Here is a 72,089-nt window from a genome sequence, read left to right on the forward strand (position 1 = left end):
ATCTATTAATTCCAGTTTGTTCAATGTCTCTGCTAGTTGTACAGTATCCTTATACTGTTTCTGTTTCCATGATCTGTCTATTAGGGTTAGTGGGGTATTAAAGTCTCCCAGTATTATTGTGTGGGATGAAATGTATTTTTGAGCTTTAGTAGGGTTTCTTTTATGAATGTGGGTGCTTTTTTATTTGGAGCATATATGTTAAGGATTTCCCCAGTAATCAGTAAAAAGTGTCCTTCATTATCTTTTTTGATAACTTTTGGTTGGAAATTTTCTTTATTCAATATTAGAATAGCCACTCCAGCTTGCTTCTTGGGGTTGTTTGCTTGGAAGTTTTTTTCCCACCCTTTTATTCTGAGATAGTGTCTGTCTTTGTCTCTGAGCTGAGTTTCCTGTATGCAGCAAGAGGCTGGATTTTGTTTATGTATCCAGTCTGATAGCCTATGTCTCTTTATTGGGTAGTTGAGTCCATTTATGTTAATAGATATCAAGAAATAGTTGTTTCTGTTTCCTGCTATTATTGCTTTTGTGGGTTGATTTGTGTCCGTGTCTTTTTCTTCTTTTAGTTTTCTTGTTTAGGAGTTTTTTTTTTTTTTTTAATTAGGCTGTATTTTCCCTCATTGTATTGGGTTTTCCACCTATAATTCATTGTAGTGCTGGGTTTGTGGTCAGATATTGTGTAAATTTTGATTTGTCTTGAAATATCTTCATCTCTCAATCTATGGTGATTGATAGTTTTGCTGGGTATAGCTGCTTGGGCTGGCACTTGTGCTCTCTTAGGGTGTACATGATATCTGTCCAGGCTCTTCTAGCCTTCATAGTCTCTGTTGAGAAATCGGGTGTGATTCTGATTGGCCTGTCTTTATATTTTACCTTACTTTTTCCCTTACTGCTTTTAGTATTCTTTCTTTGCTTTGGGCACTTGATGTTTTGACTATTATGTGTTGGGAGGTATTTCTTTTCTGGTCCAACCTATTTGGATTTCTGAAGGCTTTTTTTATGCTCGTGGTCATCTCATTTTTGAGGGTCGGGAAGTTTTCTTCTACGATTTTGTTGAAGATATTTACTGTGCCTCTTAGTTGATACTCTTCTCCCTCTTCTATTCCTATTATCGTTAGGTTCATTCTCCTCATTGTGACCTGGATTTTCTGGACAATTTGGTTAGGAGCTTTTAGTTTTTTGCATCTTCTCTGGCTGTTTTGTCTATGTTTACAATGTCTTCTTCTGCCCCCGAGATTCTCTCTTCCATCTCTAGTAATCTATCGAAATGCTTTCCTTTGTGATTCCTGATTTATTTTTTAGGCGTTCTCCCTCTAGGGTTATCTCTTTTAGTGTTTTCTTTATTGGGTCAATATCCATTTTAAATTCCCTCTTCTATTCCTTCATCTCTTTGTTTCTGTTTTCCTCTAGTTCTTTGAGTGTTTTTCTTGTTTCCTCTTTAAAAGCTTTTGAATCTTTTTGCTTTCCTCCCGTTCTTGTTAAGTATCTCTATCAGCATCTTGAGGTATGATTTCTGGTCTGTGTTTTCTTTTTCTGGAGTGTTTGGCATTCCAATGTTTGTTGTTATGGGAGACCTGGGTTCTGTTGTTGCCAGGTCGTCTTGGTTTTCTTGGGATATACTCTTTTGCTTACCTCTTGCCATTTTGTTGTCAGTGATATGTTCTTGCCTTTCCCTTGTATCTGGTCTGTGTCTCTGGATCTCCACTGGTCCAGTGACAGATGGGCCAAGCCTTGTTCTATGCCTCAGAGTTGCAGGGTGGGAACAGAAGTTCCAAAGTTCTGTTCCTGGTCCCTGGATCAGGCAGGTCAGAGTGTGCGCTTTCCGTGCACACTCTGCAGAGATCTCTATTCTCCCGGGCTACCTAGTTCTTCTACTCACCAGTTTTTCAACCTTTACGAGCTGCCCGAAAATCCACTCTTTACTCAGGTTCTTTGAAGTATCCGTATATATTTGTAACTACTGAAAAATCTCTTCTGTGTTATAAAATCTTGCATATGCATTATGTCATTGTATAAGGTTTTTATTTATTTATGAATTTATTTATTTATTTATTTTTATCTTTTTTATTGTTAAAATGTATTTTTTCAAATCAATACGTAGACAATTATACATATAATTATACATTATAAATATACACTGGGATCTTGTTATGTGAGGCAGACACTGTATTACTGGGCTTTAGTACCCTCTTCTTATTTTCTTTCTAGACAATTATACATAAAACCTAATGCGCTTGATGGAACACTTTACCTCACTGTGACAAAATACTTCAAAAGACAACTTAAAAGTATGTAGTAATTACCAACCACCACACATCTGAGCCCTTAGTGAAGACTTGCAAGCACTCTTCCTTCTGAGTCTAAGGAAAGCCCTAGACCTGCCACATACCCTCACTGCCTGTTCAGGGAGGGAACATCTGATGATTTACTGAGCAGATAGGGATGAGAACTGTGAGATTGGGACATTTCTGAACCAGTGAGAGGACACAGGGACTGTCATTAAGACTCAGGACCCACCTACACATGGCTGAGCCCTCAGAGGAGCCTTGCAAGAGCTCTCCTACGTGTGAAAACTGGAGATTGCCACATACAATCCAGACTATCCCTCCCTGGGTAGCCTGAAGCTCCTGGAGGATAGTTAGCATGGTGAATCTAGAATCTGGTCCTCTCTGGCACCATGAGATGACCAGGCAATGGTGATCAACATTCAGGATCAACCTGCACCCACCTGAGCCCACAGAGAAATTTTGCAAGAGCTCTCACACCTGAGCCCATGGAAATAGAAAACCTAAAAAAAAAAAAAAAATCAGGAGTCACAGATGCAAGCATCACCAACAGACTAGAAGAGATGAAAGAGAGTCTCAGGGGTAGAAGACAACATAGAAAACATAGAAAAACAGTCATAGAAAATGAAATAACTAAAATGTTCCTAACCCAAATTTCCTGGAGATCCAAGGAGACAATGACAAGACCAAACCTAAAAATAAAGGGTGTTGAAGAGGGCAAAGAATATCACCTAAAAGGCACAGTAAATATCTTCAACAAAATCATAAAAAAAAACTTCCCTACCCTTAAAAACAAGATGGCCAAGAACATTCAAGAAGCCTACAGAACTCCAAATAGATTGGTCCAGAAAAAAAATTTTCTCAGGCCTATAGTAGTCAAAGCACCAAATGTTCAAAACAAAGAAAGAATACTAAAAGCAGTAAGGGAAAAAGGATGTGCTACATATAAAGGCCAGCCATCAGAATTACACTTGAATTCTAAAAATGAAGATGAAAGCCTGAAGGTTCTAGAAGACATAGAGATTCTAAGATAACACAAATTCCAGCACAGGTTATTATATCCAGCAAAACTCTCCATTACTATAGATAGAGAGACCAAAATATTAAGGACAAAACCAAATTTACACAATATTTGTCCATAAATCCAGTCCTACAAATGATAATCACTGGAAAATCCAACACAACTAAGGAAACAACACCCTAGGAAAAGTAAGAAAATAACAGCAAGAAAACCAAAAGAAGATAGACACACAAACCTAATTCTAAGTCTAACAACGAAAATAACGGGAAAAAACAATCACTATTCTTTAATATCTGTTAACACAATTGCACTCAATTTTTCAATAATTAGACATAGACTATCAGACTGGATAAGTAAACAGGATCCAGCATTTTGCTACATACAGGAAAGTCATCTCAGAGAATAAGGAAGGAAGACATTACCTCAGAATAAAAAGCTGAGGAAAAAAAAAAACTTACAAGCAAATGGAATCATGATTGAGTAGCCACTCTAATATCGAATAAAATTATATTCAACCAAAAGTTATCAAAAAAGATAAGGAAGGGCACTTTTTCTTCATTACTGGAAAAATCTATAAAGATGAATTCTCAATATTGAACAACTATGCTCCAAATTCATTAAAGTGTGCCCATATTCATTAAAGAAACCATACTAAATCTCAAAACCCTGCACTTCTTTCACAAGTCCTGAGCCACCCTGTCTGAGCACCCCCACAGTCCAGCTCTGTCAGTGCAACTCCCTCACTTTGGTGGTCTTTCTTCATTTGTTTTCTACCTCCATATTGGGTATTTATTTACCCCAAAACTCAACACACACACAATTCTACAGCCCAATAGCTTTTCATACAGGATTATAATGAAAAAAAATTAATATTCTTTTAAAGTTTAATGAAAATGAAAGCACAACATACCCAAATGGATGAAATGCAATGAAAGCAATACTAAGAGGAAAACTCATAGCTCTGAGTGCATCCAAAAATGACCTGGAGAGAGAATACACCAGCAACTTTACAGCACAGCTTAAAGCTTTAGACTAAAAGTAACATATATACCCAAAAGAAGTAAAGAACAGGAAATAATTAAAATCTGAGCAGAAATTAAACAAGTAGAAACAAAACGAAGTATATTAAGAAGCAACAAACCGAGGTGGGAGACCTGGGCTGCCAGGGAGCAGAGAGATCTCTGCGGAGTGCACACGGAAAGTGCACACCCTAACTTGCCCAGCCCTGCCTTGACCGATCCAGTGATTGGGAACAGAAAATTAGAACTTCTGTTTCCACCCTGAGGTGACTTAAGGACGCAGAGCGGAGCCTGGCCCATCTGCCACCCGGAACGGCGACTCATAGAGACTGAGCAACTGGTGAGTGGGAGACCTAGGCTGCAGGGGAGCAGAGAGATCTCTGCGGAGTGCACACAGAAAGTGCACCCCCTGCCTTGCCCTGCCCTGCCGTGCCTGATCCAGCAACCAGAAACAGAATGTTGGAACTTTTGCTCACACCCGAAGACTCTGAGGCATAAAACAGGGCTTGGCCCATCTTACAACTAAAGCAGTGGAGAACCAGGGTCACAGACCAGAGACAAGGGAAAGGCAAGAACATATCACTGACAACGAAATGGCAAGAAGAAAGAGAAAGAGTATATCCCAAGAGAACCAAGAAAATCTAGCAACACCAGAACCCAGCTCTCCCATAACAGCAAACATCGGAATTCCAAACACTCCAGAAAAAAAAGACACAGACCTGAAATCATACCTCAAGATGCTGATAGAGATACTTAAACAAGAAAGGGAGGAAAAGCACAAAGATTCAGAAGCTTTTAAAGAAGAAAGAAGAAAAACACTCAAAGAACTCAAAGAACTAGAGGAAAACAGAACCAAAGAAATAAAGGAATGAAAGAGGGAAATTAAAACAGAAATTGACACAATAAAGAAAATGCTGAAAGAGATAACCTTAGAGTCAGAACACCAAAAAAAGAAATCAGGAGTCACAGAAGCAAGCATTTCCAATAGATTACAAGAGATCGAAGAGAGAATCTCGGGGGCAGAAGACAACATTGCAAACATAGAAAAAACAACCAGAGAAGATGCAAAAAACAAAAAGGTGCTAACCCAAAATGTCCATGAAATCCAAGACACAATAAGAAGACCGAAACTAAGGATAATAGGAATACAAGAGGGAGAAGAGTATCAAATAAGAGGCACAATAAATATCTTCAACAAAATCATAGAAGAAAACTTCCCTACCCTCAAGAATGAGATGACCACAAGCATAAAAGAAGCCTTCAGAACTCCAAATAGGTTGGATCAGAAAAGAAATACCTCCTGACACATAATAGTAAAAACATCAAATGCCCAATGTAAAGAAAGAATTCTAAAAGCAGTAAGGAAAAAAGGTCAGGTAACATATAAAGGAAGACCAACCAGACTCACACCCGATTTCTCAACAGAGACTATGAAAGTTAGAAGAGCCTGGACAGACATCACGCACTCCTTAAGAGAGCACAAGTGCCAGCCCAAACTGCTATACACAGCAAAACTATCAATCAACATCGATGGAGAGACAAAGATATTTCAAGACAAATCAAAATTCACACAATATCTGAACACAAACCCAGCACTACAATGAATTATAAGTGGGAAACCCAATACAATGAGGGAAAATACAGCCTAGTAAAAACAAGAAAACTCCTAAACAAGAAAACTAAAAGAAGAAAAAAACACAGACACAACTCAACCCACAAAAGCAATAATGGCAGGAAACAGAAACAACTATTCCTTGATATCTATTAACATAAATGGTCTCAACTCCCCAATAAAGAGACATAGGCTATCAGACTGGATACATAAACAAAATCCAGCCTTTTGCTGCATACAGGAAACTCATCTCAGAGACAGAGACAGACACTATCTCAGAGTAAAAGGGTGGGAAAAAAACTTCCAAGCAAACAGCTCCAAGAAGCAAGTTGGAGTGGCTATTCTAATATCGAATAAAGTAAATTTCCAACCAAAAGTTATCAAAAGAGATAAGGAAGGACACTTTTTACTCATTACTGGAGAAATCTGTCAGGAGGAACTCTCAATTCTTAACATATATGCTCCAAATAAAAAATCACCCACATTCATAAAAGAAACCCTACTAAAGCTCAAAAAATACATTTCACCCCACACAATAATAGTGGGAGACTTTAATACCCCACTCTCACCAATGGACAGATCAGGGAAACAGAAACTGAACAAGGACACTGTAAAACTAGCAGAGACTTTGAACGAACTAGAATTAATAGATATATACAGAACATACTATCCTAAAGTAAAAGAATACACCATCGTCTCACCACCCCATGGCACCTTCTCAAAAATTGACCACATTATTGGACACAGAACGAGCCTCCATCGATATAAGAAGATTGAAATACTCCCATGCATCCTCTCAGATCACCATGGTCTATGGTTGGTCTTTAACAACAACAAAGACAACCAAAAGCCCACAAACACATGGAAACTAAACAACGCTCTGTTAAAGAATAGAAAGGTCAAAGAAGAAATAAAGAAAGAAATTAAGGATTTTCTAGATTCAATGTAAATGAAAACACAACATACTTAATCCTATGGGATGCAATGAAAGCAGTATTGAGAGGAAAACTCATAGCCCTACGTGCTTCCAGAAAGAAACTGGAGATAGCTCACATCAGCAACCTGACAGCACAGCTAAAAGCCCTAGAACAAAAGGAAGCAGATATACCCCAAAAGAGTAGACGTCAAGAAATATTCAAAATTAGGGCAGAAATAGACCAAATAGAAACAAAAAGAACTATTGAAAAAATCAACAAAACAAAGACTTGGATCTTTGAGAAAATCAACAAGATTGATAAACCCCTAGCCAGACTAACTAGAGGGCAAAGAGAGAGTATCCAAATTAACAAAATTAGAAAGGAAAATGGCGACATAACAACTGAAACTGAGGAAATTCATGAAATCATCAGATTCTACTAAAAAACTTATACTCCACAAAATTGGAAAATCTGTAGGAAATGGATGAATTTCTAGACAGATACAAGGTCCCAAAGTTAAACCAGGACCAAGTAAACCATCTAAATAACCCTACAACACCTAAAGAAATAGAAGAAGTCATCAAAAGCCTCCCAACAACAAAAGCTCATTTCCAGACAGGTTCAGTGCAGAATTTTGTTAGACATTTATTAGGGATATAACACCAATACTCGCCAAATTATTCCAAACGAAAGAATCAGATGTTATATTACCCAACTCATTTTTTGAGACTACAATAACCCTCGTACCTAAACCACACAAAGACCCTACAAGGAAAGAGAACTTCAAACTAATCTCACTTATGAACATTGATTCAAAAAATACTCAACAAAATCCTTGCAAACCGAATCCAAGAACACATCAAAACGATCATTCATCATGACCAAGTAGGCTTCATCCCTGGGATGCCGGGATGGTTTAACATAAGGAAATCCAATAATGTAATCCACCAAATAACAAACTCAAAGACCAAAATCACATGGTCATCTCACTAGACGCTGAGAAAGCATTCGACAATATCCAACACCCCTTCATGTTAAAAGTCCTGGAAAGAACAGGAATCCAAGGCCCATACTTAAACATAATAAAAGCAATATACAGCAAACCAACAGCCAACATCAAACTTAATGGTGGGAAACTTGAAGCAATCCCACTAAAATCAAGGACTTGACATGGCTGCCCACTCTCCCCCTACCTATTCAACATAGTACTGGAAGTCCTGGCTGGAGCAATTCGATAGCAAAAGGAGATCAAGGGGATACAAATCGAAAAGGAAGAGGTAAAAACATCACTCTTTGCCGATGACATGATATTTTACTTGAATGACCCCAAAATTTCCACCAGAGAACTCCTACAGCTGATAAACAAGTTCAGCAAAGTGGCTGGATACAAAATTAACTTAAACAAATCAGTAGCCTTCTTATACTCAAAGGACAAACATGTAGAGAAAGAAATTAGGGAAAAGGTACACTCACAATCATCACAAAAACTATGAAATTTCTTGGTATGTCTCTAACTAAGCAAGTGAAGGACCTGTATGACAAGAACTTCAAACATCTAAAGAAAGAAATTGAGGAGGACCTCAGAAAATGGAAAGATCTCCAATGTTCATGGATGGAAAAATCAACATCTTAAAAATGGTCATCCTACCAAAAGCAATCTACAGATTCAATGCAATCCCCATCAAAATTCCAACCCAGTTCTTCATGGAATTGGAAAGATCCATGTGCAATTTTATATGAAATAACAAAAGACCTAGAATAGCGAAATCCATCCTCAACAACAAAAAAACATCTGCGGGAATCACTATCTCTGACCTCAAGCTATATTACAAGGCAATTTTGCTGTAAACTACATGGTACTGGTACAGAAATAGGCATTTGGATCAATGGGATTGAATAGAAGATCCAGAAATAAAACTTCATGTATATGGTCACCTGATTTTTGACAAAGAAGCAGTAAACATTCAATGGAAAAAGAACAGCTTATTCAACAAATGGTGCTGGTCCAACTGGCACTCAGCATGCAAAAGAATGAAAATAGATCCTGTCTTATGTCCTTGTACAAAGCTCAAGTGTATGTGGATCAAAGATCTCCACATTAAACCAGATACACTGAAACTATTAGATGAGAAAATAGGGAAAACCTTAGAACACATAGGCACAGGAGAAAATTTCCTGAACAATACACCAATGGCTCAAAATCTAAAGTCAAAGATTAACAAATGTGACTTAATGAGATTGTAAAGTTTCTGTAAGGCTAAGGACATCGTCAAGAAAACAAAACGGCAACCAACAGAATGGGAAAAGGTCTTTACCAACACCATATCAGATAGAGGTCTAATATCCAAGGTATACAAAGAACTCAAAATCTAGACACCAGAGAATCAAATAACCCTATAAAAATTGGGGTACAGAGCTAAACAAAACGTTTTCAGTTGAGGAACACCGAATGGCCGAGAAACATCTGAGGAAATGCTGGACATCCTTAGCGATCAGGGAAATGCAAATCAAAACAACCCTGAGATTCCACCTCACATCAGTCAGATTGGCCAAGATCCAAAACTCAGATGACAGCAGATGCTGGCGAGGCTGCGTAGAAAGAGGAACACTTCTCCACTTTTGGTGGGGTTGCAAGCTAATACAACCACTCTGGAAATCTGTCTGGCGATACCTCAGAAAATTGGATATAATACTACCTGAAGACCCAGCTATCCCACTTCTGGGCATATACTCCAGAGACACTTTAATACACAACAAAGATATATGCACGACAATGTTCATAGCGGCTCTATTTATAATAGCCAGAAGCTGGAAGAAACCCAGATGTACATCAGAAGATGAATGGATACCAAAATTGTGGTACATATACACAATGGAATACTACTCAGCCACCAGAAACAATTACTTAACCAAATTCTTAAGAAAATGGCTGCATCTAGAGAATATTATCCTGAGTCAGATAACCCAGTCACAAAAGAACAGACATAATATGCAGTCATTGATAGTGGGATGCTAACCCCAGAGGCTTGCACTCCCCCAGAAACAACTCACAGACTGTATGAAGTCCAAATAATAAAGAAAACAAAACAAAACAAAAAAATATTTACAAAACAAGAAAACTTTATCTATTTCCATGTTACATTTTGTTTTACATGTACTTTATCTCATTGTAACTATTAAGTTTTCAAGGCATACAATCAAACCTTGAAAAAAAAATCAAGTACTGACTAAAAATATATATTCATTTAGTTTTTTTAAAAATTATGTTAAAATCTGAAAAAAAGTACTGACTAAAAATATATAATTTTAAGCAAAAAATGTTTAAAATCTGTACATTTATCTTTGTTTTGTAAAATAAAGTTGTTTTTAAAATGAAAAAAAAAGAATTGCTTTTAAAGTCTATAGTTTACTGGAAAACAATCAAATATCTCCTAAGCAAAAATATTCAGGAGATCCAGGACACAATGTGAAGACCAAAACTAAGGACAATATATGTAAAAGAGGGGGAAATCGCAACTAAAAGGCACAGTAAATATCTTCAGCAAAATCATGGAAGAAAAATTCTTTTCCCTTAAGAACAATATGACTATTAACATACCAAAAGCCTACAGAACTCCAAATATATTGGACTAGAAAAGAAACTCCTCTTACCTAATAATTAAAACACCAAATATTTGAAATAAATAAATTATTCTAAAAATTGTAAGAGAAAAGGAAAAGTAACATATGAAGGCAGACCTATCAGAATTACACCAGACTTCTAAACAGACACTATGATTTCTAGATGACCCTGGACAGACATCATACACACACTAAGAGAACACAAATCCAACCCAGGTTACTATACTCAAAATACTCAATCAACAGAGATATAGAAACCAATATTTTCCAGGACAAAACCAAATTTCCAGTATATCTTTCTACAAATTCAGCCCTACAAAGGTTGATAAATGGAAAAATCCAACTCAATGAAGAAAACTACACCCATGGAAAAGAAAAAAAAAAAAAAAAAAAAAAAATTCATGCAAGGAAAACCATAATTTACCTCTTCCAACAAAAGTAACAGGAAACAAAAATCACTATTCCATAATTTCTCTTAACATCAATGGACTCAATTCCCCAAATACACTGGGCATTTAAACAGAATCCAGAATTTTACTGCATACAGAAAACTCATCTCCGAGACAAAGACAAATACTATCTTAGAATAAAAGGCTGGGTAAACAATCTTCCAAGCAAATGTGCTCAGAAAACAATTGGAGTAGATATTCTTTTTTTTTTTTTTTTTCATTTGTGGATAATGTCTTAATCACTGTTTTATTTTTTAACTTCATTTAAAAACAAAGATAAAAGAAAAAAATTTAAACATTTTGCATAAATGTATACAAATACATTTTTGTCAGTGATTGGCTTTTTTCTTTCATTTTAATTAAGTTTTGATACTCTGTATTAAGGTCTTACTAGTTACAATGAGCAAAAAGTACATGTAAAACAGGATGCAACCCGGAATTAGTCAAAGTTTTCTTGGTGTGCAAGGATTGAGCATAATGGTTTTTTTTGTTTTGTTTTTTGTTCTCTTTTTTTCTTGAACCTCACACAGTCTTTGACTTGTTACTGGGGTGTTCAGAGCTTTCTGGGGTTAGCATCCCACTATCAGTGACTGCATATTATGTCTGTTCTTTTGGGAGTGGGTTATCTCACTCAGGATGATATTCTCTAGATGCATTCATTTTCTTAAGAATTTGGTTAAATCATTGTTTCTGATAGCTGAGTATATGTAAATTACTCCATTGTGTAAATGTACCACAATTTTTGTATTCATTCATCTACTGAAGGACATCTGGGTTCTTTCCAGCTTCTGGCTATTATAAATAGAGCCACTATGAACATTGTGGTGCATGTATCTTTGTTGTATAATCAAAATTATCAAAAAGAAGATACTGAAGAACACTGTTTACTCATTAGAGAAAAAGTCTATCAAGATGAATTTTCAGTCTTGAACATCTATGCTGCAAATTCAAGGCCACTGACAGTTATAAAAGAAATTTACTAATTTTCATAGCATATATTACACAACACACAATAATAGTGGCAGAAGTCAACACAATACTCTCATCAATGGACATATAATGGAGACAGATACTGAACAAATCTAGCAGAGGTTATGAACCAACTAGAATAAGCTGACATCTAAAGACAATTAATCCAACTTCCGTCACCAAAATTGACCATATAGTCAGTCACAAAACAGACTTCAAAATATCCAAAAAGATCAAAATACTCACATGCATCCAATCAGATCACCATGGACTAGTCTGTTCTTTAATAACAACAACAACAACAACAACAACAACAAAAACAAAAAGCTCACAAACACATAAAAACTGATTAATGCTCTGCTCAATGATAACATGTTTAAAATAGAAATAAAGAACGGATCAAGAATTTTTTAGAATTTAATATAAATGATACCACTATGTAAACAAATTTTGGGATGCAATAAAAGCAGTACTGAGAGAAAAAGTCATAGCACTGAGTGCCTACAAAAATGGAGAGAGCATACACTATCAGCTTGAAAGCACAGCTCAAAGATCTAGAACAAAAAGAAGCAATGTTCCTAAGAGGAGACAAATGGCAGGAAATAATCAAATTCAGAACAGAAATCAACCAAATAGAGACAAAAAAAATATACAAGGAATGAACAAAATCAAGAGCTGTTTTTTTGATTTTGAGAAAATCAACAAGAATGAAAAGCACTTAGCCAGAATAACTAAAGGGCACAGAGAGGGTATCCAAATTAACAAAATCAGAAATGAAAGAGGAGACATAATAACAGAAACTGAGGAAATTCGGGAAATCATCGCATAATACTGCAAAAGCCTATACCCAACAATTTGGAAAATATGGAAGAAATGGATGAATTTCTAGAGAGATACCAGATACAAAAGTTAAATCAGGATCAGATAAACCATGTAAACAGTCCTATAAAATCTAAAGAAATAGAAGCAAACATCAAAAGCCTCCCAACCATAATAAGGCCCAGGACCAGATGGGTTTAGTGAAAAATTCTATAAGACTTCTATAGAGGACCTAATACCTATACTCTCCAAATTATTCCACAAAATAAAAACAGAAGAAACACTACCCAAACCATTTGTTCTTCGAAGCCACAATTACTTTCATTCCTAAATCACACAAAGACACTACAAAGAAAGAAAACTTCAGACCAATTTCTCTCATGAACATTGAGGCAAAACATTCAATAAAATTCTTGAAAACCAAATCCAAGAACAAATGAAAACTATCATCTAACATGAGCATGTTGGCCTTATCCCATGGATGGAGGGATGGTTCAACATAGAGAAATCCACCATATAAACAAACTTCAAGAAAAAAAAACTCATAATCCTCTCACTGGATGCTGAAAAAGCATTTGACAAAAGCAACACCCCTTTATGATAAAAGTTTGGAAAAATTAGGAATCCATGGCCCATACCTTAATATAATAAAATGGAGTACTACTCAGCTATCAGAAACAATGACTTTGTGAAATTTATAGGCAAATGGATGGAACTAGAGACTATCATTCTGAATGAGGTAACCCAGTCACAAAAGAACACACATGGTATGTGCTCACTGATTGGTGTATACTAGCCCTAGAAAGCTCTGAATACCCAACACTGAAGAAACAATTTACAGACATAATGAAGCTCAGAAAAACGAAGTTCAACATTGGGATGCCTCAGTATTTCCTATAAAAGGGAACAAAACTCTCATGAGAGGAAATGTAAGGTCAAATAGAGAAACATAGATTGAAGAAAAGAACACCAAGGAGCAGCTTCACCTGGGGATCCACCACAAATGCAGTCACCTATTCCAAGCACTATAGCTGATTTCCAAAAGTACTTAATGGCAGAAACCAGACAGAGATGCCTCTTTAGGGACTATGCTAGAATCATAAAGGTACAGCTGAGCATGCTTGCAGCTAACCATCAGTCTAAAATGGGGGATCCAAATGAGGTTGGTAAACAAAAAACCTAAGGAGATGAAAGGGGTTGCAACTTCATGGGAAGATATCAACATTATCAACTAATCATCCCCCTTCCTAAAAAGAAAAAAAAAAAAAAAACTCCCATGGAGTTATGCAGCGCGCTCCTAAACCAGCAAGGAAAGAAGACCACCACCAGAGGATTCTTCTCAGATCACACTTTATTGTGGGAGCCTCTTGGTTGAAGGGGAGAGCAGGAAGTGAAGGGGGCCGACTTCCCTAGCTGTCAGCTTATATAGGGAGAAGCGCATACGGGCTTGCCATGATTGGTTGTCACCAGTCTGCTGACACCAGAGGCCTCGGAATTGGCCGGAGATAGGTTATGTACTGCGCATGAGCAGGGTGCAGTGCATTAGCTGACAAGAGCATTACTATATATGGAGTTGTTTACCTCAAACCATGAGGAAGCCAGCACCATATTGTAATGGCATCCACATTCGGCTTCCCACAGAGTTAAACACCAATCTTTGAGCCCACTTTGAGAGACCTATTGATCCATTTGCATATGTAGCTGAAGATAGCCTTATCTGCTTATCTATGTGAGAAGAGACTTTTGTTCCAAGAAGGGTATGTTTTTCAATGTAGGGGAATGCCAAGGCAATGGAGTGTAGAGGGGATCAGAAGGGAGTGCAACTTTCTGAAGGCAAATGGAACAGGAGGCGGTATGTGAGGGTGTGAGAGAAAGGAATAATGTCTCAAATGTTAATACAGACTATCTAAAAAGAAAAGAGAAAAAATGACAAAAAATGAAAAGGACTATAAAACACCATACATATTAAATTAACAAAGTATGAAATGTACAGGAAAACATAACTAGACATCAAGGAAATTAGTAATGTTATAAGGGGATATTATAATATTGGTATACTATGAAGCTTGAAAATCTAAACTAAATGAGTAATTTTCTAGATATAGTCAAACTGTGAAAATTAAACAAAGAAGTCAACAAATTAAATAGATACATAATGAATACGCACACTAATATAAAACTAAAGAGCTTTACAGTTAGCAAAAATACAGTACAAGATGAAGTTAAGGAATTATACCAGACATTCAAGTATGATCTATTTCGAGTACTTTTTCAACAACTCAAAAGAAAAAGATAGAGAAGGAACACTCCAAAACTTTTTCTAAGAGACTAGCCTCACTTGAATAACAAAACCAATTTAAGACAAAATAAAAGGAATACTATAGGACAATATCTAAAATGAACATAGACTTAAATTGCAATGGGAGCATAAAAAGGATTCATGTTAGAAAGTTGGTTGTCTTTAAGCCTGAAGTTCAGAAATTCAAAATATGAAAGTCAAGGAATATAATACACTGTAAGGGAAAATCAAAACAAAAATTATGAGAATATTTTATTAGGTGCAAAAATAGCCTTTGGCAGAATCCAATATGCATTCAGAATAAGTTTTAGAGAATGTAGTTCTAGTGGTAACATATCTCTACATAATGTAAGCTGTAGACAAGATATCCATTGTCAGTATCACAACAAGAACAGCAAAAGTTTGAAGCATTATTACTGTAGTAAGAAATAATTTATAGTTGTCCACTAGTTCCACTCTTCCATTGAAGTTTTGGTCACAAAATTCAGGAAATGGAAACAAGCTAAATGTCCTACAAAAATATATGAGTAATGAAAATATGATATATGCATACTATAAAATATTAATTAGTGGTAAAGAAAATATGAAATTCTGAGGTCTTCAGGTAAATTAATAGAAATAGAAAATACTGACATAGGTAAACCAGATAGAGAGACAATGTTGAGTGATCTCATTTATAGGGTTTGTTTGCTCTATTTATGATTACAAGAAGTGCTTACTGGAAGGAGCCTGATATAGATGCCTCCTCATTGGGTCTGCTAGAGTCATATAGATACAGTTGAGGATGCTTACACCTAACCATCGGATTTAGCATGGGAATCCCAATGAGGGAGCAGGAGAAAGGACTGAAAGAACTGAAAGGGTTTATGACCCAATGGGAAGAACAATATTATCAATCAACCAAACGCTCCAGAGCTCCCAGGGACTACAATACTAACCAATGGGTACACATGGAGAGACCCATGGCTCCACTTGCATATGTAGCAGAGGATGACATTGTGTGATATCAATGGGAGGAGAAGCCTTTGGTCTAGTGTTTTCCCATTGCAGGGGAATGCCAAGGTGCTGAGATGGAAAAAGATGGTTTGAAGAGGGAGGATATTAATGGAAGCAGTGGGAAAAGGAGGGGGGTTAGAGTGATGGAAGGGGATAAAATATGAAATGTAAATGAAGAGAATATCCAATGAAAAATGAAAAACCAAAAACTAAAAGACTTCATATTTTCATGACTACAATTCTGTTTTTATTACTTTAAACTTTCAATTTCAACTGAAATCTAGGATATAGATACCACTATTAGTTTTTCTGGGAAGGGGGGCGGTGTTAGGTGTAGATCATGATTGTTTTGATTTTCTTCGACTTTACATATTTCCATATAGAGGTTAGATTGTTTTTTAAATGTCTACGAAGACCAGCATTGGAGATTTTAATAATGATTAACATAAATCTGGAGACTGCTTTGCTTAAGATGGCCATTTCACAAATCTAATATTAACAGTACATGAGAATTGATTGTCTTATTTTATTTAAGTATCTTGTCAGCTTCATTTTTATTATATTTAACTTTTCATTATATAATATTCGAACTACTTTGAATAGTATTATTTTCTCAATTTATTCTTTGGGTATTTGTTTTTAAATATAAAGGGTAATGATGATATTTTAATTTTTATTTTGTTACTTTGAAAGCATTCAAATTTAAAGGAACTTTCAGATAGTGTTGTTTTTAATACATACGGTCTTAAGACATTCAAATAAAGATGTTTTGACTTCTTCTTTTCTTATATAGACTCCATTAATTTTTTAAAGTTTCTTATTCTTCTAAGAAATTAAGCACTATATTAAGTAGGTATCAAGAGTGGACATACTTCTCTTGTTCCTGATTTTAGTGAAACACTTTGAATTTCTTTCCAATTAAATTGTAGTTGACTGTGGCATTAGTCTAATTTTTTTTAACTGCTTCAGGTATTGTTCTAATGAAACTGCCTTTATTTTACTGGTATTTTCTCTTGTGCCATTTAACATTTAATATTCTCACTCTGTTCTCTATTCTTTGAATTATTAGTGTCATAGAAATGTTTTTGTTTCTGATCTTACCAACTGTCTATCCTGCATGCTTATTGCCTCCTGACAAGCATATTTTTCCTTAGGTTAAAAAATATTTTTACAAATTTCAGATATTTAAGGAAGTGCTCAATATCCTTAGCCACCAGGGAAATGCAAATCAAAACAACCCTGAGATTCCACCTCACACCAGTCAGATTGGCCAAGATCCAAAACTCAGTTGACAGCAGACGCTGGCAAGGTTGTGGAGATAGAGGAACACTTCTCCACTGTTGGTGGAGTTGTAAACTGATACAACCACTCTGGAAATCAGTCTGGAGATTCCTCAGAAAATTGGACATAATACTACCTGAAGATCCAGCTATTCCACTACTGGGCATATACCCCAGAGACACTCCTATATACAACAAATTTACATGCATCACAATGTTCATAGCAGTTCTATTTATAATAGCCAGAAGCTGGAAAGAACCCAGATGTCCTTCAGTAGATGAATGGATACAAAAATTGTGGTACATTTAAACAATGGAGTACTACTCAGCTATCAGAAACAATGACTTAACCAAATTCTTAAGAAAATGGTTGCATCTAGAGAATATCATTCTGAGTGAGATAAACCAGTCACAAAAGAACAGACATAATATGCAGTTACTGATAGGGGGATGCTAATCCAGAGGCTCGGGGTGCCCCATAAACAACTCACAGACTGTTTGAAGTTTAAGAAAAAAAAAACAAAACAAAGCAAACAAACAAACAAAAACATTATGCTTATTCCTTACACACCAAGAAAACGTTGACTAATTCCAGGTTACATCCTATTTTACATGTACTTTTTGCTCACTGTAACTAATAAGAACTTAATGCAGACTATCAAACCTTAAAAAAAAGCAAAAAAAAAAAAAAAAGAGCCAAGCACTGACAAAAATGTATTTCTATACATTTATGCAAAAATGTTTAAAACTTTTATTATTTTATCTTTGCTTTTTTAATAAAGTTTAAAAAATAAAAATATAAATGAATAAATTCTGTGAATTGAAAAAAATATTTTTTCTTAACTATCTACAATTTCATTGGGAATAATTTTAGATATTTGGTCTTAGTTTCGTCTCTATTAGTTGTATTCAAAGCCTTGATTTTCATGGTATTCAAGAGTTTCTGTATATTCCATTTTTTGAGAGGCTTTGGATTTGACAGTTTCTATGAATGAATGATACAGACACTCTAACATTTCTTCCAGCATGGGCCTTTCCCCAAACCAAACTATGTTGAACTTTTCTTTCATTAATTTTATTTGAATCAAACACTTTTTGTGGAAATGCATATTATTCTGCCCCTGTGAAATCAGTATTTAAAACTCTCCAAAAAGTAAAACTAAATGTATTTTAATCTGTATTATTTCTGGACCTTTATTCAGAAGATTCTAACCACATATATCACTGAAATAGTTAAAGATATTTGTAGAACACCATTTACACAGCATTTTTCATAATATCAAAACTATGAAACAAACTTATATAACCAAGAAAGTAGTAGACTAAGCTATAAAATCATGGCAAATCTCCTTTAGTAATATAAATGTTTACTATACATTTGTGAAGTTCATTCATGTGTAAAATGATGTATATGCACATAAATTGCACATTTTCATTTCATTACCCACCAATTCTGTCTACATCACTTAATACAGGATTTCCACCAAATTTCATGAATCTGTTCAAGTAGCCTATTGAGTCTTATTAATGTTGCCAAAATATTCTCAAGATAAGGGTTAACCCTAGATCATGGAAATAATATTAGTGGTCACATGATCTAAAAGAATGAGTATACCTTCCAGGGAAAATATATTGTAACTACCTGCTTTATGAAACTCAAGACAGCAATTCAAATATCAATTGTTAAAATTAAACATTTTGCATAAAAGTCAAATTATATCAATTTCATATTTACATGCACATCAATTATGTTAGGAAAATATGGAAAGTCTTTTCTTCATGTAATTAAACAATTATGCTTTCATTTGTGCATGTAGTTAACAAATGGAAATATTTAACAGTCAAACCTTACAAATCTAAATTATTTCTGCCTGCATTATTTGGTATTTCATTGTATCAAAACATATGCTGTGACACTTTTTATAGTCATATGTTCAGGAACTATTCCACATTAAATCTATAACAAATAACTTGAACAAGAACAGCAAGATCTACCTAGATTCACCACAAATATTATGAAATTTTGATCATTTTATATTGACAAATTTATATAGTCATTACATGTTTCGCTATACATCAGTTATGTGACCCACAATTATATAGTAAGAATTATCCAGAAAGGTAGCTTATGTAACTTCACTGAAATGTTTCTGGAGGGCTTTTTTGATGTCCTTGTTCCTCAGGCTGTAAATGAAGGGGTTCATCATGGGAACCACGATGGTATACATTACTGAAGCCACCACACTTTCCTTGGAAGAACTAGAAATAGATGAACTAAGGTATACACCAAGACCTGTTCCATAAAATAAGCAAACAACTAACAGGTGAGATCCACACGTAGAAAAGGCTTTATATTTCCCTAACAATGAAGGAACTTTAAAAATGGAGGAAGTAACTTTATAGTAGGAATAAAAGATTGCCGAGGCAGGGAGGAAACCAAGAATGATACCAAGAAGAAATATGACTATTTTATTGATAGAGGTATCAGAACAGGCAAGTTTCAGAAGCTCTGGAACATCACAGAAGAAATGAGGGATTTCTATGTTAGTGCAAAATTTTAGTTGTGACACCATCAAGCAGTGTGTCTGTGAACTCAAAAGACTGATACAAAATGAAATGATGACCAAGCATCTGCAGAGACGAGGATTCAGAATGACTTGGTAGTGTAGAGGGTGACAAATGGCTACCCATCGGTCATAGGCCATCACAGTCAGTAGTAGGTTGTCCATACACCCAAAAAGAATGAAGAAAGACACCTGAGTTAGGCAAGCTGCATAAGTTATGGATTTGTTATGGGTCTGCATATTTATCAGGGTTTTGGGGATGGTGCTGCTGCTGAAACCCATGTCAGACAATGAAAGACAGTAGAGAAAGAAGTACATAGGTTTGTGGAGATGTGAATCAGTGCTGATGGCTAAGATGATGAGCACATTTCCAAGCAGAGTCAGCAGGTATATGATCAGAAATAATACAAATAATATGGGCTGCTGTTCAGGGTCTTCTGATAGTCCAAGGAGAATCAATTCCATGTTATTTGTTAAATTATATTGTTCCATGCAGCTAGAATAGCTTTTCAAACAAAAAGTCTGTTTAGTGAATTATGCATTATAGAATCAACAACCTGCATACATGTATTTTTAATCCAGAAATTCATAAGAAATCAATACACAAAAAGTTTTAAGCTTTAAACATTGTTTGTTTACTGCAAAAATGGTTCATAGTTTGTTTTCTCTGTGGTAATTATTTTCTGAATTTAAGACACATAATTCATGATTTAAATTGAGGTCAGTGGTGTTGACTTTGTAGTCATTTTAGGAACCCACTTATTTTGAATCCCAACATAAAATTGGTAATAATGGAGGATAAAGCATAAATATGAAGAATCAAAAATAATGAAGAATAGAAAGAGTGACGATAAGATGAAAAGAGCAAATATATTAAGGTTAGAGAATTTCCTAAACAGAACACCAATAGCTCAAGCTCTAAGGCCAAAGATTGACAAATGGTACTTAATAAGATTGCAAAGTTTCTGTGAGCCTAAGGACACTATCATGAAACAAAGCAGCAGTCAACAGAGTGGGAAAAATATTTACCAACCCCACATCTGATAGAGACCTAATATCCAAGGTATACAAAGAACTCAAAAAGCTAGACAACAGAGAATCAAACAACCCTATTAAAAATGTGGTAAAGACTTAAACAAAAATTTCTCAATTGAGAAATATCGAATGGCTGAGAAACATCTAAGAAAGTGCTCAACATCCATAGCCATCTGGGAAATGCAAATCAAAACAACCCTGAGATTCCACCTCACACCAGTCAGATTGGCCAAGATCCAAAACTCAGTTGACATCAGATGCTAGCAAGGTTGTGGAGATAGAGGAACACTTCTCCACTGTTGGTGGGGTTGTAAACTGATACAACCACTCTGGAAATCAGTCTGGAGATTCCTCAGAAAATTGGACATAATACTACCTGAAGATCCAGCTATTCCACTTCTGGGCATATACCCCAGAGACACTCCAATATACAACAAAGATACATGCACCACAATGTTCACTGCAGCTCTATTTATAATAGCCAGAAACTGGAAAGAACCCAGATGTCTTTCAGTAAATGAATGGATACAAAATTGTGGTACATTTACACAATGGAGTACTTCTCAGCTATCAGAAACAATGACTTAAGCAAATTTTTAAGAAAATGGTTGCATCTAGAGAATATCATTCTGATTGAGATAACCCAGTCTCAAAAGAACAGACATAATATGCAGTCACTGATAATGGGATACTAACCCCAGAAAGCTCTGAAAAACCTAGAAACAACTCACAGAGTTTGTGAAGCTCAACAACAAAAGAACATATTTTAATTAAAATAGAACTGTATTACATCCCCCTTTCTTCTCTACAGCCCTTCCTAGTCTCTCTCTTATCCCCTCAAATTAATAGCCTCTTTTCCTATATTATTGTTACATATATGTGTGTATGTATATGTACCCACAAGTACTTAATTTCAACCTTAAAATGTATCTGAAATAAATTTTAAAAAAGAAATAATGAAGAAAGGAGGAAAGTAGCAAAGAGACTAAGGAAGAAACAAGAAGAGAGGAAAAGAGAAAGGATGTAATGGGAAAGGAAAGCAAGGCAAAAGAAAGAAGAAAATGAAATGAAATGAAAATGTACACTATAGAACAGGATAGAAAAGCAAACAGAAAAGGGAACTCATGGGTCGTTCACCAATTAAGTTACATTTCCGTAGGGAGTAAGATCCTCCAAATCATCTGGTTTCTATTTATAATATATTACAACTTCCTCTTCAAAACATTTCTATTTCTCCATTCATGAAGAGAAAGTCATCCAAGCCTGTACTACATGGTTTGAATTTGTAGACTATAAACTGTGAGGTACAAAAACATTTTAAGAAAAGCTTATTTGCCTTGAACATTTTGATAATAATGCAAAAAATAATGCATGTTTAGTATAACTTTCATTATAATTTCCAGTTGTGGAAAATTTTTATAACAGTTTTTTAAATATACTCTGTGAGAGAAAATTGATCTACTACATGAAAATTAATCCAGCAAAAATTTCCCAAACCAGTAAATGCACACGTAACAAATTGCTTTTTTCCTCTATTTCCATTAGAAAAATCTAAAAATAAGAACCTAGTGAAGAATGTATGTGTGTGTGTGTGTGTGTGTGTGTGTGTGTGTGTGTGTGTGTTTGTGTGTGTGTGTGTACATATTTACATTATTGGTTATTTCATTTATATTTTAAATGTTATTTACCTTTCCAGTTTCTTCTCCACTAATCCCGATCCCCTTCCCTGCCTCTACGAGAGTGCTGCTCCAACTGCCCACCCATCCTCAGTGCGTTGGATGTATATGTTATCTTTAAAAAGTACACTAAAGTTACTTCCTGGGGCTCATATTCTGAATACACAGGCTAAAACTAGCTGTGGATAATTTGCTTTGTAGCTATAGTCACTTTTTTTTGTTACAAGACCCAAGTTTTGTTCTGAGAACCCTGGTCAAGTGGTTCACAATAGGGAAGAACTAACATTCTATTATGGCTTTCTTAGGTACCTACACACAACTGTTTTGTAAAAAAAATAAAACATAGTCAAAATTTATTAAAAATAAAACTTAAATTCTTGTTCTGTCAATTGTTGTTAGTCAATAGAAATTTTTGTTTAATATAGTTTGTTATTTTTTCATTTTCTTATTTTGTAACTCATATTCAGCTAAGAGTAAGGTTTTTCACAAATGTGATATTATCAGGTAAGAATATATTTAATTGTACATGAATGTGTAATCATTTAACATCTTAAATGTTTGATAAACATTAATTATTTTTATTAACTGTAAAATTATCCTATACAATTGATTCTGAATGGGTGTTATTAATTCATAAAGTAAAATGGTTAAGGAATATTTTTTCACTTTTTGGTTGATAAACCAATTTTTATTATTTGACATTCTAAAGTATATATTATACTTTTCACATAATTATTCTCAACTGCCTTCTCTCTTCCTTACTGTCCACACTTTCTGCTGAACATAAGCACACAATCTTCTTTTCAAATCTAAATATATAGTTACCAGAGTAGAATATGGATGTAATAGAATATGTTTTAAATATTCCTCATTACCATTTACCAGGCAATCCTGACACAGTATCCCATGTCCTCCTAACACACTGGTATATGGTACCATACTTAGGTAAAATATTTTATTTTTATTCTGTTTTTCAATATGCTTTTCAAATTGTCACTCTACATGTTGATCTTTTCTCCCTCTTTGATTCTTTTTTACTTTCTTTGGCTCCTGCTTCCCTACCTTTGAATGTTTTTCTGTTGATGTTACTTGTAAGAATCTAGTAACACATTTGAGCTACATCTGTAATGGAAACTTTCAGGATAATTTTTTCTTCTCTTTCCTTTTGTTTTTATTTTTATTTTTTCTGTTTCACTAAAATACAACCCACTTATGAACAGTTGAATATCATAAGGCCACACTGGAGCCAAAGCCTCATCTTGAAACTTAGCTTTACATTCTTGTGACATACTAAGATGTTTTCAATTAAACCATATTTCTAAGGACAATATATTTCCTCTAATTTGAACTACTTTAATTTAAACTCAGGAACTCGTGAGCACAACAAATATTTTAACACAGGTTCAATCTTTCCCAACTCCTCTCACAGTTCACTAGTTCTTGATATTTATTTACTAAAAGTTCACCGTTTTTTGCTATGTATTTCCTATGGTAACCTTTATCTTTATTTGCATCACCACGTGATTGATATTTTTAATCAATAGTAGACATATTAGAGAGGCGTCAATTTTTCTTCTAGTTAAAAGTTCTTCTGTAGTTAGAATCTGTAAGTGTATATGATAATTCTCAAATCAACTAATAAATAAAGTTAGTAATCCTAAATAATACCATAAATTTCATAGCATTTGTGATAAAATTTTATTTATTGATGCATTTCCTTCACTGATTAAAGCACAACACATACATTTAACTTTCTGGTACCAACAATATAATAACCCTGTTTTCTTCTGTGTCTTGCATAGATTAATACTTACTAAACTGTAAATTATTTCTACAAGGACCCAAAGTATCTGATATGCTTTTTCACTCTTGCCAGGTATGTGATGATGGCCCAGGTTCTGTGTTGAGAATTGGTAGAAAAACAGTAAATCTTGACACTTCCCATGTAGCTGATGAGAATGTTAGGAAAAGGAAACAAATATGAGGTATTCAGAAACAGCAATTTCAAAATTTAGAGCTCGAAGGGAAAGTGGATATTTATGAGATTTTGAGGCTCAATTCACAGAGCTAATAATTATGCTTCAGAGGATTCAAATCTCTAAGGATCTCCTAATAGTAATTTAGAAGAGAAAGGGCAAAAGTGAACATATCCAGAAAGACATGACCCTTCCTATCTCAGGAAGAAGGTTAATTGTACTCCTCTGAATTACATGTTGTAGAGATAGTACAAAATACACATACATTCAATTAAATGAAGTTGTATGAGAATTGATATGTAAAATATTATCAAATTATTATTTAACTTGTAAATAGTTAAATTTTTCTTTCTTTTGTATTTAACTGTAGAAGTGTGACTTTTTTCCAATTAAATATTTTTATTTATTGAAAAAAAGAGAGATACATTTACAGATTTTGAAAGGAATTTTTACGTAACATTATATGAATAATTTTGTCAGTACTTAATTCTTTAAGAGTTTGAAAATCTGGAGGAAATGGACGAATTCCTAGACAGATACAAGATACCAAAGTAAAACCAAGACCAAGTAAACCATCTAAATAACCCTATAACACCTAAAGAAATAGAAGAAGTCATCAAAAGCCTCCCAACCAAAAAAAGCCCAGGTCCAGACGGGTTCAATGCAGAATTTTATCAGACATTTATTGGGGATATAACACCAATATTCACCAAGCTATTCCAAAAGATAGAATCAGATGGAATATTACCCAACTCAATTTTTGAGGCTACAATAACCCTCGTACCTAAGCCACACAAAGACCCCACAAGGAAAGAGAACTTCAGACCAATCTCACTTATGAACATTGATGCAAAAATACTCAACAAAATCCTTGCAAACCGAATCCAAGAACACATCAAAACCATCATTCATCATGACCAAGTAGGCTTCATCCCTGGGATGCAGGGATGGTTTAACATAAGGAAATCCATCAATGTAATCCACCATATAAACAAACTTAAAGACCAAAATCACATGGTCATCTCACTAGACGCTGAGAAAGCATTCGACAAAATCCAACACCCCTTCATGTTAACAGTCCTGGAAAGAACAGGAATCCAAGGCCCATATTTAAACATAATAAAAGCAATATACAGCAAACCAACAGCCAACATCAAACTTAATGGCGAGAAACTTGAAGCAATCCCACTAAAATCAGGGACTCGACAAGGCTGCCCACTCTCTCCCTACCTATTCAACATAGTACTGGAAGTCCTGGCTGGAGCAATTAGACAGCAAAAGGAGATCAAGGGGATACAAATCGGAAAGGAAGAGATAAAAACATCACTCTTTGCCGATGACATGATAGTGTACTTGAGTGACCCCAAAAATTCCACCAGAGAACTCCTACAGCTGATAAACAAGTTCAGCAAAGTGGCCGGATACAAAATTAACTCAAACAAATCAGTAGCATTCCTATACTCAAAAAACAAACATGTGGAGAAAGAAATTGGGGAAAAGGTACCCTTCACAATAGTTACAAAAGCTATGAAATACCTTGGTGTGACTCTAACTAAGGAAGTGAAGGACCTGTATGACAAGAACTTCAAACCTCTGAAGAAAGAAATTGAGGAGGATCTCAGAAAATGGAAAGATCTCCCATGCTCATGGATTGGAAAGATCAACATCTTAAAAATGGCCATCCTACCAAAAGCAATCTAAAGATTCAATGCAATCCCCATCAAAATTCCAACCCAGTTCTTCATGGAATTGGAAAGATCAATGTGCAATTTCATCTGGAATAACAAAAGACCTAGAATAGCGAAAACCATCCTCAACAACAAAAATACATCAGCGGGAATCACTATCCCTGACCTCAAGCTATATTACAAGGCAATTGTGCTGAAAACTGCATGGTACTGGTACAGAAATAAGCAAGTGGATCAATGGAATAGAATAGAAGATTCAGAAATGAGCCCTCATGTATATGGTCACCTGATTTTTGACAAAGGAGCAGTAAACATTCAATGGAAAAAGGACAGCCTATTCAACAAATGGTGCTGGTCCAACTGGCACTCAACATGCAAAAGAATGAAAATAGACCCGTTCTTATCTCCTTGTACAAAGCTCAAGTGTAAGTGGATTAAAGATCTCCACATTAAACCTGATACACTGGAATTATTAGATGAGAAAGTAGGGAAAACCTTAGAACACATAGGCACAGGAGAAAATTTCCTAAACAAAACACCAATGGCTCAAGCTCTAAGGTCAAAGATTAACAAATGGGACTTAATGAGATTGCAAAGTTTCTGTAAGGCTAAGGACATCGTCAAGAAAACAAAACGGCAACCAACAGAATGGGAAAAGATCTTTACCAACACCACATCAGATAGAGGCCTAATATCTAAGGTGTACAAGGAACTCAAAAAGCTCGACACCAGAGAATCAAATAACCCTATTAAAAAATGGGGTACAGAGCTAAACAAATCTTTTTCAGTTGAGGAACTCCGAATGGCCGAAAAACATCTGAGGAAGTGCTCGACATCCTTAGCCATCAGGGAAATGCAAATCAAAACAACCCTAAGATTCCACCTCACTCCAGTCAGATTGGCCAAGATCCAAAACTCAGATGACAGCAGATGCTGGCGAGGCTGCGGAGAAATAGGAACACTTCTCCACTGTTGGTGGGGTTGCAAGCTAATACAACCACTCTGGAAATCGGTCTGGCGATACCTCAGAAAATTGGATATAGTACTACCTGAAGACCCAGCTATTCCACTTCTGGGCATATACCCCAGAGACACTTTAATACACAACAAAGATATATGCACCACAATGTTCATAGCGGCTCTATTTATAATAGCCAGAAGCTGGAAGGAACCCAGATGTCCTTCAGAAGACGAATGGATACAAAAATTGTGGTACATATACACAATGGAATACTACTCAGCCACCAGAAACAATGACTTAACCAAATTCTTAAGAAAATGGCTGCATCTAGAGAAGATCATCGTGAGTGAGATAACCCAGTCACAAAAGAACAGACATAATATGCAGTCACTGATAGTGGGATGCTAACCCCAGAGGCTTGCACTCCCCCAGAAACAACTCACAGACTGTATGAAGTCCAAGAAATAAAGAAAACAAAAACTATACATATATTCACAAAACAAGAAGACTTTGACTATTTCCATGTTGCGTTTTGTTTTGCATGTACTTTACGCTTATTGCAACTAGTACGTTTTCAATGCATACTGTCAAGCCCTTGAAAAAAATCAAGTACCGACTAAAAAACATATTCACATGGTTTTATGTAAAATTTATTTTAATGTCTGAAAAAACAGTACTGACAAAAATGTATAATTTTAAGCAAAAAATGTTTAAAATCTTTACATCTATCTTTGTTTTGAAAAATAAAATCGTTTAAAAAAAAAAAAAAAAAGAGTTTGGATAGCATTCATAGAAATGCCACTAGTTACTATAAGCATGAAGTACATGTAGGACAGAACATAACATAGAAACAGATTTCTTGTTGGATATAGTTTAGCATAATGACCTGTGAATACAAAAAATTGCCACAAGGCTATTATCTTTTTTTTATTGAAGACCTTTATTAAGAAAAACAAAGATAAATGTACAAATTTGAACATTTTTCCATAAAACAATGTGAATACATCTTTGTCATTGTGTGGTTTTTTATTATAAGGATTAGTAATGTGCATTAAGATCGTACTGCTAAAAAAAAAAAGATCATACTACTTACAATGAGCATAAAGTACATGTAAAACAGGATGCAACTTGGAATTAGTCAAGGTTTTCGTGGTGTTTAAGGAGTAAACAAAGCTATTATCTTAACTCTTGGATTGTTAATGATTTGAGGTCCGGGTATACCACACTCTCAGAGGGTGGTATACATATTTTTCCCTAAGCAGGACTCAGGCTTTATTTATTTATTTGGCCGTTGCTATTCTTGAGCTTCATATAGCCTGTGAGTTGTTTCTGGGCTGTTCAGAGTTTTCAGCGTTTAGTCCAGAGTTTAATTCAGGTTTTAGTCCAGGAATGCAAGGGCGATTCAATATACAAAAATTTACAAAGTTATCGACTATATAAAAAAAACACCAAAAAAAAAAAATCCACATGATCATCTCCCTAAATGCTGAGAAGAAATTTGATCAAATTCAACACCCCTTCATGGTAAAAGTTTTGGAACAATCAGGAATTCAAGGCCTAAAATTGAACATAACAAAAACAACAGACGGCAAACCAAGAGCCAACATTATACTATATGGTGAGAAACTAGAAGCAATCCTAAAATCAGGGCCTAGGTAAAGCTGTCCACTCTCTACCTAACTATTCAGTATAGTACTTGATTTTTTAGTCAGAACAATCAGACAGCATAATGAGGTAAAAATGATACAAATTGGAAAGGAAGATGTCAAAATACTACTATTTGCAGTAGATATGATAGTATACTTAGGTGACCCAAAAATTCCACCAGAGTATTTCTACAGCAGGTAAACAACTTCAGCAAAGTGTCTGGATATAATACTTACTGGAACAAATCCATAACTGTCTTGTACTGAAAAACTAATGTGGATGAGAAAAATAATAGGGAATACACACCCTTGACAATGGTCACAAAACAATAAAGTATCTTGGTGTGACCCTAACCAAGCAAGTGACAGATCTACATGGCAACGACTTCAAGGACCTGGAAAAGAAAATTGTGAAAGCCCTCAGAAGGTGAAAATACCTCTCATGACCATATATTGGAAGGATCACCATATTAAAATGGCCATCTAACCTGAAATAATCTATAGATTCAATGCAATGCCCATCAAAAATTCCAACTCAATTCTTCATAGAGTTAGAAAGAGCAATTTGCAAACTCATTATGAATAATGAAAAATCCCAGGATACTAAAAACTATAATCAACAATAAGAGAACTTCCTGAGGTATCACCATTCCAGACCACAAGCTGTATTAGACATTAACTGTAATAAAAATTGCATATTATTGGTACAGAGACAGGCAGGTAGATCAATGAAATAGAATTGAAGATTCAGAAATGAACTCTCACACATATGGTCACTAGATCTTTGAAAAGGAGCTAAAAACATTTCCATGGAAAAAGAACAGGATCTTTAACAAATGGTGCTGGTTTCTCTGGCAGTCAGCATGAAGAAGAATGAAAATCGATCCATAAATATCTCATTGCAGAAAGCTCAGTTCAAGTGGATGAAAAACCTGTACATAAAACCTATGACACTGATACTAGTAGAACAGATAAGGGAGAAGAGGTTAATGCACACAGGCACAGGGGACAATTTTCTGAAGAGAACACCCATGACTTTTGCTCTATGATCAAGGATGGACAAATGGACCTCTTGAAATTGCAAAGATTCTTAAGACAAAAGACTAACCAAGAACAAAACGGCAACAAACAGATTGGGAAAAGATCTTAACCAATCCTACATCTGATAGAAGGCTACTATCCAATATATACAAAGAACACAAGAAATTAGACCATAGAAAACTGAATAACTTTATTAAATTGGAGTACAGAGCTAATGAAAAAAATTCTCAATTGAGGAATATCAAATGGCTGAAAAGCACCTAAAAAATGTTCAAAATCCCTAGTCATCAGGTAAATGCAAATCAAAACAACCCTCAAATTGCACTTCACACCAATCAGAATGAATAAGATAAAAAACTCAGTTGACCGCAGAAGCTGGCAGAGATGTGGAGAATGAAGCACAATCCTCCATTGTTGTTGTGGTTGTAAACTGGTACAACCACTCTATAAATAAGTCTGTTGGACTGGAAAATTGTACATAGTACTACCTGAATGCCCAACTATAAAACTGCTGGCTATATACCCCAAAGATTCTCCAAACTTGAGTACATATGTTGCATGATGTTCAAAAAAGCCTTATTTTAATATACAAGAGCTGAAAAGAACCCAGATATACTTCAACAGAGGAATGAATACAAATATTGTAGTAGATTTACACAACGAAGTACTATTCAGCTATTAAACACAATGACTTCATGAAATCCTTAGGCACATGAATGGAATTTGAATCTATCATGATGAGTGAGGTGACCCAGTCATAAAAGGTCACTCATGTACTCACTGATAAGTGGATTCTAACCTAAAAAAGCTAGGAATATTGAAGGGACAATGTACAGAAATTATGCAGCTCAAAGAGAAGGAAGGACAGATGGTGGATGCCTCTGTCCTTAGAAGGGAGAACAAAACAATCCTTTAAGGAAATGATAGAACAAAGGAGCCAGGATTGGACAAATGATCATCCAAAGACTGCCTCACCTTGAGAATCATCAGCAACTAAACCCATGCTATATTGCTGATGCCCATTACTGCTTACTGCCAGGAATCTCATATGGATGCCTCCTTATAGGCTCTGCCAGAGCCATACAGATACAGAGGAAGATGTTTGCAGCTAACCATTTGACTGAATATAAGAACCCCAGTGAGGGAGCTATCAAAAAGTCTTAAGGAGGTGAAAGGATCTGAAACCTTATTGAACGAAAAAAGTATTAACTATCTAAACCACCACCGCTCCAATGGACTAGACTACCAACCATGAGTTCAGATGGCGAGATCCATAAATCCAGTTGTATATATAGCAGAGGATAGCATTTTCTGGCATCAATGAGAGGAGAGGATTTTTCTTCAATAAAAACTTGTTTTTCCATTGTAGAAAAGTGCCAAGGTTTAGAGTTGGGATAGGGATGATGGGAGAGGGAGCAGTTTCATGGAAGCAATGGGAGGAGAGATTGGAATGGGGAAAGGGGATAATATCTAAAATATAATTACAGAGAATATCCAATAAATGAATGTAATCTTTTCTTAACTTTAATTAATGGAGAAAATATGTTCATGGGAGGAAAATTAGAAGACAAAAATTCTCACAGACATCACTGGAAAAAATAAAAATTGTATTTGAATTTTTATTTGGAAAATTTAACTATTTAAAATTACATAATCATTTGATAATATTTCACATATCAAACCTTATACAGCTTTATTTAATTGAAAATATGTGCATTAGTTTTATAATATCTCTACAACATGTAATTCAGAAGAGTACAATTAAACTTCTTCCTGAGATAGGAAGGGTCATGTCTTTCTGGGTATGTTCACTTTTGCCCTTTCTCTTCTAAATTACTATTAGGAGATCCTTAGAGATTTGAAACGTCTGAAGCATAATTACTAGCTCTGTGAATTGAGCCTCAAAATATCATAAATATCCACTTGCCATTCCAGATCTAGATTTTAAATTTTCTGTTCCCTAATACCAAATATTTATTTTTCTTTTTCCTAACATTCTCATCAGCTACATGGGAAGTGTCATCATTTACTATTTATCTACTGGTTCTCAACACAGGACCTGGGCCATCAGCACATACCTGGCAGGAGTGAAAAAGTGTATCAGTCACTTCTGGTCCTTTTCAGGTAGAAATATTTTACAGCCTAGTAAGTATTAACCTATGCAAGACACAAAAGAAAACAGGGTTATTATATTGTTGATACCAGAAAGTTAAATGTATGTGTTGTGCTGTATTCAGTTGAGGAAATGCATCAATAATTTAAATTTTATCACAAATGCTAGGAAGTTTATGGAATTATTTCAGATTATTAACTTTATTTATTAATTGATTTGAGAATTGCCATATACCCTAATAGATTCTAACTTCAATAGAATATTTTTAACCAGAACAAGAAAAATTGATGCCTGTCTAATATGTCCGCTATTGATTAAAAATAACAAGTACCCCATTATAAATAAAGATAAAGATGACCATAGGAAATAAATAGCAAAAACCAATGAACTGTTGGAAGATATATATCAAGAATCAATGAACCAAGAATGAGAGGAGTTGAGAGATATTGATCCCGTGTTGAAATGTTTGCTGTGCCAATGAGTTCCTGAATTTAAATTAGAGTAGTTGATTTTAGAGGACATATATTGTCCTTAGAAATATAGTAAAATTGAAAGCATTTTAGTATGTCACAAGAATGTGAAACTGAGTGTCAAGATAAAGCTCTGGCTCCAGTGTGATCTTATGCTTTTTAACTGTACATGAGTGGGTTGTATTTGAGAGAAACAGGAGAAAACATGAAAACAAAAGAAATGTGAACAAAAAATTATCCTGAAAGCTTCTATTTGAGATGTAGCTAAAACATGTTGCCAGATTCTTACAAGTAACATCAAAAGAATAACCTGCAAACTCACCCTTACTTCTTCACTAATTCTCATGTAACATTTACAGAATATGATGGAACAAAAGATTGCATAGATGGAGCTACACAATTAATAAGCATGTCTATAATATTCAAAGATGGGGGATCTTAATTTACCAATACCAAATAAAGGGTGAAGGAAGGGAAGAAAGAGCCAAACAACTTAGCAAAGAAACAAAGAGGAAGAAAAGACGAACATGTAGAGTGACAATTAGAAAAGCATATTGAAAAACAGAAAAAGAATAAAATATTGTAGCTAAGTATGTTACTATATGCCAATGTATTACAAGGACTTGGGATACTGAGGCATGATGACATGATTAATGGCAAAGAGGGATAATAAAAACAAACAATATTCTACTCTGGTAACTAAATATTTTGCTTTCAAAAGAAGATTGTGGGCTTAGCTTCAGAAGAAAGTGTGGACAGTAACTACTAGGGAAGGCTGTTGAAATTGATTGTGTGGAAAGTATTATACATAACTTGTAATGTTGCATTATGAAACTTGTTTTGTTCATCAACCAAAAAGCAAAAAAAATTCCTTGCCAATTTGACTTTATCAATTAATAACACATTCAGAATCAATTGTGTAGAATAATTTTACAGTCAAAAATAAATAAAAAATATTTATCAAACAATTAAGATATTAGATGATTATACATGTATGTACAATTAAAAATATACTTACCTGATAATATCTATGTTGTGCAAAAGCTAGCTCTTAACTAAATATAAGTTACAAAATCAGAAAATGGGAAAATAAAGAAACTATATTAAACATAAATTTTAATTGACTAACAACAATTGATGAAACAAGAATATAAGTGCAATTTTTAATAAACTTTGACTATGTTTTATTTTGTGTAAAAATCTGTTTTGTGTAGATAATTGAGGAAGCCATAATCCAATATAAGTTCTTACTGTATTTGAGTTACAGCCTAATGTGACTGACCTGATCAGGATGCTGGGAACAAAACTTGGGTTCCCTGGTAACAAAGAAAGTGACTATAGCTGCAAAGTAAATTATCCACATCTTGTTTTAGCCTGTGTATTGAAAATATGAACCTCAGGAAGTAAGGTTAGTGCACTTTTTAAAGATTAAATATGCATGCTAGGGCACTGAGGGTGGGTGGGCAGGTGGCGCAGCACTCTCATAGAGGCAGGGAAGGGGAAAGGGTTTAGTGGAGGGGGAACTGAAAAGATGAATAACATTTAAAATGTAAATAAAATAACCAATTAAATGGATATATATATGCACATAAATTCTTAACTAGGTTCTTTTCTTATTTTCCAATGGAAAGAGAGGGAAAAAAGTAATTTCTTTGACACACGTAGTTTTACTAATTAGAGGAAATAATACTCAATTAATTTTCAAAGATATTTTTATGGAATAGTTGTTTGAAAATATTTATCTCTCAAATATATTTTGCCTAGAGTTTCAAAATATGATAGATTTTGATCAATTTTCTCTCACAGAGTACATTTAATAAACTGTTATAAAATTTTGCCACAACTGGGAATTATAACTAGAGTTATACTGTACATGACTTAGTCTGTTTTGCATTATTATCAAAATGCTCAAGACAAATAAGCTTCTTAAAAACTAGTACCTCACAGTTTATAGTCTACAAAGATAAAGCATGTAGTACAGGCTTGAATGATATTCTCTTCATGAATGAAGAAATAAAAATGTTTTGAAGAAGTCATAATATATTTTAAATGAAACCAGAGGAATTGGAGGATCATAATATCCACAAAACCTAACTTAACTGGTGAATGTCCCATGGGTTCCCTTTTCTAATTTCTTTTCTGTCCTGTTCTATCCTGTGCATATTAATTTTATTTCAAATTCTTCCTTCTTTTCCTTTACTTTCCCTTCCCTTTAATTCATTTCCCTTTTCCTCTCTTTTTGTTTCTATCCTTAATACATTTGCTCCTTTCCTTCTATCTTCATTCTTTTTATCCTTCATCCTCTGTGTTCCTTCATATTTCCTCTTTATCCTCCATTCATTATCCATTTTATGTGGGGATTCAATAGACTTTGTTTCGTAAATTGACTACAAAAGTCAACACTACTGACCTCAATTTAAATCATGAATTATGTGTCTTAAATTCTAGGACTAAATACCACATAGAAAACAAACTATGAACCATTTTTCAGTAAACAAACTTTGTTTAAACCTTAAAACATAGTGTGTATGAATAATTTCTTATGAATTTCTGGATTAAAAATATATGTATGCATCTTGTTGGTACTATAATGCATAATACACTACAACTGACTTTATTTTTTCATTTGAAAAGATATTCCAGCCCCATGAAACAATATAATTTAACAAATAGCATGGAATTCATTCTCCTTGGACTCCCAGAGGACCCTGAACTGCAGCCCATATTATTTGTATTATTTCTGATCATATACCTGCTGACTCTGCTTGGAAATGTGCTCATCATCTTGGCCATCAGCACTGATTCACATCTCCACAAACCTATGTACTTCTTTCTCTACTGTCTTTTATTGTCTGACATGGGTTTCAGCAGCAGCACCATCCCCAAAATTCTGATAAATATGGAGAACCATAACAAATCCATAACTTATGAAGCCTGCTTAACTCAAGTGTTTTTTTTTTTTCTTCTTTTTTGGGTGGTATGGACAGCCTACTACTGACTGTGATGGCCTATGACCGGTGGGTAGTCATTTGTCACCCTCTACACTACCAAGTCTTTTTGAATCCTTGTCTGTGCAGATGCTTTGTCATCATTTCATTTTGTATCAGTCTCATTGATTCACAGACACACTGCTTGATGGTGTCACAACTAACATTTTGCACTAACAGAGAAATCCCTCATTTCTTCTGTGATGTTCCAGAGCTTCTAAAACTTGCCTGTTCTGATCCTTCTCTCTGTAAAATAGACATAGTTTTTGTCAGTATACTTTTTGGTTTCCTCCCAGGCTCAGCAAACTTTTACTCATATCATAAAATTATTTCCTCCATTGTTAGAGTCCCTTCATTGTTAGGGAAATATAAAGCCTTCTCTAAGTGAGGAGCTCACCTGTCAGTTGTTTTGTTATTTTATGGAACAGGTCTTGGTGTGTACCTTAGTTCATCTATTTCTAGTTCTTCCAATGAAAGTGTGGTGGACTCAGTAATATATACCATGGTGGTTCTCATGATGAACCTCTTCATCTACAGCTTGAGGAACAAGGATATCAAGAAATGTAAGGGGCCACAGCCAACTCCCTGCAAAGATGTTGCCGGTTTCCGGGGCCTTGAGTCAGCTAAAACTGACTAACAACCTAAAAGCACATGCGTGAAGAGCAAGGTGATCCAAAGTCACAGCCCACCTTGGGGCATAATCATCAGACCACCAGCGAGCAGCCAATCAGGTAGAGACATGCTTCCCCTGCCTCCCTCAAGGATATAAAACTGGGTGCTTTTCCTTCGGGGTCTTCCTCCATTAAAGTTTTGCTGCAGAAGGATCCTTGTGTACAGCGTCCATTCTAGCTGGCTAGATAATGGCAAGGGACAAAGAAAGCCCTCCAGAAATTTTTCAGTTAAATTACATGAGTTACCTTCCTTGATAATCCTTTAATATAGTGTCATTTCAATTGTGGGTCACCTAACTGATGTATAGTGAAACATGTACTGAAGATATAAATTCCTGAATAAAAAATGATCAAAATTTGATAATTTAAGTGGTGAATCTAGGTGTATCTTACTTTTCCTGTTCAAGTTACATGTTATAGGTTTAGTATGGAAAAGTTTCTGAACATATGACTATAAACATTGTCACACCATGTGTTTTTATATACTGAAATACCAAAAACTGCAGGCAGAAATACTTTAGTAAGGTTTGACTGTTAAATATTTCCATTTATTTACCACATGCACAAATGAAAACATAATTCTTTAATTACATGAAGAAAAGACATTTCATAGTTTCATAACATAATTCATCTGCATATTAATATGAAGTTGACATATTATGACTTTTATGCAAAATGTTTAATTTTAACAATTGGTATTTGTATTGCTGTCTTGAGTTTCATAAAGCAGCTAGTGCAATATATTTAGTGTGAAAGGCATACACCTTCCTTTTTGATTATATGACCACTAATATTATTTACATGATCTAGTGTTAAGCCTTATCTTGAGCATATATTGGCAATATTAATAAGACTTAATGGGCTACTTGCAGTGATTCATGATATTTGGTGCAAATCCTGTATTAAGCAATGTAGAGAGAATTTGTGGTAGTGAAGAGAAAATGTGCAATTTATATGCTTATACATCATTATACACATGGATGAACTTTAAAAACGTATAGAAAACATTTATACTACTAAAAGAGTTTTAACATTACATTACAGCTTAGTCTACTTCTTTCTTGGAGATATAGGTTGGTTCATAGCTTTGATATTATGAAAAATGCTGTCTAAAACATGTACTACAAATATCTCCAACTATTTCAGTGATATATGTAATTAGAATCCTCTGAATAAATGTACAGAAATAATACAGATAGAATACATTTAGTTTTACTTTTTGGAGAATTTTTATACTGATTTCAAATGGGCAGGATAATATACATTTTTACTAGAAGTGTTTAATTAAAATAATATTTGAGTATTTCAGAACAATTTCCCTGATGATCATTGATGCAATAATACTCAATAAAATTCTTGCAAACCAAATCCAAGAACACATCAAAATGATCATACATCATGATCAAGTAGGTTTGTTTCTGGAAAGCAGGGATAGTTGAATATATGGAAATCCATCTATGTAATGCACCATATAACAAATTCAAAGAAAAAAAAAAAACATGACCATCTCACTAAATGCTGAGAAAGCATTTGACAAAATTCAACACCACTTCATGTTAAAAGTCCTGGGAAGAACAGGAATCCAAGGACCATACCTAAACATAGTGAAAGCAATATACAGCAAACCAACAGCCAACATCAAACTTAACGATGGAAAACTTGAAGCAATCACACCAAAATCAGGGACTTGACAAGGCTGTCCTCTCTCCACCTACCTATTCAACATAGTACTGGAAGTCCTGGCTGGAGCAATTAGATAGCAAAAGGAAATCAAAGGGATACAAATTGGAAAGGAAGAAGTGAAAATATCATTTTTTGCAGATGATATGATAGTGTACTTAAGCGACCCCACAAATTCCACCAGAGAAATCCAACAGCTGATAAACAAGTTCGGCAAAGTGGCTCGATATAAAATGAACTCAAACAAATCAGTAGCCTTCCAAAAATAAAAGGACAAATATGGAGAAAGAAATTAGGGAAAAGATACCCTTCACAATAGTCACAAGATCTATGAAATACCTTGGTGTAACTCTAACTAAGCAAGTGAAGGACCTGTATGACGAGAACGTCAAACCTCTAAAGAAAGAAATCGAGGAAGATCTCATAAAATGAAAAGATCTCCCATGCTCATGGAATGGAAGGATCAACATTTAAAAAATGGCCATCCTACCAAAAGAAATCTACAGATTCAGTGCAATCCCCATCAAAATTCCAACCCAGGTCTTCATTGAGTTGGAAAGATCAATGTGCAATTTCATATGGAATAACAAAACACCTAGAATAGCAAAATCTATCCTCAACAACAAGAAAACATCTTCGGGAATCACTATCCCTGACCTCAAGCTATATTACAAGGCAATTGTGCTGAAAACTGCATGGTACTGGTCCAGAAATTGGCCAGTGGGTCAATGGAATAGAATAGAAGATCCAGAAATGAGCCCTCACATATATGGTCACCTGATTTTTGACAAAGGAGCTGTAAACATTCAATGGAAAAAGTTCAGCATATTCAACATATGGTGTTGGTCCAACTGGCACTCAGCATGCAGAAGTATGAAAATATTCCCTTTTTTTATCTTCTTGTACAATGCAAAAGTGTAAGTGGATAAAAGATCTCCACATTAAACCAGATACACTGAAACTATTAGATGGGAAAGTAGGGAAAACTTTAGAACATATAGGCACAGGAGAAAATTTCCTGAATAAAACACCAATGGCTAAAGCTCTAAGGTCAAAGAATAACAAATTGGACTTAATGAAATTGCAATGTTTCTGTAAGGCTAAGGACATCGTCAGGAAAACAAAGCGGCAACCAACAGAATGGGAAAAGATCTTTACCAACACCACATCAGATAGAGGCCTAATATCCAAGGTATACAAGGAACTCAAAAAGCTAGACACCAGAGAATCAAATAACCCTATTAAAAAATGGGTTACAGAGCTAAACAAAAAGTTTTCAGTTGAGGAACACCGAATGGCCAAGAAACACCTGAGGAAATTCTCGACATCCTTAGCAATCAGGGAAATGCAAATCAAAACAATCCTGAGATTCCACCTCACACCAGTCAGATTGGCCAAGATTCAAAACTCTGATGACAGCAGATGCTAGCGAGGCTTTGGAGAAAGAGGAACACTTCTCCACTGTTGGTGGGGTTGCAAGCTAATACAAACACTCTGGAAATCTGTCTGGCGATACTTCAGAAAATTCGATATAGTACTACCTGAAGACCCAGCTATTCTACTTCTGGGCATATACCCCAGAGATACTTTCATACACAACAAAGATATATACACCACAATGTTCATAGCGGCTCTATTTATAATAGCCAGAAGCTGGAAAAAAACCAGATGTCCCTCAGAAGACGAATGGATACAAAAATTGTGGTACATATACACAATGGAATACTACTCAGCCACCAGAAACAATGACTTAACCAAATTCTTAAGAAAATGGCTGCATCTAGAGAATATCATCCTGAGTGAGATAACCCAGTCACAAAAGAACAGACATAATATGCAGTCACTGATAGTGGGATGCTGACCCCAGAGGCTTGCACTCCCCACAGGAACAACTCACAGACTGTATGAAGTCCAAGAAATAAAGAAAGCAAAACAAAACAAAAAATATTTACAAAACAAGAAAACTTTAACTATTTCCATGTTTCATTTTGTTATACATGTACTTTAGCTCATTGTAACTATTAAGTTTTCAAGGCATACAATCAAACCTTGAAAAATATCAAGTACTGACTAAAAAACATATTCATATAGTTTTATGTCAAATTATGTTAAAATCTGGAAAAAAAGTACTGACAAAAAAGGTATAATTTTAAGCAAAAAATGTTTAAAATCTGTAAATTTATCTCTGTTTTGTAAAATAAAGTTGTTTTATAAAAAAAAGGACATTGTGAAGAAAACAAAACGGCAGCCAACAGAATGGGAAAAGATCTTTACCAACTACACATCAAATAGAGGCCTAATATCCAAGGTATACAAATAACTCAAAAAGCTAGACATCAGAGAATCAAACAACCCTATTAAAAATTGGGTACAAAGCTAAACAAAACGTTCTCAATTGAGGAATATGGAATGGCTGAGAAACATATAAGAAAGTGCTCAACATCCTTAGCCATCACGGAAATGCAAATCAAAACAACCCTGAGATTCCAAGTCACAACAGTCAGATTGGCCAAGATCCAAAACTCAGATGACAACAGATGCTGGCAAGGTTGTTGAGAAAGAATAACACTTCTACACTGTTGGTGTGGTTGTAAACTGATACAACCACTCTGGAAATCAGTCTGCAAATTCCTCAGAAAATTGGACATAGTACTACTTGAAGATCCAGCTATTCCACTTCTTGCCATATACCACAGAGACACTCCATTATACAACAAAGTACATGCACCACAACATTCATAGAACCTCTATTTATAATAGCCAGAAGCTGGAAAGAACCCAGATGTCATTCAGTAGATGAATGGATACAAAAATTGTGGTACATTTACACAATGGAATACTTCTCAGCTATCAGAAACAATGACTTAAGCAATATCTTAAGAAAATGGTTGCATCTATAGAATATTATCATCCTGAGTGAGATAACCCAGTCACAAAAGAACAGACATCATATGCAGTCACTGATAGTGGGATGCTAACCCCAGAGGCTCGGACTGCCCCAGAAACAACTCACAGACTGTGTGAGATTCAAGAAAAAAGAAAACAAAACAAAACAACAACAACAACAAAAACATTATGCTCAATCCTTACACACCAAGAAAACGTTGATTAATTCTGGGTTACATTCTGTTTTTCATGTTCTTTTTGCTCATTGTAACTAGTAAGACCTTAATGCAGAGTATCAAACCTTAAGAAAAGAGAAAAAAAGCCACGCACTGACAAAAATGTATTTGTATAAATTTATGCAAAAATGTTTAAATTTTTTCTTTTATCTTTGTTTTTTAAAATTAAGTTAAAAAATGTGCTTGTTTAGCAACTATGAAAAATGTATACTGCCCTCTGAGAGTGTGGTACACCTGGACCTCAAATCTCTAATAATTCAAGAGTTAAAATAGTAGCCTTGTGTTATATTTAGTATTCACTGATCATTATTCTAAAACTATAAGCAATTAGAAATATGTTTGCATGTTATGTTCTGTCCTACATGTAGTTCATGCTTATGGTAACTAGTGGCATTTCTATGCATGCTATCAAACCTCTCAAAGAATTAAGTACAGACTAAATTATTTGTATAATATTCTGACAAAAAATGCCTTTAAATATCTGTAAATGTATCCCTCTTTTTTTTCAATAAATAAAAAACATTTAAATGGGAAAATGTCACTGTTTTGCAGTTAAAGAAAAGGAAGAATGAAAAATTTAACTATTTACAAGTACAAAATTATTTAATAATTTTTACCTAACAAACGTCATACAGCTTTATTTAATTGAACTTATGTGTATTTTTTTGTAATATCTCTACAACATGAAATTCAGAGGAGTACAATTAACCTTCTTCCAGAGATAGAAAGGATTATGCCATCCTAGGTATATTCACTTTGGATTTTTCTCTTTCAAATTACTACTAGGAGATCCTAAGAGATTTGAATCATGTGAAGTATAATTATTAGCTCTGTGAATTGAGCCTAAAAATATCATAAATATCCACTTTCCCTTCCAGCTCTAGATTTTGAAATTGCTGTGTCTGAATACCTCATATTTATGTTTCCTTTTCCTAACATTCTCATCAGCTACATGGGAAGTGTCATGATTTACTGTTTTTCTACCAGTTCTCAACACAGAACCTGGGCCATGATCACATTCCTGGCAAGAGTGAAAAAGCATATCAGTCACTTTTGGTCATTGTCAGATGGAAATAAGTTACAGTCTAGTAAGTATTAATTTATGCAAGACACAAAAGAAAAAAGGGTTATTATATTGTTAGTACTAGAAAGTTAAATGTATGTGTTGTGTTTTAATCAGTGGAGGAAATGCATCAATAAATGAAATTTTATCACAAATGTTATGAAATTTATGGTATTATTTAGGATTACTAACTTCATTTATTAGTTGAGTTGAGAATTATGATTTACTCTTATAGATTCTAACTACAAAAGAATTTTTTAACTAGAACAAAAATTGATGCCTCTCTAATATGTCTACTATAGTTTAAAAATACCAATCACATCACAATGTAAATAAAGATAAATATTACCATAGGAAATAAAGAGCAAAAAATGGTGAACTGTTACAAAATATATATCAAAAACCAGTGAACTTTGAGAGGAGTTGGGAGAGATAGAACCAGTGTTGAAATGTTTGTGGTGCCCACGAGTTCCTGAGCTTAAATTAAAGTAGTTGAATTTAGAGGAAATATAATGTCCTTTGAAATATGGTTTAATTGAAAGCATCTTAGTATGTCACACCAATGTGAAACTTAGTTTTAAAATAAAGCTATGGCTTCAGTGTGGCCTTATGCTTTTCAACCGTACATGAGTGGGTTGTATTTGAGTAAACTAAAAAAAAAAAAAAATGAAAACAAAAGAAAAGTGAACAAAAAACTATCCTGAAAGTTTCCATTAGAGATGTAGCTAAAACATGGTACCAGATTCTTTCAAGTAACATCAACAGAATAACATGCAAACTGGGGCTTACTTCTTCACTAGTTCTCATGTAGCATTTACAGAATATGATAGGGCAAGAGATTTTATAGATTGAGCTACACCACTATTAAGCCTGTCTATCATGATCAAAGATGAGGAATCTTAATTTACTAATACCAAATAAAGGAAGGGAAGCAGGATCCAAAGAAAGTAACAAAAAACAAAGCAGGAAAAAAGATCAACATGTAGAGTGACAATTTGAAAAGCATATTGAGAAAATAGAAAAAGAATAAAATGTATCTAAGTATGGTACCATGTATCCGTGTGTTAGGAGGACTTGGGATACTGAGTCAGGATTGCCAAGTAAATGGTAATGAGAAATAATAAAAACAAGCCATATTCTACTCTGGTAACTATATATTCAGACTTGAAAAGAAGATTGTGTGCTTAGGTTTAGCAGAAAGTGTGAACAGTAAGAAATAGAGAAGGCAGTTGAGAATGAATATGTGAAAAGTATAATATATACTTTAGAATGTTGCATAATGAAAATTGGTTTGTTTATCAATCAAAAAGTAAAAGAATATTCCTTAACCATTAACTTTATGAATTAATGACACTTTCAGAATCAATTTCATAGTGTAATTTTATAGTTAATAACAAATAATTAATACTTATCAAATATTTAACATGTTAAATGATTATATATTATATATATTCTTACCTGATAATATCACATTTGTGCAAAACCTTACTCTTAGCTGAATATGAGTTACAAAATAAGAAAATGAAAAAATGAAAAACTATATTAAACATAAATTTCAATTGACTAACAGCAATTGATAGAAAAAGAAGTTAAGTTTTTTTAATAAATTTTTTACTATGTTTTATTTTGTTTACAAAACAGTTGTGTGTAGGTACCAAGGAAAGCCATAATAGAATGTTAGTTCTTCCCTATTGTGAATGACCTGACCAGGGTTCTCAGAACAAAACTTGGGTCTCGTAACAAAAAAGTGACTAGAGCTTCATAGCAAATCATCCACAGCTTGTTTTAGCCTGTGTGTTCAGAATATGAGCAACAGGAAGTAACCTTCATTCACTTTTTAAAAATTAAATATACATGCTAGAGCACTGATTGTCATTGGGCAGGTGGGGCAGAATTATTAGAGATGCAGGAAAGGGGATGGGGTTTAGTGGAGGGGAAACTGGGAAAGTATGTAAAACTTATAATGTAAATAAAATAACCAATAATGTAAACATATACACAACACATACACACACACACAAACACGCACACACACACAAACACACACACACACACAAACACACACACACACACACACACACACACACACATTCTTCACCAGGTTCCTTTTTTAGATTTTTTCTATGGAAATAGAGGAAAAAAGCAGTTTCTTTTTCATGTGTGAATTTACTGGTTAGGGAAATTTTTGCTGTATTAATTTTCATGGAGTAGATCAATTTTCTGTGACAGAGTATATTTAAAAATCTGTTTTAAATATTTGCCACAATTGGGAATTATAAATAAAGTTGTACTATACATGACATAGTCTGTTTTGCATTATTATCAAAATGCTCAAGCCAAATAATCTTTTTAAATAAGGTGTATGTACCTCACAGTTTACAGTCTACAAATTCAAAACATGTAGTACAGGCTCACCAAAACCTAACTTAGTTGGTGAAAGTCCCATGAGTTCTCTTTTCTATTTTCTTTTCTGTCCTGTTCTATCCAGTACATTTTCATTTCATTTCATTTTCTTCCTTCTTTTGCCTTGTTTTCCCTTCCTGTTACTTCCTTTCTTTTCCTCTCTTCTTGTTTCTTCCTTAGCCTCTTTGCTCCTTTCCTCCTATATTCATTCTTTCTAACCTTCATCCTCTGTGTTCCTTCATATTTCCTCTTTATCCTCCATTAATTACACTTTTTATGTCAGTATTCAGTATAGTTGGGTTCCTACGTTGACTACAAAAGTCAACACCACTGACCTCAATTTAAATCATGAATTATGTGTCTTTAATTCAGAAAATAAGTACCACAGAGAAAACAAACTATGAACCATTTTTGCAATAAACAAACAATGTTTAAACCTTAAAACGTCATGTGTAGAGGTTATTTCTTATGAATTTCTGGATTAAAAATACATATGCAGGTTGTTGAATCTATAATGCATAATTCATTAAGCATACTTTTTTCTTTTGAAAAGATATTCTAGCTCCATGGAACAATATAATTTAACAAATAACATGGAATTCCTTCTCCTTGGACTTTCAGAGGACCCTGAACAGCAGCCCATATTATTTGTATTATTTCTGATCATATACCTGCTGACTCTCCTTGGAAATGTGCTCATCATCTTAGCCATCAGCACTGATCCCCAACTCCACAGCCCTATGTACTTCTTTCTCTACTGTCTTTCATTGTCTGACATCGGCTTCAGCAGCAGCACCATCCCCAAAATCCTGATAAACATGCAGAACCATAACCAATCCATAACTTATGCAGCCTGCCTAACTCAGGTGTCTTTCTTCATTCTTTTTGCAAGTATGGACAGCCTTCTACTGACTGTGATGGCCTATGACCGATGGGTAGCAATTTGTCACCCTCTACACTACCAAGCCATTCTGAATCCTTGTCTTTGCAGATGCTTTGTCATCATTTCACTTTGTATCAGTCTTTTGAGTTCACAGACACACTGCTTGATTGTGTCACAACTAAAATTTTGCACTAACATAGAAATCCCTCATTTCTTCTGTGATGTTCCAGAGCTTCTAAAACTGGCATGTTCTGATACCTCTATAAATAAAATAGTCATATTTTTTCTCGGTATCATTCTTGGTTGCCTCCCTGCCTCGGGAATCTTTTATTCCTACTATAAAGTTATTTCCTCTATTGTTAACGTCCCTTCATTGTTAGGGAAATATAAAGCCTTCTCTACGTGTGGATCTCACCTGTCAGTTGTTTGCTTATTTTATGGAACAGGTCTTGGTGTGTACCTTAGTTCATCTTTTTCTAGTTCTTCCAAGGAAAGTGTGGTGGCTTCAGTAATGTATACCATGGTGGTTCCCATGATGAACCCTTTCATCTATAGCCTGAGAAACAAGGATATCAAAAGAGCCTTCCAGAAACTTTTCAGTCAAATTACATAATTTACCTTACTGGATAATCCTTAATATAGAGTTACTTCAAATGTGGGTCACATAACTAATTTAGAGTGAAACATTTCCTGACTATATAAATTTGTGAATATAAAATGATCAAAATGTAATAATATGAGTGGCGAATCTAGGTATATCTTGCTGTCCTGTTCAAGATACTTATTATAGTTTTAATGTGGATTGTTCCTGAACATATGACTATAAAAAATGTTACAGCATGTGTTTTTATACAATGAAATACCAAAGAATGCAAGCAGAAACAATTTAGATTAGTAAGGTTTTACTGTTAAATATTTGCATTTGCTAACCACACACAAAAAAGAAAACATAATTGTTTAATTACATGAAGAAAAGACTTTATATAGTTTCCTAACATAATTGATGTGCATGAAAATATGAAATTGATGTAATTTGACTTTTAGGCAAAATGTTTAATTTTAACAATTGATATTTGAATTGCTGTCTTGAGTTTCATAAAGCAGCTAGTTGCAATATATTTTCTGTGGAAGAAATACACATTCCCTTTAGATCATGTGATCATTAATATTGTTTCCATGCTCTAGGGTTAACACTCATCATGAGCATATATTGGCAATATTATTAAGATTCAATAGGCTGCTTGAAGAGATACATGAAACTTGGTGCAAATCCTGTATTAAGGGATGTAGAGAGAATTGGTGGGTAATGAAGTGAAAATGCGCAATTTATATGCTAATACATCATTATACACATGAATGAACTTCAAAACTGTATAGAAAATATTTGTATTACTAAAAGAGTTTTACCATGATATTATATCTTAGTCTTCTCCTTTTTTGGAGGTATAGGTTGGTTTCATAGCTTTGATATTAAGAAAAATGCTGTCTAACCTGTGTTCTACAAATATCTCCAAATATTTCAGTGATATATGTGGTTAGAATGCTCTGAATAAATGTCCAGAAATAATACAGATAGAATACACTTACTTTTATTTTATGGGGAGTTTTTATTCTGATTTCACATGGGCCGAATAATGTACATTTCTACTTAAAATGTTTAATTCAAATAAAATTAATGAAAGAAAAGTTCAACATAGGTTGGGTTGGCTGAAGACCCAGGCTTAAAGACAATTTAGAGTGTTTATATCACACATTCACAGAAAATGTCAAATCCAAAACCTCTCAAAAATAGAATATACACAAACTCTTGAATACTATGAAAATCAAGGCTTTGAATATTACTAATAGAGAAGAAACTAAGATCAAATAACTAATATTATTCCTAATAAAATTATAGTTTGTTAAGTAAAAGTATTTTTTAACCTAAAGAAATATATGTTTGTCATGAGGTAACAAGCATGCAGGATAGTCAATGGGTAAGACCAGAAAGAAACCCCTTTCCATTGCAACTAATAATTGAAGGAATAGAGAACAGACTGAGAATATTGAATGTTAAATGGCACAAGGGAAAATACCAGTAAAATAAACGCAGTTTCATTAGAATAATACCTGAAACAGTTATTTCTTATAAAAGAAATTTAGAGTAATGCCATAGTCAACTACAATGTATTTGGAAAGAAATTCAAAGTATTTCACTAAAATCTGGAACAAGGGAAGTATGTCCACTCTTGAATGCTACTTAATATAGTGCTTAATTTCTTAGAAGAATAAGAAAACTTAAAAAATTAATAGAGTTTATAAGAAAAGAAGAAGTCAAAACACCTTTATTTGAATGTCTTAAGACATATATTAAAAACAACACTATCTGAAAATTCCTTCAAATTTGAATGCATTAAAACTAATAAAATTAAGAGCGGAGCCTGGCCTACCTGCCAGGCAGAAAGGCGGCTCATAGAGGCTGAGCAACTGGCGACTTCAGGATGCAGAGCAGAGCCTGGCCTACCTGCCACCCAGATCGGGGGCTCATAGAAGCTGAGCAACTGGTGGGTGGGAGACCTGGGCTGCAGGGAAGCAGAAAGATCTCTGTGGAGTACACAAGGAAAGTGCACCCGCTGCCTTGCCCTGCCCTACCATGCATGATCCAGCAAACAGAAACAGAAAGTTGGAATTTCTGCTCACACCCAACGACTCTGAGGCATAAAACAGGGCTCGACCCATCTGTCACCTCAACCAGTGGAGAACCAGGGAAACAGACCAGATACAAGGGAAAGGTAAGAATATATCACTGACAACAAAATGACAAGAAGAAAGAGAAAGAGTATATCCCAAGGGAACCAAGACAATCTAGCAATACCAGAGCCCAGCTCTCCCATAACAGCAAACATCGGAACTCCAAACACTCCAGAAAAAGAAGACACAGACCTGAAATCATGCCTCAAGACGCTGATAGAGTTACTTAAACAAGAAAGGGAGGAAAAGCAAAAAAAATCAGAAGCTTTTAAAGAAGAAACAAGAAAAAAACTCAAAGAACTCAAAGAACTAGAGGAAAACAAAACCAAAGAAATAAAGGAATGGAAGAAGGAAATTAAAACAGAGATTGACACAATAAAGAAAACACTAAAAGAGATGACCCTAGAGTCAGAACACCAAAAAAAGAAATCAGGAGTCACAGAAGCAAGCATTTCCAATAAATTACGAGAGATCGAAGAGAGAATCTCGGGGGCAGAAGACAACATTGCAAACATAGACAAAACAGCCAGAGAAGATGCAAAAAACAAAAAGCTCCTAACACAAAATGTCCAGGAAATCCAAGACGCAATGAAAAGACAGAACCTAAAAATAATAAAAATAGAAGAGGGAGAAGAGTATCAACTAAGGGGCACAATAAATATCTTCAACAAAATCATAGAAGAAAACTTCCCTACCCTCAAGAATGAGATGACCACGAGCATAAAAGAAGCCTTCAGAACTCCAAATAGGTTGGACCAGAAAAGAAATACCTCCCGACACATAATAGTAAAAACCTCAAGCGCCCAAAGTAAAGAAAGGATACTAAAAGCAGTAAGGGAAAAAGGTCAGGTAACATATAAAGGCAGAATAATAAGACTCACACCCGATTTCTCAACAGAGACTATGAAAGCTAGAAGAGCCTGGACAGACATCATGCACTCCTTAAGAGAGCACAAGTGCCAGCCCAAGCTGCTATACCCAGCAAAACTTTCAATCACCATCGATGGAGAGACGAAGATATTTCAAGACAAATCAAAATTCACACAATATCTGACCACAAACCCAGCACTACAACGAATTATAGGAGGAAAACCCAATACAATGAGCGAAAATACAGCCTAGTAAGAACAAGAAAACTCCTAAACAAGAAAACTAAAAGAAGAAAAAAACACAGACACAACTCAACCCACAAAAGCAATAATGGCAGGAAACAGAAACAACTATTCCTTGATATCTATTAACATAAATGGTCTCAACTCCCCAATAAAGAGATATGGACTATCAGACTGGATACATAAACAAAATCCAGCCTTTTGCTGCATACAGGAAACTCATCTCAGAGACAAAAACAGACACTATCTCAGAGTAAAGAGGTAAGAAAAAAACTTCCAAGCAAACAGCTCCAAGAAGCAAACTGGAGTGGCTATTCTAATATTGAATAAAGTAAATTTCCAACCAAAAGTTATCAAAAAAGATAAGGAAGGACACTTTTTACTCATTACCAGGGAAATCTGTCAGGAGGAACTCTCAATTCTTAACATATATGCTCCAAATAAAAAATCACCCACATTCATAAAAGAAACCCTACTAAAGCTCAAAAAATACATTTCACCCCACACAATAATAGTGGGAGACTTTAATACCCCACTCTCACCAATGGACAGATCAGGATAACAGAAACTGAACAAGGACACTGCAAAACTAGCAGAGACTTTGAACCAACTAGAATTAATAGATATATACAGAACATACTATCCCAAAGTAAAAGAATACACCTTCTTCTCACCACCCCATGGCACCTTCTCGAAAATTGACCACATAATTGAACACAGAACGAGCCTCCATCGATATAAGAAGATTGAAATACTCCCATGCATCCTCTCAGATCACTATGGTCTACGGCTGGTCTTTAACAACAACAAAGACAACAAAAGGCCCACATACACATGGAAACTAAACAATGCTCTGTTAAAGGATAGCAGGGTCAAAGAAGAAATAAAGAAAAAAATTAAGGATTTTCTAGAATTCAACGAAAACGAAAACACAACATACCCAAACCTATGTGATGCAATGAAAGTAGTATTGAGAGGAAAACTCATAGCCCTAAGTGCTTCCAAAAAGAAACTGGAGATAGCTCACATCAGCAACCTGACAGCACAATTAAAAGCCCTAGAACAAAAGGAAGCAGATATACCCAAAAAGAGTAGACGGCAAAAAATAATCAAAATTAGGGCAGAAATAGACCAAATAGAAACAAAAAGAACCATTGAAAAAATCAACAAAACCAAGAGTTGGTTCTTTGAGAAAATCAACAAGATTGATAAACCCCTAGCCAGACTAACTAGAGGGCAAAGAGATAGTATCCAAATTACCAAAATCAGAAAGGAAAGTGGGGACATAACAACTGAAACTGAGGAAATTCAAGAAATCATCAGATCCTACTACAAAAATTTATACTCCACAAAATTGGAAAATCTGGAGGAAATGGATGAATTCCTAGACAGGTACAAGATCCCAAAGTTAAAACAAGACCAAGTAAACCATCTAAATAACCCTATAACACCCAAAGAAATTGAAGAAGTCATGAAAAGCCTCCCAACCAAAAAAAGCCCAGGTCCAGACGGGTTCAGTGCAGAATTTTATCAGACGTTTATTGAGGATATAACACCAATACTCGCCAAACTTTTCCAAAACATAGAATCAGATGGAATATTACCCAACTCATTTATTGAGGCTACAATAACCCTCGTACCTAAACCACACAAAAACCCTACAATGAAAGAGAACTCAGACCAATCTCACTTATGAACATTGATGCAAAAATACTCAACAAAATCCTTGCAAACAGAATCCAAGAACACATCAAAACGATCATTCATCATGACCAAGTAGGCTTCATCCCTGGGTTGCAGAGATGGTTTAACATAAGGAAATCCATCAACGTAATCCACCATATAAACAAACTCAAAGACCAAAATCACATGGTCATCTCACCTGACGCTGAGAAAGCATTTGACAAAATCCAACACCCCTTCATGTTAAAAGTCCTGGAAAGAACAGGAATCCAAGGCGCAAACTTAAACACAATAAAAGCAATATACAGCAAACCAACAGCCAACATCAAACTTAATGGCGAGAAACTTGAAGCAATCCCACTAAAATCAGGGACTCGACAAGGCTGCCCACTTTCCCCCTACCTATTCAACATAGTACTGGAATTCCTGGCTGGAGCAATTAGACAGCAAAAGGAGATCAAGGGGATAAAAATCGGAAAGGAAGAGATAAAAACATCACTCTTTGCCTATGACAAGATAGTGTACTTGAGTGACCCCAAAAATTCCACCAGAGAACACCTACAGCTGATAAACAAGTTCAACAAAGTGGCTGGATACAAAATTAACTCAAACAAATCAGTAGCCTTCCTGTACTCAAAGGACAAACATGGGGAGAAAGAAATTCGGGAAAACGTACACTTCACAATCGTTACTAAAACTATGAAATACCTTGGTATGACTCTAACTAAGTAAGTGAAGGACCTGTATGACTAGAACTTCAAACCACTAAAGAAAGAAATTTAGGAGGATCTCAGAAAATGGAAAGATCTCCCATGCTCATGGATTGGAAAAATCAACATCTTAAAACTGGCCATCCTACCAAAAGCAATCTACAGATTCAATGCAATCCCCATCAAAATTCCAACCCAGTTCTTCATGGAATTGGAAAGATCAATGGGCAACTTCATATGGAACAACAAAAGACCTAGAATAGCGAAATTCATCTTCAACAACAAAAAAACATCTCTGGGAATCACTATCCCTGACCTCAAGCTATAGTACAAGGCAATTGTGCTGAAAACTGCATGGTACTGGTACAGAAATAGGCATGTGGATCAATGAAATAGAATAGAAGATCCAGAAATGAGCCCTCATGTATATGGTCACCTGATTTTTGTCAAAGGAGCAGTAAACATTCAATGGAAAAAGGACAGCCTATTCAACAAATGGTGCTGGTCCAACTGGCACTCAGCATGCAAAAGAATGAAAATAGACACTTTCTTATCTCCTTGTACAAAGCTCAAGTGTAAGTTGATCAAAGATCTCCACATTAAACCAGATACACTGAAACTATTAGATGAGAAAGTAGGGAAAACCTTAGAACACATAGGTACAGGAGAAAATTTCCTGAACAAAACACCAATGGCTCAAGCTCTAAGGTCAAAGATTAACAAATGGGACTTAATGAGATTGCAAAGTTTCTGTAAGGCTAAAGACATCGTCAAGAAAACAAAACGGCAACCAACAGAATGGGAAAAGATCTTTACCAACACCACATCAGATAGAGGCCTAATATCCAAGGTGTAAAAGGAACTCAAAAGGCTAGACACCAGAGAATCAAATAACCCTATTAAAAATGGGGTACAGAGCTAAACAAAACGTTTTCAGTTGAGGAACACCGAATGGCGGATAAACACCTGAGGAAGTGCTCGACATCCTTAGCCATCAGGGAAATGCAAATCAAAACAACCCTGAGATACCACCTCACACCAGTCAGATTGGCCAAGATCCAAAACTCAGATGACAGCAGATGCTGGCGAGGCTGCGGAGGAAGAGGAATACTTCTCCACTGTTGGTGGAGTTGCAAACTAATACAACCACTCTGGAAATCTTTCTGGCGATACCTCAGAAAATTGGATATATTACTACCTGAAGACCCAGCTATTCCACTTCTGGGCATATACCCCAGAGACACTTTAATACACAGCAAAGATATATGCACCAGAATGTTCATAGCGGCTCTATTTATAATAGCCAGAAGCTGGAAGGAACCCAGATGCCCTTCAGAAGAGGAATGGATACAAAAATTGTGGTACATATACACAATGGAATGCTACTCAGCCACCAGAAACAATGACTTAAGCAAATTCTTAAGAAAATGGCTGCATCTAGAGAATATCATCCTGGGTGAGATAACCCAGTCACAAAAGAACAGTCATAATATGCAGTCACTGATAGTGGGATGCTAACCCCAGAGGCTTGCACTCCCCCAGAAACAACTCACAGATGGTATGAAGTCCAAGAAATAAAGAAAACAAAAAATATACATATATTTACAAAACAAGAAGACTTTGAGTATTTCCATGTTGCGTTTTGTTTTGCATGTACTTTACACTTATTGTAACTATTAGGTTTCCAATGCATACTGTCAAGCCCTTGAAAAAAATCAAGTACTGACTAAAAAAATATATTCACATGGTTTTATGTAAAAATTATTTCAATGTCTGAAAAAACAGTACTGACAAAATGTATAATTTTAAGCAAAAAAATGTTTAAAATCTGTACATTTATCTTTGTTTTGTAAAATAAAGTCTTTTAAAAAAACTAATAAAATTAAAATATAAACACCATTACCCTTTCGATTTAAAAACAAATACCCCAAGAAGAAATTGACAAAATAGTACTATTCACAGTAGGCATAATATTATGTAATGAGAAGTTAATAAAACTAAAAATTAAATTGACAAGATACTAAAATAAATAAGACAACCAATTCTCATGGACTATTAATATGTGATTTGTGAAATGGCCATATTAACCAAAGCAATCTCCAGATTTATGTTAATCATTATTAAAATTTCCAATGCTGTTATGTATAGACATTTAAAAGACAAACTAACCTCCATATAGAAATATGTAAGGTTCAAAGTAAACAAAACAATTGTGACCAACACCCTAAACACCCCCCACTCAGAAAAATTACTGGTGGTATCACCATCCTTGATTTCAGGTGAAATTGAAAGTCTAAAGTAATAAAAAGAGAATTGTAGTCATGAAAATATGAAGTCTTTCTTTAGTTTTTTGTTTTTCATATTTTATTGGATATTCTCTTCATTTACATTTCAGATTTTATCCCCTTCCATCAATCCCACCCACCTCCTCCTCCCATTGACTCCATTAAGGTCCTCCCTCTTCCAAACACCCTTTCCCATCTCAGCACCTTTGCATTCCCCTACAATGGGAAAAAAACTAGACCAAAAGCCTCTCCACCCACTGATGTCACACAATGCCACCCTCTGCTGCATATGCAAGTGGAGCCATGGGTCTCTCCATGGGTACCCATTGGTTGGTATTGTCCCTGGGAAGTCTGGAGGGTTTGTTTGATTGATAATATTGTTCTTCCCATGGGGTCATAAACTCTTTCAGTTCCTTCAGTCCTTTCTTCAAATCCCTCATTTGGATTCTCATGCTAAGTCAGATGATTAGCTGCAAGCATCCTCAACTGTACCTGTATGACTCTGGCAGAGCCACAGAGGAGGCATCTTTCTCAGGCTCCTGCCAGTAAGCCCTTCTTGGATTCATTAATAGAGCAAGCAAAACCTGTAAGTAAGATCACTAAACATTGTCTCTCTATTTGTTTTGTTATATTTCTATTAATTTACCTGCAGAACTCAGAATTTCATATTTTCTTTACCACTAATTAATATTTCATAGTATGCATATATCATATTTTCATTACTCATATATTTTTGTAGGACATTTAGTTTGTTTCCATTTCCTGAATTTTGTGACCAAAACTTCAATGGAAGATTGAACTAGTTGACATTTATAAATTATTTCTTACAACAGTAATAATGCTTCAAACTTTCTCTGTTGTTGGGGTGATACTGACAATACATATTTTCTCAATAGCTTACATTATGTAGAGATGTGTTACCACTAGAACTACATTCTCTAAAACTTTTATTCTGATTGCATATTGGTTTCTGTCAAAGGCTATTTTTGCACGTAATGAAATATTCTCATGATTTTTGTTTTGATTTTCCCTTACAGTTTATTATATTCTTTGATTGCATATTTTGAATTTCCGCATTTCAGTGTTAAAGACAACCAACTTGCAAACATGAATCCCTTTTATGTTCCCTTTGCAGTTTAAGTCTATGTTCATTAATGATATTTGCCTATAGAATTCCTTTTATTTTTTCTTAAATTAGTTTTGCTATTCAAGTGAGTCTAGTCTCTTAGAAAAAGTTTTGGAGTGTTCCTTCTCTACCAGTTTCTTCTGAGTTGTTGAAAAAGTACTTGAAATAGATCTTACTTGAATGTCTGTTATAATTCTTTAACTTTATCTGGTACTGTGATTAACTGTAAAGCACTTTAGTTTTATATTAGTGTGCTTATTCATTATGTATCTATTTAACTTGTTGACTTCTTTCTTTAATTTTCATAATTTGACTGTATATAAAAAATTTCTCATTTATTTAGATTTTTGAGCTTCATATTATACCAATATAAAAATATCCCCTTATAACATTACTAATTTCCTTGATGTCTAGTTATGTTTTCCTGTACATTTCATATTCTGTTAATTAACTCTGTATGGTGTTTTATAGTCCTTTTCATTTTTTTTTCTCTTTTCTTATTAGATACTATGCATTAGCATTTGAGATATTGTTCCTTTACCTCACCCCCCTCACATACCCTCTCCCCCTCCATTTGCCTTCACATAAGTGCATTCCCTTCTAATCCCCTTCTACACTCTATTGCTTTGGCATTCCCGTACATTGGGAAAACATGCCCTCTCTAGAATAAAGTCTCTTCTAACATTGATGCCAGATACTGCTATCTTCAGCTAAATATGCAAATGGATCAACAGGTAACTTAAAGTGGCCACAAATGTTGGTGTTTTACTCCATGGGAGGTTTTTTTGTGGGTGGCTTGATTAGTTGATAATTTTGTTATCTTCCCATGAGGTGGCAACCTTTTTCAGCTCCTTAGGTCCTTTGTTCACCAACCTCATTGTGATCTGCGAGTTCAGACTCATGATTAGCAGAAAGCATGCTCAGCTGTACCTATATGATTTTAGCATAGTCCCTGAAGAGGTATCTCTGTCTGGTTTCTGCCATTAAGTAATTTTTGCCCTCAGCTGTGGTGCATGGATTGGGTGACTCATTTGTGGTGAATCCCCAGGTGTATCTGCTTCTTAGTGGTCTTTTCTTCAATCATGTTCCTCTATTTGACCTTGCATTTCCTCTCATGACAGTTTTGTTCTCTTTTATAAGAAGTACTGAGGCATCCCCATTTTGGACTTTCTTCTTTCTGAGCTTCATCATGTCTGTGAATTGTTTCTTGGGTGTTGGGTATTCAGAGCTTTCTGGAGCTAGTATCTGCCAATCAGTGAGTACATACAATGTGTGTTCTTTTGTGACTGGGTTACCTCACTCAGAATGATAGTCTCTAGTTCCATCCATCTGCCTATGCATTTCAGGAAGTCATTGTTTCTGATATCTGAGTAGTGTTCCATTTTACTATATTAAGGTATGGGCTGTGGGTTCCTAATTTTTCCAAGACTTTTATTATAAATTTTTGTTGATTTTGTCAAATGCATTCTCAGCATCCAGTGAGAGGATTATGTGTTTTTTTAAGTTTATTTTTATGATGGATTTCTCTATGTTGAACTATCCCTGCATCCATGGGATACGGCCTACTTGCTAATGTTGGATGATAGTTTATATTTTTCTTGGACTTGATTTGCAAGAATTTTATTGAGTGTTTTTTCATCAATGTTCATGAGAGAAATTGGTCTAAGATTTTTTTTCTTTGTAGTGTCTATGTGATTTAGGAATGAAAGTAATTGTGGCTTCAAAGAACAATGAGTTGGGTAGTGTTCCTTCTCTTTTTGTTTTGTGTAATAATTTGGAGAGTATAGTTATTATTACGTCCTTTATAAAAGACTTATAGAATTCTTCACTAAACCCATCTGGTCCTAGGCTTTATTTCTTGATGATTGCTTCTATTTCTTTAGGTACAATTGGATTGTTTACATAGTTTATCTGATCCTGATTTAACTTTTGTATCTGGTATCTCTCTAGAAAATCATCCATTTCTTCCAGATTTTCCAAATTGTTGAGTATAGGCTTTTACAGTAGGATGTAATGATTTCTTGAATTTCCTAAGTTCCTGTTATTATGTCTCCCCTTTCATTTCTGATTATGTTAATTTGGATAGCCTCTCTGTGCCCTTTAGATATTCTGGCTTAGTGTTTATCGATCTTGTTGACTTTCTCAAAAAAAAAAAAAAAATACAAAAACAGCTCTTGGTTTCATTCACTTCTTGTATATTTCTTTTTCTCTCTATTTGGTTGATTTCTGCTCTTATTTTGATTATTTCCTGCCATTCTTCTCCTCTTGGATGTATCTTCTTCTTTTTGATCTAGATCTTTCAACTGTGCTGTCAGCTGATAGTGTATGCTCTCTCCATTTTTTGGACTACTCAGTGCTATGACTTTTTCACTCAGTACAGCTTTTATTGCAACCCAAAATTTTGGGTACAGAGTGCTATCATTTTCATTAAATTCTAAAAAAAATTACTGATTTCTTTCTTTATTTCTATCTTGAGGATGTTATCATTGAGCAGAGCATTGCTATATATCCATGTGCATGTGGGCTTTTTGTTGTTTTTGTTGTTGTTATTAAAGATCACTCTAGTCCCTGGTGATCTGATTGGATGCATGTGAGTATTTTGATCTTCTTGGATATGTTGCAGCCTGTTTTGTGACTGACTATATGGTCAATTTTGGAGAAGGTAGTTGGATTAACTGTCCTGTAGATGTCAGTTTATTCTAGTTGGTTCAAAACCTCTGCTAGTTTTGTTCAGTATTTGTCTCTTTTATCTGTCCATTGATGAGAGTGTGGTGTTGATGTCTTCTACTGTTATTGCATGAGGTGTAATATATGCTATGAACACTAGTAAATTTATTTTATAAACGTCAGTGGCCTGTATTTGGAGCATAGATGTTCAAGACTGAGAACTGATCTTGACAGATTTTTTTCTCTGATGAGTAAACAGTATTCTTCTGTATCTTCTTTTTGATAATTTTGGTTGGAAATCTACTTTATTTGGTATTAGAATATCTACTCAAGTTTGTTTTCTGGACCCATTTGTTTGAGAGGTTTACTACCCTGCCTTTTACTCTGAGGTAGTATCTGTCTTTATCTCTAAGATGAATTTCCTGTAAGTAGTAAAATGCTAGATTCTGTTTAAATATCCAGTCTTTTGGGGAATTGAGTTTACTCATGTTAAGAGAAATTATGGAATAGTGATTTTTGTTTCCTGTTATTTTTGTTTTAATAGGTACACGTACGTTTGTGTGCTAGATTCTTTTGGTTTCTTTGCATGATTTTTTTTTTTTTTTTTTTTTTTTTTTTGGTATTCCTTGAGTGTAGTTTTCTTTCTTGTGTTGGATTATTCCATTTATTATCCTCTGAAGGGATGGATTTGTAGAGAGATATTGTGGAAATTTTGTTTTGTCCTGGAATATCTTGGTTTCTCTATCTATGGGGATTGAAAGCTTTCCTGGATATAGTAACCTGGGCTGGCATTTGTGTTCTCTGAGGGTATGCATGATGTCTGTTCAGTGTCTTCTAGAATTCATAGTCTCTGTTTTGAATTCTGGTCCATTTCTAATAGGTCTCCCTTTATAGCTTACTTGTCCTTTTTCCCTTAAAGCTTTTAGAATAATTTATTTATTTCAAATATTTGGTGTTTTCACTATTATGTGTGAGGAGGAGTTTCTTTCTGGTCCAATTTCTTTGGAGTTATGTATGCTTTCTGTATGTTCATGGTCATCTTGTTCTTAAGGGCAGGGAAGTTTTCTTCTATGATTTTGTTGAAGATATTTACTGTACCTTTAATTTGATATTTTCCCCCTCTTCTACACCTATTGTCCTTAGGTGTGGTCTTCTCGTTGTGTCCTGGATCTCCTGAATATTTTTGCTTTGGAGAGTTCTGGTTTTTTAACTTCTGTGTTTTGTTTATGTTTTCTATGTTGTCTTAAGCCCCTAAGTTCCCCTCTCCCATCTCTTGCAGTCTGTTGATGATGCTTGCATCTGTGACTCCTGATTTTTTTTTTTTGTTTTTTTTGTTTGTTTGTTTGTTTGTTTTCCATTTCCAGTGTTGACTCTTTTTGTGTTTTCTTTATTGTTTTTATTTTCTTTTAAAATCAGTTTATCTGCTTGGTTGTGTATCCTGTAGTTCTTTCAGTGATTTTTTCTGGTTCGTTTGTAATTGTTTAAGGAAGTATTTATATGGTTCTCTAAGATTACCATAGTCATCATGAAGTACAATTTGAAGTCTAGGTCTTGTTTTTCTGTTGTGTTGGGCAATGAATCACTTGCTGTGGTTGGACAGTTGTGTTCTGATGTTGCCAGGTTTTCCTGGTTTCCATTGAAAAGGTTTCTACACTTTCTTCTTGCCATCTTGTTATCTGTGATTACAGGTGTTCTTGTTGTCACTGACAAGTACCTGTCTATCCTGTGGATCTGAGGTCCTGTGGGTTCAGGAAGGAAATTGATTCTGGGTATTTGGCTCTTTGTGGTCAAGCAGTGAGTTCTGATGGCAGTGATGTCTTAGTGTGCTCAGATGTGTGAGCTCATGTGAAGGTGTTTGGGGAGCTAAGCTCTCTCTTCCCACCTGTCTTGAGTCCAACTGGCAGAGATCAGGCTCATTCTCTAGGCCAAAAAGGATCCTTTCCCAGAGAGCACAATACTCTTTGCTCTCTGAGAACCCCTGCTGTGACCTCCTAGGACTTGTGCCCCATGGTCTCTGCTGGTCCAAGTGAAAATGAGCCTGTGCAGCTGATGTGCAAGCTCAGCCTTCCCTGGGCACTTCCAAGTCCTAATGACCAAAGAACCTTTTTAAATCTCCAAATAGATAGTGATTAAACAAACTTTTAGAAATTTCAAAAAACATATGTAAAGGTAAATATGGTAGATTGAAAAAAATCAGTTACTTTTTCAGTTAGAAATATACTGAAGAGAATTCATAAAATACACTATTATATGAAACATTGATTATTGATTACCCTGTAAGATAGAAATTGGGGTTGAGTAATTATTCTCATTTTTTTTCTGGTAGCATAGAGGAATGTGCTTTGTGACTCCCTAATTTTGTGAATAAGTTGACTTTCTTTTGTAACATGTTCTGGCAAGTAACACAATTATGGCAAGTTTACAGTTCTGAGAGATATGCATTACCTGTTGTGAATTCAATTTTAAATGTCATGTTTCTGTCATGTAAATGTTAGCCATTTAAGCTAGAGTCATAAAAATCGAGATACTCCTGGCTGATGAAAGGTCATAAATTGTCAATGATTTTTATCATCAGTTTGGATGTGCCAGATACCAGATATATAGTATCTGGTAACAAGATTGTGATGCTATAATGTTTAGATTTCTAATGGAGCCCTGTTCTATTTTCTGATCCCTGATTTTTGGTCTTAATTCTGTAAAAAACAACACTTTACCAGTAAGATCATTATGTTGAAGGAGCATAGGAGGAACTAAATTAAAGGCAACAGAAAGATAAAGTCCAAATTTTATCCATATAGATGACCCTTAAAGATAAATATTATTCTCGAACTAGAGAATTCTTTTCCCCTCCAGTATATCACTAAAGTATAATGCTGATGTAGCATCTTAAGAAAGTCCAGTAGCTATAAGATGGCACGTTTATGAAATAACTAAACATACATTTCTTCCTTGTGTTAACTCACAGTGTGAATATAAATTTTGATGCTTTTAGCTAAAATTAATGAAAACTGCTTTTAGTGACATAAGGGTATAAAAATATAAAAAGTAACCAAAGTCACTTGTCTCTGAGAATGATAAACCTCAGGAATTAGCTGTGGGTTCTTTGGGACCCGGTGACAGAGTGGGTGGTTGGATGCAATTTTGGGTGGCAGGTAAGTGTTGGGGAATAAGAATAGTGGGGAAAGTGATAAACATGGAATGTATGAGATGGCTGAAGCAAACAATTAAGACGACGAAAGAGATACCTATCTGCATGAGAAGAACCAGAGTCAGCACTGACATGATAGAAGAGTGTAGAAAAAATTAAGTAGAGTATATTTGTATGTTTGTGTGTGCCTGCCTGTGTGTGCCTGTGTGTGTGTGTGTGTGTGTGTGTGTGTTTATTTCCAGTAAGGAAAAATGTAATAAAACTTGAATTTTAAATGGGAGTTATTCATTCAATTTAATATCACACTTTATTTCGGTTTTATTTGTTTGGTTGTTTTTCCCACAAGGTCTAACTATGTAGACTAGACTAGTCTTAAATTCACATTTATCCACCTGCCTCTTAAGTATAAAGAATATTAAGTGCATGGTCCACAAATCCTGACAATGTAAGAAATATAACATTTCTATTCACTCTTTGTTTTCTTTTACTTAGATGACCAATTATTGTACTTAAGGCATTATTTTCAGGAACATGACTGGTACTAGAAACCTAGTCAAGTATGTAGGCCTAGGGAAGTTATGGGTCATAAGAAAAGCATACAATCAACTTTAAACTAAAACACCATAATTCCTAATTGTATTCTCAATATTTATTCTCCCACACACACAGATCATATGTATCTATTGTCAAAATGCCTACTTCCAAGAGACAGATTTTACTATAGAAAATCTCAGATGACTTTAATATATACAGTCCCAGATGATACATTAGCAACACAGGTACAGCATATAATGCTCAGGAAACACTATAGGAGAAAGAAGATTATAAAATACAGATTAACAAGACATTTTCTGTAAGAAATGTCAGAGGCAATGCTCTTTTACAGTCTTATAAATATGGCTGCCTAAACAAAGATATGAATAAGATGACAATACATAGACTAACATGCAAGGGAAAGATCTTATGGAGCCATAACTCTAGAAAAAAACTAGCCAATAAGGAATGTCAAGCATGGAAGAAATTATCATCTCTATAAAATAGGTTGTCCAATACCAAGTGGTCAGTCATGAAATTGTATACATATAAGTAATACTAAAGAAACAGTAAAAGGTTGTGATAATCTATTTAGATTATAATAATGTATTTATTCATTTGTAATATATAACAGTCAAAGTATCTTTTGAGAAGATGAGTATGTGTCTTTAATGAGAAGACTTCACATTTCTACTAAAGAACAGAGTTTCTATGTCTAAGAAATAAGAAGCCACACTCTATGAGGGGAGTGGAATTTACGTACATTATATCGATCTTTAATTTGTTGTTACTTAATAAATATCAGATCATTTAGTTATAAATTTGTATAGTTAGAACTGCTGTATTTATTAGTGGGCTCCATGTTGTTAGAGACAAACTATAATATACTAAATTTTCTGTATGAAAAATATTTTTAAAAATGCTTTCTACAGAGCTTTTTTTTCCTTTTACCATATTATTGTAACTTTTTTAAAGTATCAATCAATTAATTCTTCCTTTATGAGTCAGTGTCATGATTTAAAGAACTATAATATTCAAAGAAAAGGAATATTGAAAACAAAGAAAGAATCCTAAAAACTCTAAGAAGAAAAAAGGACAAGTAACATATAAAGCAGACCAATCAGAATTACACCAGACTTCTCAACAGAGACTATGAAAGCTATAAGATCCTGAGCAGACATTATACGGACTCTAAGATAAAACAAATGTCAGCCCAGTTTACTATATCCAGCAAAACTCTCAATCACCATAGATAGAACAAACAAGATATTTCAGGACAAAACCAAATTTCCACAATATATGTCCACAAATCCAACCCTACAAAGGACGATAAATGGAAAAATCCAACTCAAGGAAGGAAACTGCACCCATGGAAGAGAAAAAAAAAAATCACAGACACAAAACAACAATAACAACAAAAAACAAAAGAAAGAAAGCACAAAAACATAAGTCTACCTCTAACACCAATAATAACAGGAGACAATTTTACATTTCTGTTCTTTTTTCTTTTTGTTTCACTGGTTATTTCTTCATATCTTTTATTATACATTTTTTCCTTTTATCATTTATAAAATACAAAAGTTATTTTTTTTTCCAATTTTATGTATTTACATGTCAAATGCTATCCCATTCCCTGGTTACCCTTCTCCCATCCCCCTTCTCTCTGCTTCTATGAGGCTGCTCCACCTCACAGCCACTCACTCTTACCTTACCACACTGGCATTTCTCTACACTGGAGAATCAAGCCTTAACAGGACCATTGATTTATCCTCCTATTTATTCTACACATTTCTGTACTCTGATACATATGAGGGTGTTGCCAAGGGTCTCCCCCTGTCTACTTTTTGCTTGATGATTATTCCCTGAGAATTCATTGGCTGTTATTAACTTATCATCTATGAATGAGTGTATTAGTTTATACATCAATTTTGCACACTGATGAGCATGCCCTTAATTTCTATCACCTATTTATTTGTTTCTATAGTAACTATGGTAACTATGACCAAGCAGAGTAAATACATGAGGGTTGAATCAGAATGTAGATTGGCTACCAAAAGTGATATCCTTTTTATGTATGTAACATACACTGCTATATTGGTTTAAATACTTATAAAAATTTCTAATAATGTATGTGACAAATATCTTTCTTTATTATATCTTGAATGTAATCAATTATTTAGAAAAAATACATAAGAATAAGAGAGCTGGTTTATAAATGACCATTTGATTAATTACTATTTGTATTTACCTGACACTTTTTACTTTCCTGGTTTTCTGCATTAATTTGCTTATTTATTCCTCTTATATCATAATTGCTGAACTCCCATTCAGGTCCACCCCTAAAGTACTCAGCATTGACTCTTGGGAGCCTCCCCATCCTAAGTCACTGAGTCACTCTAGTATGTAGATATTCACCCCCTTTCAATTTCTTTTTCTTTTTTAATCTCCTGATCACACCCATACATAAGAGGTTTGAATAGGATTAGGAACTTGTGAAGAACATATTCTTTATTGACTACAGATATATGTTTTAATTCAAGAACAAATTATTGCTTTTTTTATTCTCAGTTTAAAAACACCTTGGTGATTAGATTTTCAAACAAAATTCCAACTACATTATTACACTTACAATAGCATCATATTGGATTATTATCTGTTTCTGCTTCAGGGCATACCACAGGACTTTGGCCATCCTAACAGAATATTTCTGCATTGGGAAACTGTAACAATTGCCTTAATGTGGACCAGAACCTCTTCTACATATATCCAGCTCATCAACCTATCTTTACTAGCTATATACTCGTTTGTCAAACTAATTCTTTTTCTCTTTCTTTAAGAAGATATATTGTTTTAAATATATGATACTTTCCACATTTTTGGTCTACTCTCTGGAATAATTCTTTTATTTCTTCCAATTAATTTTTAGTTTCTGCATAGTAAGATGTTTTCAAAACAGAGTCAGGACATTTTCTTTTCTGTGGTTTCTAATCATTCCTTCAAATGGGTTCTTAATATGGACTAGAACTATAAGTTTATTTGATATGAACCAAAAATGAAGAAGGCCCACTTAGCATTGACAAATATGCAGCAGTAACCCTCATTCCTCTGTTGTCTTAATCAATTCACTTCCTCTTAGAAAATAATCTAGTGAGGGTCTACACTACCTGGTGACCACCTGAGCTCTCTTCTGTCTCAGAGCAACCTGCACATGCTCACTTTTCTCCACAGCCTGGCTGTGCTTACCACATCTACTTTATTTAAAATAAAGCAGGGGAAAATCATTACTCAAGTAACATATAGCTATATGGCCAAGACAATTGGCTTATTGAGATCACCAAGAAAACCCTACCAACAATGTCATATTTTTTCAATTTGCAAGTTTTGCTTTGAGATTCATCTTTCTTGTTCTTTCTTTTGAAATCTTTCTTTTCTTGGTAAAGATTTTTAGAATATACACACTTATAATGCTCACTTTATTCCTAAAATATCCTTGAGTACTTTATATGCCTCCATTTAAATTACCCATATTATTTATGAAATAATTTGTTACCAAATTCTGATGAAATTACTCATGTATCCCTTTATTGGTTTAAATATAGAAAAATCTTTCTCAAAATTACTATTTTCTTATTTTCTTCTAGAATTAGAGGCTAATATAGAAATTCTAAATGCCTAGTATATGTTTGGAAAAAGAGCTGAAAATATTTAAATCATCTAAATTTTTTTCCTAGTTGATTTCTTTTTATTTTTGTTTTTTTAAAAACTTTATTTTAAAAAACAAACATAAATTTACAGATTTTAAGCATTTTTTGCATAAAATTATGCATTACATTTTTGTCAGTACTTTTTTCAGATTTTAAAATAATTTTTACATAAAACTGAATGAATATATTTTTTAGTCAGTACTTGATTTTTTTTAAGGTTTGATAGTATGCATTGAAAACTTAAAAGTTACAATGAGCATAAAGTACATGTAAAACAAAATATAACATGGAAATAGTCAAAGTTCTCTTGTTGTGTAAATATTTTGTATTGTTTTGTTTTGTTTTCTTTATTTTTTGGACTTCATACAGTCTGTGAGTTGTGTCTGGGAAAGTGCAAGCCTCTGGGGTTGGCATCCCACTATCAGTGACTTCATATTATGTCTTTACTTTTGTGACTGGGTTATCTCACTCAGTATGATATTCTCCAGATGCTGCCATTTTCTTAAGAATTTGGTTAAGTCATTGTTTCTGGTGGCTGAGTAGTATTCCATTGTGTAAATGTACCATAATTTTTGTATCCATTCATCTTTTGAAGGACATCTGGGTTCTTTTCAGCTTCTGGCTATTATAAATAGAGCTGCTATGAACATTGTGGTGCATATATCTTTGTTGTGTACTAAGGTGTCTCTGGGGTATATGCCCAGAAGTGGAATAGATGGGTCTTCAGGTAGTACTATGTCCAATTTTCTGAGGTATCGACAGACTGATTTCCAGAGTGGTTGTATTAGTTTACAACCCCACCAACCTTGGAGAAGTGTTCCTCTTTCTCCTCAACCTCGCCAGCATCTGTTGTCATCTGAGTTTTGGATCTTGGCCAATCAGACTGGTCTGAGGTAGAATCTCATGGTTGTTTTGATTTGCATTTCCCTGATGGCTAAGGATGTCGAACACTTTCTCAGATATTTCTCAGCCATTCATTTACCTCAAATGAGAACGTTTTGTTTAGCTCTGTACCCCATTTTTAATAGGGTTATTTGATTCTCTGGTGTCAAGTTTTTGAGTTCTTTGTATACCTTAGATATTAGGCCTCTATCTGATGTGGAGTTGGTAAAGATCTTTTCCCATTCTGTTGGCTGCCGTTTTGTTTTCTTCACAATGTCCTTAGCCTTACAGAAACTTTGCAATCTCATTAAGTCCCATTTGTTAATCTTTGACCTTAGAGCTTAAGCCATTGGTGTTTTTTACAGGAAATTTTCTCTTGTGCCTATGTGTTCTAAGGTTTTCCCTAATTTCTCATCTAATAGTTTCAGTGGTGTATCTGGTTTAATGTGGAGATCTCTGATCCACTTAAACTTGAGCTTTGTACAAGGAGATAAGAACGGGTCTATTTTCATACTTTTGCATGCTGAGTGCCAGTTGGACCAGCACCATTTGTTGAATAGGCTGTTCGTTTTCCATTAAGTGTTTATGGCTCCTTTGTCAAAAATCAGGTGACCATATATGTGGGGGCTCATTTCTGGATCTTTTATTCTATTCCATTGATCCACATGCCTATTTCTGTACCAGTACCATGCAGTTTTCAGCACAATCGCCTTGTAATATAGCTTGAGGTCAGGGATAGTGATTCCTGCAGATGTTTTTTTTGTTGTTGAGGATGAATTTCGCTATTCTGGGTCTTTTGTTGTTCCATATGAAATTGCACATTGATCTTTCCAATTCCATGAAGAACTGTGATGGAATTTTGATGGGGATTGCATTGAATATGTAGATTACTTTTGGTAGGATGGCCATTTTTAAAATGTTGATCTTTCCAATCCATGAGCATGGGAGATCTTTCCATTTTCTGAGATCCTCCTCAATTTCCTTCTTTAGAGGTTTGAAGTTCTTGTTTGTACAGGTCCTTCACTTGCTTAGTTAGAGTCACACCAAGGTATTTCATAGTTTTTGTGACAATTGTGAAGGTTACCTTTTCCCTAATTTCGTTCTCCACATGTTTGTCCTTTGAGTATAGGAAGGCTACTGATTTGTTTGAGTTGATTTTGTATCCAGCCACTTTGCTGAAGTTGTTTATCAGCTGTAGGAGTTTTCTGGTGAAGTTTTTGGGGTCACTTAAGTACACTATCATGTCATCGGCAAAGACCAGTGTTTTTATCTCTTCCTTTCTGATTTGTATCCCCTTGATCTCCTTTTGCTCTCTAATTGTTCCAGCCAGGAATTCCATACTATGTTGAATAGGTAGGGGGAGAGTGGGCAGCCTTGTAGAGTCCCTGATTTTAGTGGGATTGCTTCAAGTTTCCCACCATTAAGTTTGATGTTGGCTGTTGGTTTGCTGTATATTGCTTCTATTATTTTTAACTATGGACCTTGGATTCCTGTTCTTTCTAGGACTTTTAACATGAAGGGGTGTTGAATTTTGTCAAATGCTTTCTCAGCATCTAGTGAGTAGACCATGTGATTTTGTTCTTTGAGTTTGCTTATATGGTAGATTACGTTTATGGATTTCCTTATATTAAACCATCCCTGCATCCCATGGATGAAGCCTACTTGGTCATTATGAATGATCATTTTGATGTGTTCTTGGATTCGGTTTGCAAGTATTTTGTTGAGTATTTTTGCATCAATGTTCTTAAGTGAGGTTGGTCTGAAGTTCTCTTTCCTTGTCCGGTTTTTGTGTAGTTTATGTATGAGGGTTATTGTAGACTTAAAAAATGAGTTGGGTAGTATTTCATCTGATTCTATCTTTTGGAATACTTTGGAGCATATTGGTGTTATATCTGCAATAAATGTCAGATAAAATTCTGCACTGAACCTCTCTGGACCTGGGCTTTTTTTTGGTGGAGAGGCTTTTGATGACTTCTTATATTTCTTTAGGTGTTATAGGGTTATTCAGATGGTTTACTATTCCTGGTTTAACTTTGGGATCTTGTATCTTTCTAGGAATTTGTCCATTTCCTCCAGATTTTCCAATTTTGTGGAATATAAAATTTGTAGTAGGATCTGATGATTTCTAGAAATTCCTCATTTCCAGTTTTTATGTCTCCACTTTCCTTTCTGAATTTTTAAATTTGTATACTCTCTCTTTGCCCTCTACTTAGTCTGGCTAGGGGTTTATCAATCTTGTTGATTTTTTCAAAGAACCAACTCTTGGTTTTGTTAATTTTTCAATGGTTCTTTTTATTCCTATTTGGTCTATTTCTGCCTTAATTTTGGTTATTTCTTGCCGTCTACTCTTCTTGGGTATATCTGCTTTCTTTTCTTCTAGGGCTCTTTAGCTGTGCTGTCATGTTGCTGATGTAATCTCTCTCCAGTTTCTTTTTGGAAGCACTTAGGGCTATGAGTTTTCCTCTCAGTACTGCTTTCATTGTGTCCCATAAGTTTGGGCATGTTGTGTTTTCATTTTCCTTGAATTCTAGAAAGTCCTTAATTTCTTTCTTTATTACTTCTTTGACCCTGCTATTGTTTAGCAGAGTGTTGTTTAGTTTCCATGTGTATGTGGGCTTTTTGTTGTCTTTGTTGTTGTTAAAGACCAGCCGTAGACCATGGTGATCTGAGAGGATGCTTAGGAGTATTTCAATGTTCTTATATTGATTGAGGCTCGTTCTGTGTCCAATTATGCGGTCAATTTTTGAGAAGGTGCCAGGGTGTGGTGAGAAGAAGGTGTATTCTTTTACTTTATGATGATATGTTCTGTATCTATGTATTTTTTTCTAGTTGGTTCAAAGTCTCTGCTAGTTTTGCAGAGTCCTTGTTCAGTCTCTGTTTCCATGATCTGTCCATTGGTGAGAGTGGGGTATTAAAGTCTTTCACTATTATTGTGTGGGGTGAAATGTATTTTTTGAGCTTTATTAGGGTTTCATTATGAATGTGGGTGCTTTTTTATTTGGAGCATATATGTTAAGGATTGAGAGTTCCTCCTGACAGATTTCCCTGGTAATGAGTAAATGGTGTCCTTCCTTATATTTTTTGATATCTTTTGGTTGGAAATTTACTTCATTCGATATTAGAATAGTCACTCCAGCTTGCTTCTTGGGGTTGTTTGCTTGGAAGTTTTTTTCCCACCCTTTTACTCAGAGATAGTGTCTGTCTCTGTCTCTGAGATGAGTTTCCTGTATGCAGCAAAAGACTGGATTTTGTTTATGTACCCATTCTGATAGCCTATTTTTCTTTATGAGGAGTTGAGTCCATTTATTTTAATAGATATCAAGGAATAGTTGTTTCTGTTTCCTGCCATTATTGCTTTTGTGGGTTGAGTTGTGTCTGTGTCTTTTTCTTCATTTAGTTTTCTTGTTTAGGAGTTTTCTTGTTTTTACTAGGCTGTATTTTCCCTCATTGTATTTGGTTTTCCACATATAATTTGTTGTAGTGCGGGTTTGTGGTCAGATATTGTGTAAATTTTGATTTGTCTTGAAATATCTTCATCTCTCCCTCTATGGTGATTGATAATTTTGCTGGGTATAGCAGCTTGGGCTGGCACTTGTGCTTTCTTAGGGTGTGCATGATGTCTGTCCAGGCTCTTCTAGCTTTCATAGACTCTGTTGAGAAATCGGGTGTGATTCTGATTGGCCTGCCTTTATATGTTACCTGACCTTTTTCCCTTACTGCTTTTAGTATTCTTTCTTTGCTTTGGGCACTTGGTGTTTTGACTATTATGTGTCAGGTGGTATTTCTTTTCTGGTCCAACCTATTTGGAGTTCTGAAGGCTTCTTTTATGCTCATGGTCATCTCATTCTTGAGCGTAGGGATGTTTTCTTCTACGATTTTGTTGAAGATATTTACTGTGCATCTTAGTAGATACTCTTCTCCGTCTTCTATTCCTATTATCCTTAAGTTCGGTCTTCTCATTGTGTCTTGGATTTCCTGGACATTTTGGGTTAGGAACTTTTTGTCTTTTGCATCTTCTCTGGCTGTTTTGTCTATGTTTACAATGTTGTCTTCTGCCCCCGAGATTTTCTCTTTGATCTCTTGTAATCTATTGGAAATGCTTGCTTCTGTGACTCCTGATATCTTTTTTTCGTGTTCTGCCTCTACGGTTATCTCTTTTAGTGTTTTCTTTATTGGGTCAATTTCTGTTTTAATTTCCCTCTTCCATTCCTTCATTTCTTTGGTTCTGTTTTCCTCTAGTTCTTTGAGTGTTTTTCTTGTTTCCTCTTTAAAAGCTTCTGAATCTTTTTGCTTTTCTTCCCGTTCTTGTTTAAGTATCTCTATCAGCATCTTGAGCTATGATTTCAGGTCTGTGTCTTCTTTTTCTGGAGTATTTGGCATTCCAATGTTTGCTGTTATGGGAGAGCTGGGTTCTGGTGTTGCCAGGTTGTCTTAGTTTCCTTGGGATATACTCTTTAGCTTTCCTCTTGCCATTTTGTTGTCAGTGATATGTTCTTGCCTTTTTTTTGTATCTGGTCTGTGTCCCTGGATCTCCACTGGTCCAGGTGGCAGGTGGCCAAGCTCTGTTTTATGCCTCAGAGTCGCCGGGTGGAACAGAAGCTCCAAAGTTCTGTTCCTGGTCCCTGGATCAGGCAGGTCGGAGTGTGTGCTTTCAGTGTGCACTCGGCAGAGATCTCTCTGCTTCCTGGCTCACATCTAATTTTTTGACTTTATTTTCTAAACTTGAATTTACGTCTGAACTTAGGGTATAAACAATAACAAATATGTAAAAATAAATGTGAATTGAAAAAATCTTACCAGTTAATATAAATTTATATTTAATATGAAAAGTCATATTTATAATGAAAATGCTGAAAATAAGGGAGATTTAAGGCTGGTGTGTTCTGTATATCACTAACTCTGGAACCATGATGATGCTAAACAGCTAACAAATTCACAAGCTCACTCTTGATGCATTAGTTTACTCTCTGGTTTTCTTTCTTCCTGTTTCCCTTCCAGACTGACCCAGATTTGGCTATTATTTTGTCCACTCCATTTTTCCACATTCGAAAGGATTTCAAAAAAAACTTTGACTATTTCCAAGTTACATCTTGTTTTACATGTATTTTATGCTCATTGTAACTATTAAGATCGTAATCACACTATCAAACCTTAAAGAAAAACCAAGTACAGACAAAAATGTATTGTATACTTTTATGCAAAAATGCTTGAAATCTGTACATTTATCTTTGTTTTTTAAAATAAAGTTGTAAAAAATGAAAATGTTTGCATTCTTAAAATATTATAGAAATTAAATTATGTTAAGAAATAAAAAAAAGAGTGTACTTAATCTTACAGAAAATTTGCAATATCACGAAATACCATTTATTGGTTCTTGATCTCAGAGCATAAACTATTGGTCTTCTATTCAGGAAATTTGCCTCTCTACCTACATGTTCAAAGTGTTTTCCCACTTTTAATTTTAATAGTTTCAGTGTACCTGGTTTTATGTGGATATCTTTGATCCACTTGCACTTGAGCTTTGTACAGAGACAAGGACTGATTTGCCTTCTTCTGTATACTGACTGTCAGTTGAACCAACACCATTTGTTGATGCTACAGTTCTTTTTCATTGAAGATTTTCAGCTCATTTGTCAAAGACCAAGTGACCATATGTATGAGTGTTCATTTCTGGAACTTGTATTCTGTTCCATTGATCTACCTGCCTATCTCTGTACCAATAACATGCGGTTTTTAACACAATTGCTTTGCAGTATAGCTTGAGCTCAGGGATAGTGATTCCCACAGAATTTTCTTGTTTTTGAGAATAGATTTCACTAATCTAGCCCATTTGTTATTCCAGATGAATTTGAAAATTGCTCTTCCCAACTCTATGAAGAATTGTTTTGGAATTTTGATGGAGATTACATTGAATCTGTACATTGCTTTTGGCAAAATGAACATTTTTACAGTGTTGATCAGTCCAGTCCAGGAGCATAAAAAGTCTTTTCATCTTCTGGGATCTTCTTCAAATTCCTGCTTCAGAGACTTGAAGTTCTTGTCATCGAGATATTTCACTAGCCTCCTTAAGGTCATATTATTTTCAAGATATTTCATATTGTTTGTGACTATTGTGAAGGGTATATTTTCCCTGCTTTCCTCCTCATTCTGTTTATTGTTTGAGGAGAGGAAAGCTACTGATTTGTTTAAGTTAGTTTTATATCCAGCCACTTTGAAGAAGTTGCTTATCAGCTGTAAAAGTTCTC

General features: G+C 34.8%; 2 protein-coding genes across 2 annotated transcripts; one reads left to right on the top strand and one right to left on the bottom strand.

Annotated features, from left to right (window-relative positions):
* Nucleotides 1-19,410: 19,410 nt before the first annotated feature.
* LOC308430887 (olfactory receptor 7E178-like) lies at nt 19,411-20,340 on the bottom strand (the record flags this gene model as incomplete). Its single annotated transcript, XM_080930164.1, has 1 exon — nt 19,411-20,340. The coding sequence occupies one exon, from the start codon at nt 20,338-20,340 to the stop codon at nt 19,411-19,413; it is 930 nt and encodes a 309-aa protein (XP_080786290.1).
* A 24,606-nt stretch (nt 20,341-44,946) lies between these two features.
* LOC308430889 (olfactory receptor 7E178-like) lies at nt 44,947-45,876 on the top strand (the record flags this gene model as incomplete). Its single annotated transcript, XM_080930166.1, has 1 exon — nt 44,947-45,876. One exon carries the CDS (start codon nt 44,947-44,949, stop codon nt 45,874-45,876), a length of 930 nt encoding a protein of 309 aa, XP_080786292.1.
* Nucleotides 45,877-72,089: the final 26,213 nt, after the last annotated feature.

The sequence above is a fragment of the Micromys minutus genome, assembly GCF_963924665.1.
Source record: "Micromys minutus genome assembly, chromosome: 16".
In the NCBI taxonomy this organism is placed as follows: domain Eukaryota; kingdom Metazoa; phylum Chordata; class Mammalia; order Rodentia; family Muridae; genus Micromys; species Micromys minutus.